This window comes from Crassostrea angulata, unplaced genomic scaffold, assembly GCF_025612915.1.
Source record: "Crassostrea angulata isolate pt1a10 unplaced genomic scaffold, ASM2561291v2 HiC_scaffold_14, whole genome shotgun sequence".
Classification (NCBI taxonomy): Eukaryota; Metazoa; Mollusca; class Bivalvia; order Ostreida; family Ostreidae; genus Magallana; species Magallana angulata.
The window spans coordinates 133,199-197,523 of record NW_026441569.1 but is presented as its reverse complement, the minus strand read 5'-3'; the positions used below and the strand labels follow the sequence as shown (position 1 = coordinate 197,523).

The 64,325-nt window shown below is 36.1% G+C and overlaps 2 long non-coding RNA genes, 1 other non-coding gene and 1 pseudogene across 5 annotated transcripts; 1 reads left to right on the top strand and 3 right to left on the bottom strand.

Moving 5' to 3' along the window:
- Positions 1-3,523: 3,523 nt before the first annotated feature.
- LOC128168570 (uncharacterized) lies at positions 3,524-28,910 on the bottom strand. The gene is made up of 4 exons (XR_008241413.1): positions 26,209-28,910; positions 25,548-25,582; positions 7,177-7,248; positions 3,524-3,641 (listed from the first exon to the last, which is right to left on the bottom strand). It is a non-coding gene; the product is annotated as an uncharacterized LOC128168570 (long non-coding RNA).
- Trnat-ggu (transfer RNA threonine (anticodon GGU)) lies at positions 7,374-7,446 on the bottom strand. The gene has a single exon. It is a non-coding gene; the product is annotated as a tRNA-Thr (tRNA).
- On the top strand, positions 17,507-22,407 carry LOC128168569 (uncharacterized metal-dependent hydrolase YcfH-like; annotated as a pseudogene).
- Positions 28,911-41,234: 12,324 nt separating the features above from the next.
- LOC128168567 (uncharacterized) lies at positions 41,235-63,944 on the bottom strand. 3 transcript variants are annotated; one of them, XR_008241410.1, is made up of 4 exons: positions 63,840-63,944; positions 51,545-51,680; positions 48,625-48,672; positions 41,235-41,580 (listed from the first exon to the last, which is right to left on the bottom strand). It is a non-coding gene; the product is annotated as an uncharacterized LOC128168567 (long non-coding RNA). The 3 variants fall into 3 exon arrangements; XR_008241411.1 differs by lacking the exon at positions 48,625-48,672; XR_008241412.1 differs by lacking the exon at positions 41,235-41,580 and having other exon boundaries at positions 47,509-48,672.
- Between the last annotated feature and the right edge of the window lie 381 nt (positions 63,945-64,325).

The window sequence follows — 64,325 nt, the reverse complement described above, 5'->3', positions numbered from 1 at the left end:
GACACTGAACGTAAATCCCCAACAGATCCAAAATTAAACAGGAAGTAGCAAAGTGTGGAAAAGGGGGGGAAGATCATCATGGGTAGGTGGGTAGGGGGTGTATGTACAAGGGTTTTTCGGAAATTATTGAGACAGCTGGAATATTTCCCCTTCTAAATGATGAATTTTGGTGAAAATTGGCATAAACATTGAAGAACCCTCAACAAGTAATATTAAAAGAATATTTAATAGTTTGTTTAGTTAAACAAGTCAGTGGTCGGGGTATCCGGCGCAGTATGAACTTGGAGATTAAAAAAACCTGAACATCTTCTTTCTAAGTTTCCGCAGACTTACAGCTAATGATAAAAGAAGTCAAATTAAATAAGTTCATTTTGCTATTTTCTGCAACTATTTTTTGATCGTTTCACTTAATATGTTTGGGTTGAAATACAGTTATACAGTGGGGCCTCAGATATCCGGATGCCAGATAACCGGACGCTTCAGTTTACGGACGATTTTATTTGGGAACAGATTTTTTATATGTTATTTTGTCTCATTTATCCAGAATTCCGCGTTCCGGATCTGGACGGTCTGTTTTTACCACAAAACACTGATTTACTACTAATCTTGCTTCATTTAACTGGACAGTAAAATTTGATGATACCATACTCAGTACAAAAGATTTCCCCTGTCAATTAAGTTTCACACCTTTTTTACGTGCAAGACCCTCATGAGTAGCTTGTATAAACACACTGACTTCCCAAATCACTTTCAAAATTTGGAAAATTGCGAACAACAGTGTATCTTACACATATCACACTTGGACACAAATAATTTAGCTAGATTCGTTTATCATTAATGTCCGGTTAATATTTCATGACAAAATAATAAAATAAAGCAGAGTTCTTTATATCTATAAAAACGTTCATATCAACAGACAACTCTAGCATGTGTTGCTATATGGTATGAAAGGCAAAAAAAACTAGTATCAACACTGGGAGCCATTGTACATACAAATACATTATCATTCAAGACAACAATAGACACATTTCAGATATCCGGACGCTTCACTTATCTGGACGATTGGACTTGAGAACGAAAGTGTCCGGATAACTGAGGCTCCGTTGTATTACAAATAATTTAGAGAACAATAGAAATTTAACAACGACTTTACCTTAAATTTTGACGTCAAAACGACGCAGCGAATATACATCAAACTCGTGGAAATCTCAGAAGAAGACCTTTTAAGGCCACGTAATTGCTCAGACAAAAACTAAACAATGACAAGAGATGAAGAGCTTCAGTTCAACATAATATTTTCACTGATTGCCTGTCTAGAATTAAGAAAAAGGAACTATATATTATCAAAACAACTTTGGTTGGATTTTTCTATAGCGTCACAATCATTTCTGTCAGCAATGTCATGCATGAATAATTATAGACGCCGCCGTTGTGAAAACTTTATGATTGGTCAATTCCTTTTCTAAGGCGGAGTTATCAGTACATGCTTATGCAATGCCATAGCTGAAGGATTTCTCAGAACAGTTCATTTTCCCCCAATATGGAGTCATTATCGACTATCCCCTATGTTTAAATTCTGTGCAAAACTCTCTCTCTCTGTAAACGGGCCTTAAACCATAGCCTCAAGCTACAGTCCAGAGTACGGCGTTATTTTTTATAATATTTAAAAATTGCATGTGCTAAGCGTTCATTTCATGTAAATACCATTAATGTATAATGCACATGTATTACCTACTAACTTGCCAGTCGAAGTGAAGTGATAGATCGATTCCTACACTTTTCGATCGGCAATCGACAGTCAATAAAAGAATTGAACGATGGTGTGACAGAACGAGAAGGAAGTGGAGAGTGCAAGGGGGTTTGTATATGTGCGTCTTCATTAGGCAAGTGTCCGATTCGTTTCTCTTCTGTTGCCCTATCACTTTCGGTGTAAATATATATACTAAAATATCCCCAAACAATTTACTACAGATTTCTTTATTTTACCTGTCTTTGAACCACCGGTCACCAGCTCCATACATGTACACTGGTTTGTTTACTTACATAAAAAATAAAGCTCTTGATCCGCTTTCCAAGTTAAAGGTTGTTTAATCATTAATGGGAGAAAGTTTGGGCCAAGTAAAGTTACAATTATTAACAGTTGTAAACTAAATGATTTAAATGGATTATTTGCACAAAATGTGGTATGGTATGATGTAAATCTTTTTTTAAAAAGCGTATTTTTTATGCTCAGTAAATTGCCGTAAAGTTTTTTGTACATGTAAGTATTGTATGCACTATAGCTTTATATTTACTAACCCAAAATTTTTACACAGAGCTACAGCTATATATGTATGTACCGTATGTATGTTTTATCACAAGTGTACACATACAAAAAATAGCCCAATTTCGACAGTCACGAGTACCCATGTAAATTTTTCATTCTCTGATATGTTGTTGTTCTGTCCGTGCATAATTTAGTCTGAGTTAACCAGCAACCAATCAGCGGTAAGCTGAATCCACCAATTAAAAAAATTGTTTATGTATGATGTAGTTGATAGAATTAAACATGACGCATCGGAAAAGTCCAACCAAATCGGTTATAGTAATGACAAGTACTTTTTACACACTAACTGTTGTGATCAGTTCTAATATACTTCCAAACTGACTACAGTAGACATTCCCAGTAAATTGACTTTCGGGTAGAAATAACTCAAATTTTTTTCCACAAAAAATCAAGAATTAGAGAAAATGTATATTAATGTAAATGACAACATTTTAAAATAAAAACAAAAGATGAGAAATAAAGAATTCTTATTTCTGTTTGTTTGTAATGCTTTTAAACACAAGAGCAATGAGAAGCGTTAAAATGATGTTGCCAAGAGTTTGCGATTGCGCCAAGTCACAGGACTAGGGCATGTTGATCCACTTACCAGGAATGATCTAATTATGCCATGAACAAGAAACTTTTCACATTGATATACCAGGGATGCGTTTTACAAAAGAACTTACAACTTATGACCAACTAAATAAATGATAATTAATCACGAACTAATCAATATTTTATTCTAATGGCTGTAAAATATGATTAAAATCAAAATAGTTGTAAATAAATGGTTTTATATAAAAAAAATTCATTAAATTGAATCCATGAAACTGAAAATATTTACGACTTTGTCATTAGTTGTTTTGTAAAATGCATTCCTGATTAACGTTTTGATGAAGTTTCAAGGATTTTTTGTTTTCCCCAAAAGAATAAGAGAAAATGTGTCAATAATTTCTAAACAAACCTCGTAGTTAACATGTATGAAATGTTCGTTATACCTATCATGTGAATTTTGTATTACATTTAATGATTGCTATGTTTTAATAATGTGCACTGAATGTATGGTAATGTGTGAATGATGAGTGTGTGTAAAATGTGACATGTCCTTTCATGAGGTACTCTCACATGTAAATGTTATATTTTTTATTGTTCATCTTATTAAAATGATTTCAAACAATTATCTTGATTTTCTTACCTGTCTGATGTACACAACAAAGAAGACTGAGACAATTGGTAGAAATATGGGTATACAGGTGTCAAATTTCACTGTTGTTGACAAGACAGCATCCCACATTGTTTATCCGCCATTGTTGAACTTTATCAAGGGAGACTTCTCCTGAAATTAGAAACATAGGTAATCACAGATTACAAAGCTCACCGCGACGAGACATCACCCTTATGAGACATCACCTTTATGAGACCACCTTTATCATATTAAATGAAAATCATACTTTATGATCTTGGATATTCATGGATTCTGTTTTGACACAAAATCATATATCATCTGTTAAAAAATTATATGATTTCATATGTTCATATGTTAGTCAATATAAGAATATAAAATTAAATATTGCATCCTATCATACAATATATATCATATAATACTATACAAATATAGCCCTTTCATGAGGTTGATCCATAGATATATCGACTTCACAGAAAAGCATATCGACTGAGCACGAAGTGCGAGGTCGATATGCTTTTCTGTGAATGCGATATATCTATGGATCGACCGAGCGAAAGGGCTACATTCGTTATATTATTTTCGAAGTCTTTTTTTACATATCTCCATCCTTCGTTCTAGCGTCCATGTAAAATTTAGCTAGCTTTTCGCACTCGAAATTTACGAAGTCTCGGCTCTCGCCTTTCGACTCGAGATATTCCCGAAAAAGCTTAACAGCTGTTGCAGTTACCCTGTATTAGTGTTCCTGGCATAAACATTTTCCATTATAACTTTCATTTCCGCGTCATTAATTTTCGCAAAACAACCTTTCACTTTAACGTCTGCAACTTCCATCTTTGTTGTTTGTTAACGCAGAGAGAATTTTGATTGGTTGGGGTGAATCACGCCAGCCAATCAAATTCATTTTAACATTAGAGCAAAATTTCCCTTATCTATATTTAGAAAGTACAGGTCAATCCGAGTTTTTAAAGCTTATTTTTAGAATGTACAGGTCAATCCGCATTTTTATACTTCGAGACGTGATATCAAAATAACCAATGATAAAATTTGTTATAATGCATGAATATAATATAATAAAATACTGTAATAAACAAAGATGATATTGTAAGTTTGAAATGACGTTGTATTGTGTTAAACCTTATTGTATTTGATCACATAATACAACATCATTATATAAAATACAATATTGGACTATAAGATACAATATCATATTACATAATACATCATAACATTGAAACATATGGTATTATATTGTATAATATAGTATGATATTGTATTGTATGATATTGTATAATATTTGATACATAATATGATATTGTATCATATGAAACAATATAATTTGATACAACATTGTATCTTGTTATACTTTTATGTTAAATACTGAAATCTGATTGGCTAAGACGCAGTTCATAATCCGTTCTATTACCCTCAGCGTTAGCAACGCACTTAGCAACGGGCAACATTAAAAAATGTTACATGCGCGGAAATTTTGCGCGTACAGTTCGCTGTAGAATTCACGTTATTCCTATATAAAAGCAGTAAAATTTTCTTAAAAATTTAGACATTCAGTTCGCGTCGGTTGACAATGGTTTTCTCGGGGTGTCAATTTCAACTGTTACCCTCCCAAACAGGCACTATTTATATAATATCAAATTATACAATCATGTGATAATTTAAAAGTAAAATATTATATAATACAATATTATATTATACATATTGTATCATATGATACAATACTATACAGAACAATATCATGATACAATATCATATCATAAAATATCAAAAAAATTGATACAATATTTTATCGTATCATATAACTTTTTACAATATAACATATGATATTATATTGTATCATATTAAACAATAGTGTTTTATATCATACAATACTTTATCATAGGAATAATGTTATATCATTTAACAACCACATCTATCTATCAAGCAGGTTTAAGTGAGGTAGGAGATTTCTGTAGCATCCTTGATAATGGAGACCAGGCTCTGCATCTGAAGCAACCTTTGCGTTTGATTTATAATATAGTTAAATCAACTTTGTAAGCTATCACCTATAAAACATGTGACCTTTTTCAAAAAACTAAACCTCATACAGCATCCATAACCTATGGCTCAGATTCAGCATTCAAGCCTGTCAGGTGCATCAGTATCATAAGACGCATCACCCATGCAAGTTTAGTGAAGTTAGGATCAGTAATAACTAAGATATCATCATCAGAGGGCACCACCAATTAAAACCTTAACCACCTCCAGCATCCGCAACCTATGGCTCAGATTCAGCATCCATGCCTATCTTGTGCATCTGTATCATAAGACACACCATCCATTCAAGTTTGGTGAAGTTAGGACCTGTATTAACTAAGATATATTTTTTAGCATCCTTGATAATGGAGATCAAGCTCTGCATCTGAAGCTACCTTTGCGATTCAAATATATTACAGTTTAATCAACTATGCAAGTTTGAAATAGTACAATTATCTATGTAACATGTGACCTGTTAAAAAAAACTTAACCTTATCTAGCATCCGAAACCTATGGCTCAGACTCAGCATTCAAGCCTGTCAGGTGCATCAATATCATAAACGCACCATCTGGTGAAGTTAGGACAAGTAATAACTAAGTTATCATCATCAGAGGGCATCTGTTTCAAAAACTTTATCCAGTTCTTTAAACCTTAACCTCCTCCAGCATCCGAAACCTATGGCTCAGATTCAGCATTCAAGCTGTTCAGGTGCATCAGTATAATAAGACACACCATCCACACATGTTTGATGAAGTTTGGACCAGGAGTAGCTAAGATATAATCATTAGAGGGCACCTGCTCAAAAAACTTAAACCAGCTCCAAAAACCTTAACCTCCTCCAGCATCCGAAACCTATGGCTCAGATTCAGCATTCAAGCCTGTCAGGTGCATCAGTATCATAAGGCGCAACAACCATACAAGTTTGGTGAAGTAGGGACGAGTAGTAAATAAGATATTATCATCAGAGGGCACCTGCAACAAAAACTTTAACCAGCACTTAAAACCTTAACCACCTCCAGCATCCGAAACATATAGCTCAGATTCAGCATTCAAGCCTGTCTGGTGCATCAGTATCATAAGACACACCGTCCATGCAAGTTTGGTGAAGTACTGACCAGCAGTAACTTAGATATTGCTATCAAAGGGCACCTGCAACAAATACTTTAACCTGCTCCAAATACCTTAACCTCCTTCAGCATCTGAAATTTAGGACCCAGATTCAGCATCCAAGTCTTTCAAGTCCACAAGTAGGTCCAGATGCATCATCCATGCACGTTTGGTGAATATAGGACAAGTATTAGCTTAGATACAGGACCTGCAACAAAAGCTTTAACCAGGTCCGGACGCCAACACCGAGGGTATAGCATAAGCTCCTCCCGACTTCGTCTCGGTGAGGTAAAAAATGCAGTTTAAATAAAAGTTACATGTTTTTTTCATCAATCATATTGAAACAAAAATGTTTTAAGGTCTCACACAAGGAATTAATTTCACTTTATGTTACTATATAGCTTTAATTAAGTTAATTGATTAACTATACTATCAGCATATAATTCATGAAAGAGAAATTATAGTTAAATGCTTCAAGAAAAATTTTAGATAAAAAAAAAATACCTTATGTGGCTTCTAAGAGAGATAATTGATAGTAAACATACCTACCCTCAAGTACACATGGGTTCCACATGTTGACAAACAGGTTCAGCACCATTCAGGAAGTAGCATCATGTGCATCTAAAAAATAGTTCCATTGAAATTGGTGTAACAACTCCACCAAAGTAATAATTCTCCTAGCCACCGAGTCCAAAATCAAAATTCAACATTTCCTTAACATATATGTCACAGGTGGTGAAAAGTCTAGTCTCAACCGGGACTCGAACCCAGGGCCTCTGGCGTACCCTGCCAGTGCTCTAACCACTGAGCTATTGAGACCCGATATATTGACTGACAGTCACACACCTGTGAACCAGGTGACATATACATATTACAGTCAAACTTGTATTAAGCAGTCACCTGCGGGAGGCACCCAAAGTGACCTCTTAACAGAGGTAATTAACCTTTGAATAGAGACTTGTGAATTTGCCAACATCAAATTCCTTTTTAGAACAATTATTCAATTTTATTTTAATCATATAATTGATATTTAGCATAATGTATCAAAATGATAGATAAAGTAATTGATTTGATGATTTTATAGTATCTATTATATTTACAAATAAGTAGAAATACATTACAATGCATTGTGCATGCAATTTTTATATTTCTTTAAATTATTGATACTAATACTCTGTACTATTTTCATGGGTACCGTATATATAGAAAACAAAACTTTTCATACAAATCAACAATTACGTTTTTAACCGACCGTATCTGAACTCAAAATCATATTACTAAATCAAGCAATTTTCTCTTGCATCGCCGCGGACATTTTTGACACCTGTACTTCATTCTAGTTATAAAACAAACATATTGTTATACTTGTTTAAACAATTCACTTGATTCCCATTCGTATCTGATCTGCCAATTATGTATTATAAATACATCGATTAATTTGGTTTCTCTCGCCTCAAGCGTATAATAATTGCTTACATTTATTACCCGACATTCAGAAGCCATGTTTAAAATCCCCAGGTGTAAATCATGTGACCGGCCAAAATGGCCGCCTAATGCATGTGGACTGTACAGTTTCGGATCAAAATACGATGACCGCTGACCACGTTAGACAGGTGACCGCTCTTTTGAGGGCAATTATATAGGATTTTTCATCAGGAGGAAATAAAATGACCGCATACGAAAGGTGACTGCTTAATAGGGGTGACCGCTACGGCAGTTTTGACTGTACATTTAAAAAAGTCTTGCTGGTTACTTCAAGATTCTAAGACAATAGCAATAAAATTGCTACAGTTTTAAAAATTTTGTAAACATTTTGTCCTCTAAACAGAAGCAGATTAACGTACAATTGAATAAAACCAGGACAAAACTCACTTTTTTTCCAAATTTTGTGTAAGCGATTTCTCAATAAACTACTTGACTCAGATTTATTCATATATTTCAATCTCAAAACCACTTGATACTGGTATAAAGAGACTATAAAATACATTAACATTTAAGATTTTCTAATTCAATAACAAAAACATACATGAAAATACATGTATAAAGAAAAGTAGCCTCGTGTTTTAATAAATGTGAAGTACAGCAACTACTGGGGGAGCATATTTGTTATTTTCTAATAAATGAACATGATTTTTTTTAAAAACAGTTCTTAAAAAGATATATATTGTGGTGGTTCTGGCGATAGCGGGTAGAAATTGCCTGGCTACCGCCTGAACTTGCTGACACGACGATGATTAAATTACCCTTTGCCTGTCTTCCAAGAGACAAGACGTGCTTAATTGCTCTGTGTATTGTACCATTCGTTTACTTTTCTCTATGTGTTAGTAATCACCAAATAAAGATCATATTACATACCCATAGTGTCTTCTCTCTGTGGCATCACCAGCGACCTAAAGTAACGGTTAGGGAGATACGCTATATTGGTGCTGCTAGCTGAGGATATTTTGCCTCGCAGGCACATGGAGACGCCATTTTGGATTTTTATAAAATTATATATATGTTCGAAAATATAACTTTTAAGGTTAGCTTTTCTTGTTTTCTTGCGTGTGCTGCTGTGAATTTGATCCATCGTGTGGTGGATTACGCGCTACATGTCAGTTGTGAGTATATATAGTTGGGAGAAAATGGTCTGAGGGACCAGGAATGAAATTCAAATTTGGACGAGCCAGTTCTGGGAATCCACAGCCTGGTAGAGTTAGTTTTACTATAGGTGTTTGTGGTACACCTATGTTGGGAGAGTGCCCGGTATAATGTCACTTGGAGTGGGGAGGAGGAGATTTCACTGACTCAGGGAGCTTTAAGGGACCAGCCGAATGATGCACCATGGTTTGAGCAATTCTATGCCCTGATCCGGGAGAGAAAAGGTCAGGACGTTGGGGTTCTGCAGGAAGATATAAGCACACTTGAGTCTAGTGTAACCTTCCAGCTAAGCTCCATTGACAGAAATATGGGTACTATTATTTTTATTATTTATTACCCAAATGTTAGCAGGCATGTTGGGTGTGATAAGCCTCAGCCTGTTGTTACTCAGCCGCCAGAAGTCGGGGTAACTGGTAATCAGCCAGCGGTGGTCGGGAGCCAGTGCGGAACCTTGGTCTCCCTGGGGATTGACCGGTGTCTCAAAATAGTTTCCATTCCTCATCAGTCGGTTTAAATGCCTCAAGGACAGTCTCAGCTGTAATCGCTTATATACAGAGGTACCACCTAGTACTATTTGCTCAGACTCTATTTGGTCCGGCAGAAGTACAGTTTATCTCAAAGCAACGGGCCGAGGCTTGGGAATTCCATCATTCAATGTCAGCAGCATTGAGACTGTCGTGCTGTCACCGAAACTGCTAAGGTCCATTGTCAGCAGCATTGACACCTTGCTAGTCCCTATAGCCTTCGGGTCTGCACCTAGTGCAGAAGGCAGCCAGGATTCCGGCTGTCATCATTATGGTGTATTTGTGAGTCAAGCTGCAGCATCTGTTGGAGGACAGTCATCAATCTTTAGTGGAGGTGGAATGCCTATGTCTCAGAAGCTGATGTCGACCACTGCATATAGCTGCCAAGTTTGATTCCTCCTGGCAGCAGAAGCAGTGTTAGATTATCCCTGCTGAAGTCAAGGTTGCAGGCCTCTCACACTCATTTTTGGTACGAAGGTACCAAAAAGGTACAAAGGTAAGGGAGGCTACCTCCACTGTTGACTGTTATGCAGCAGTTGGGGGAGAGGACAACTACAGTACCGATCAGACCCAACCTAACACCAGAGTAAACCCCAACTAAACCCCGGGTTTACTTTCTGGGTTTACTTGGAGTTTACTCTGGGTTTACTTTTTGAAAAATTGGGTCCACTCGGGGTTTACTTTGGGTTTACATGGGGTTTACTTTGGGTTTACTTTGAAATTGCTTTTAAGGTCATCTGTATGCACTGAAGTGTGAAGCAGACTAGTATTTTATCTTACCATCCTACTTCCTGTTATTCCTACCCTTCGTATATTCCGAATACACAGTTAGCTTCTGCTTTCAGGAGTATACTTCTGACTGGGTTTACTCTCTGGGTCCACTCTAGTAAACCCGAAGTATACCCAAAGTAAACCCGGAAAGTAAACCCAGGGTTTAGTTGGGGTTTACTTTCTGTTAGGTTGGGTCTGATCGGTACTGTATGACTATATATCCAAACTCCTAGAAGATCTTCAAATAAATGCACCAGCGGAGGTGAGGGATAGAGCGGTAAGCTTGGTAAAGAAGTATGCTGATATATGTTTGCAGTGAGTTATCTAGATTTTGGGAATTTTACCAAGATTGAGCATTGCATAGACACTGGAGATGCTCGACCCATTAAACAGTGGATGCGCCGTATGCACGGTGTTTTCAAGGGGAAGGAGGAAGGTCATTTAGAAAAAGGCTCAAAGCCAACGTTAATCAACCATCATTCTCTGATTGGGCGTCTGCACCGGTACTGGTCAGAAAGAAGGATAGGAGTGTTCGGTGGTGTGTCGACTACTGGGCATTGAATAAGGTCAATGTCAAGGACACAAACGCATTGCCTCTTATCGAGGAGTGTATGGACACACTAGGCGGTAACCGCTGGTTCTCCAAGCTGGATGCCAATGCTGCATACTGGTAGATCAAGATACACACAGATGACAAAAAGAAAACTGAGTTTATCACCAAACATGGCCTGTTTGAGTTTACCAGGATGGGGTTCGGTCTTCGTAAGGCCCCTGCAACCTTCGCTAGGGCAATAAATTTGATATTGCACAGACTGAACTGGACAATAACACTTGCATTTCTAGATGATGTCTTAGTGCTTGGGGCTTGAGCAGAAGCTGACTTGGACAATTTGAGACAGGTGTTTGAGCATGTGGTGATTTTTCCTACTATTATAAGTGTGGGGGTGAATTCATCGGGCATCGCATGAATTCGCCCATGTGCAGAGAGATATAAAGATAAATCAACTGCGAACATTCGAGATCGATGTAATTGTTCAAGAAGTATATATAAAGATATTTAACGCCTACCTGGTAAGTTGTTGATCATTCCTATCGGTTTCCCCGATTATCTCGCCATCTTAGCAGTGGGAAACACGATAAACAGCGCTGCGAGCAGGGTCAATTTTGATGTAAGTGGGCAAGATTGAAAATTCAATGCCATGCCGAGACAACATGGTAGGCGCCATTTTGAAAAATATATTTTGTATGTCATAGTTTTGTACTTGCAGCAAGCCGCCAAGTGTTCATTTGTTGAAATATTGGTTTGTTTTATTTATGATTTATTGATTTAGTGTACTTTGAATGAATTAATGGCTCAGAAGATGCAAACAGCAGGTGTTGGTAGGGGGGCCCGGAAAATTCTGAATGGCCGCTACATTCAGTCTGAGGGAAATGACCAGAATGGCATGTTAAGTACCTCAGGGAATAGCGTCAGGGATGGGCTTTTATCTACAGGTAGGGTACATCAAACGACGGGTGGATCCAAGAGTCATGGGGAGAAGTAAACGGAGGATGATCTCGAGAAGAGGCAGTTTACAAGGTATGGTAGATGGTTTGGATATAGACTTCGAATGTCTGAAGAGTGAAGTCGATTCTATCAGGACAGGTATTGGGTCGCTCGAGACGTCCAGTATGACGGAACAAGTATGGCGCAGCAATGTTAAGGCGTCCCTATGCTAAAATACGGCTGAAAAATGATATTATTTTAATCATCGCAAAAATACTTTGACTGGAAGTATTTCTTAAAATCTATGTTACATTTATTGCCACCGATGTTAAACTTTATATTTGATGCATTTTTGTGACGTCATATGTACTCTGTAAGCACGTGACGGGCGATTCCTAATATTGCAAATGATCTATATAAATCACATCGGCGCAGGTGATTAACGACATCAAATTATACATATTTTTAAGAAAAATCTTTTCTTAAGTCATATATACTTTTAAGTTCTTGCTTGGGAAAGAAATAGATATTTCGTTTATGGAAGATATTGTTGAAACTTTCCACAAAATCAACAAAATAATGCACATTTTTACTATTCAAAAGCGATTTAGAAAATATTGGGGTAAATCCGTAGGTTTCCCAAGCACGATCCACATTGGTACTTATATTCTCTACCAATTTTACGTAAAATATTCTAAAATTGTGTTGATCTTTCACCTGCGCCAAGCTGGTTTTTCATGCATTAAAATTTCTTCATTCAGTTGTTTACACGTAGCAAGGAGTCTCCAAATATAAATAGTCTTTTACTTAAAACGAAGCTTTAAAACTGCCGATTATTTGATACTGGTTTTCAATATGAAAAACTTCTGTACGTCTAGCATTAATGGCAGCATCTATGTAAAGGAAACATGCGGTATTATACTGGTTTGATATAATTCACTTTTAAGGTTAAGATACATATTCCCTGAGAACTATCGACAGGAATGCAGATAGTGACGTCAAACTTAATTATGACGTCATATCGTATGAAGTACAGACAAGTGACTTTCTACATATCGCTGTAAAATCCATCGGGAAGCCTTAACATGCCCGCGGGGGTGTTAGTTCACAGATTAGGGAAATGTTTCAAATGTCAGGTTTGTCGAGTGGAAATAAATCTCCGGAAATTCAAGGTAATGCTGCCAGCTTCGGGCCAAGTCAGTCACAAATTTCCAGTAGCCAGGGGGGTCCTTGGGTTCCTGGAGAGGCTGTACAAACAACTTCAGCAGATGGGGGGAATGCTACATTCTCTGGGGGTCCAAGGGTTGTGTTGAGCTCGGTAAGTTCTGTTTCCGCAGGGGGGCAGGCAATTCCTAGCTTTCCCCGTGTCATTGCAGAAGTCCCTAAGGCAGATGTAAGCTTCATGCCATGGCCAATGCCTGGTGACAGAAGCATTAACGCAAGACTCACAGGTATAGTACCCAACCAGTCTAGGGAAATGTCATCAGGAGTCATAACCCAGGGTAGTGTAGCTAATGTCAGTAGCAGTCAAAGCCCTGGGGTTGGGGGTCAAGTTTGGGGAGCCCCTATGCAAATGCCAATGACCCAGTCCTGTCCAACACAAACTTGGCATTTATGTCAAATTATCAGGGAACTCCGTCTGGACAACCAAAAACAGGTATACCTGAGGGTAGGCAGCCAGTCATGTCAAATGTATGGCAGTCAGGGAGGACCCCTAGTCCTATATTGTCTAGCATTCATAGGTCTCAGTTACCCAGTCTTATACCGCCAGGTAGTAGAAGTGGAATAAGTCGGAGTATTCCCACTGAGGTAAAGGGTGTCAAGTATAATGGGGATGTAGAGTGGGGTCCATTCTACTCAAAGTTTTCAACCATTGCAGAATATAATGGCTGGTGTGATGCATATTGTTTGTTTGCACTTAGTTTGACACTAGAGGGGGTGGCTTTGAAGTATTTTGACATTTTGCGCCGCAGGGGTACTACACTTACTTTTCAAGAGGTAATACTTCGCATGGAGGAGAGGTTTGGTCAGCTTCCCAGTTAGAGTTGAATTCAATTACTCAGAAACCTGAAGAGCCAATAGACCAGTGGGGTGATAGAGTAATGGACTTTTGGGAGTGGGACCTTGCCTGAAATTTTTCAGGAACAGTTGATAATGAGATTTGCTTTAGGATACTTAGACTGTGAGGCGGATCAGCAATTAATTGACTGACCGCCAGATACCCTAGAGGAGGCTATTAAGAGGGTTAAGACATTCCAGTTTAGTCGTTGTGCAATTGCTCATCACCAAAGGGTTGTAAGGTCAGTCCCAAATGAAGTTAGGTACCGAAGGTCAGTATCACCTGTAGAAAATCGTTCACCTGAGTATGTGTCAAGGGGGCATCTAGTAGATAGGTCTGGCGATGCTGTAGATAAACAAAACGCAGGCCAACACCACAGCCCAGTGCCATCTCTATGTTACTAGTTTGAATCGTCAGGGGAATAGAAGGCCAAAAATTTGTTATGGTTGTAAGCAGCCAGGTCACATGAAGCGAAACTGTCTGCAACGATCACATAACAATTATGCAGGTCCCCCAATCCCAACTATCAAAAATACAGAGCACAATGAGCCAAATGTTTCTGTTTCACCACAGACCATGAGGGGTTGGCTTACATTTGCAGAAAATCCATCAGTTAGTGCTGCACATGTTTTACCTAATGTTCAGTCTGGTAATCGGGGTGAAGGTTCAGGGGCATGGCATGTGTTGGTTGGAATTGCGGGTATGGAGGTGAATGTTATAGTTGACACAGCCGCAGATATTACAATACATGTAGTATCACAAAAGGTTTGTCTCTATGCAACCCAAGCCGCACATTGTTGAGGAGTCAAATATAAGACTTGCGGGTGAGGTGACTGGTATGTGTGCTAAATTTTTGGGTAAAGTTGAGATTACAGTTGGTGGATATAGGTTTGTTCATCCAATTTATGTTGGTCCATTGCAGGATAAAATGTTGTTTGGAATTGATTTCCTTAAGTCACATGGTGCACAAATTTCCTGTGAGACAGGAGCTCTGAGAGTCAAAGGGGTACCAGGCATGATTGAAATGTCTAGTGGTGTGGATAAGTTGGTGCTAATTGCTGTATCATCTCGGCGGGTGCAGATTCCATCGCATACTGCTCAAGTGATAGAATATGATTTGGCTAATGAGATGTCAGATTTTATCATTGAACCAGCCAATGTCTTTCCATTGGGTATTGTTGCTTCCAGGACTTACAATAATTCTGGGAATAAGGGCAAGTTGTGTGTCATAAATATGACTGACCGCGGTCATTTTGTTAAAACAGGAAGTGTTGTTGGTATAGTGACAGCAGCTTGTGCAGTCAAAAACAGCGAGGCGTCAGTGCGTCGGGTGTCAACAGAAGGGCAAAAGGATTGTGAGCATGTCAGCTCGCTTATCAGAGATCTGAAGGAAAACGCTCTGACCGCCAGGAAGCAGTCAGTCTTGTAACTAAGTTTGCAGATATTTTCGCAGTCAGTGATTTAGATTTGGGCAATTTTGTAGAGATTGAGCATTGTATTGACACTGGCGATGCGCACCCCATAAAGCAGCGGATGCGCAGCACACCTGCAGTTTTTAAGGAGAGGAGTAATCCAGTCCTCTACCTAAGACTGGGCCGCTGCTCCAGTGCTTGTTCGTAAAAAGGACGGAAGCGTGAGATGGTGCGTTGACTATCGTGCACTGAACAAGGTCACAATCAAAGACAGTTTTCCTTTGCCACTAATAGAGGAATGTATGAATACCCTATCAAGAAACAAATGGTTTTCAAAGCTTGATGATAATGCAGCTTACTGGCAAATGAAGATACACCCAGATGATATGAAGAAAACTGCCTTCATCACGAAGTTTGAACATTTTGAAATATCGCAGATGAGATTTGGTTTATGTAATGCCCCTGCAACATTTGCCAGAGCTATCAATTTAGTGCTGCACCGCCTTAACTGGAAAATTGTTCTTGCATTCTTAGATGATGTGCTAGTGTTGGGCAAAACTGAACAAGAGCATTTAGACAATTTGCGCCAAGTTTTTGAGGGTTTCCGCAGTTTTGGGTTAGAGTTCAAACCTCGCAAATGTGAGCTTTTTTGCCCTTAAGTAGAATTTTTGGGGCGCACAGTAAGCAAAGATGGTGTAGAGATGGGGAGATCAGTATTTAGAGGCAGTACGGGAATGGCCCATGCCAAAAGATGTCAAAGCAGTTGAGAGGTTTCTCGCAAACTATCACATTATAATATAACGTTCTGCATTTCTCTAAAATTGTATTATACACACATGTTCCAAGTTTTAAAAATAATTTTTAAAAAAATTAACCTTTAAAAAATCCTATCAATATACCCTAGTTTTTGTTTTGGGGACTGTACATTAAGCAAGGAAAAAAATTCCCAATTTCTATCAAAACGTTGCATTTTTCCCAATCCATTGGCCCTGGCCCCAGTACCAAAAATGGGTGTGAGAGGCCTGGGAGACGACAAGTCGGTGAGTAAGCTTGGAAAGGCAATGCTCAGCAAGAATCTGGAGGAGGGTTCTGATCATGCAGCTGGGGAAGGGATATCTCTGTCTTCATATTCTGTAGAAGACATGGTTAAGCTGCAGAGTGCAGATAAGGTATTGACTTTCCTTCACGCATACTTAGAGTCTGGGGTTTTGCCAAGTGAGAGTGAGTTGATGACCTCTAGTCCTGAAGAGAAATGTTATTTTTGTTTCATGTTAGATGATAGGGGGGTAGTTTGGTATAAATCTGCTGAGGATAAAGATGCCCTGCAACTTCTTGTGCCTAAAACTATGCGTGAAGAAGTGATGTATTAGTGCCATGACATTCTTTCATCAGGACACCAAGGTATTCAGCGTTCTAAAGTGAATTTTAAGTCGAGTTTTTATTGTTGGCGGATGGTCGCTGACATGAAGAACTATGTTCTCACATGTGATGTCTGTTATAAAAAAGTGGGGTCCATTACCAAATTGTTCTGCTTTGAAGAGTTATCAAGCAGGTAGTCCAATGGAAAAATTCATCTTGATTTCCTACGACCATTACCTCACACAGAGAACGGAAATGAATACATACTCATGATGGTGGAAAGCTTTACAAAGTGGGTGGAGTGTGTCCCACTACCATCACAGACAGCGGAAGTGACTGCAAGAGCTGCCATCAATGAATTTTTATCAAGGTTTGGGTACCCGTATGAAGTGTTTACAGATCAGGGAAGGAACTTTGAGAGCGAGCTATTCCGAAAAATGTGCGAGATCTTGTGGATCCATAAAACGCGGACTACACCGTACAGACAATCAGGGAATGGCCAAGTTGAGCGTTACAACCGCACCCTTATGGTGTTACATTGATGGCTGTCCTAAGAGCTGGTATCAGTACTTGGGCCAATCAGCAGGTGCTTTGAGGTCTGCTACATGTATCAATAGGCACACTGGGTACACAGCAAACAAATTGATGTTAGGGAGAGAAGTCAAAGTGCCCGCAACTATCCTGTATCGACCAATGATTTTCAAAATGGGAAGGAAGGAGAAGTAGATAAATATGTGTGTGATTTGCAAGAATATTTGCAAAAGTCACATGAGACTGCCAGGGATAAGTTAAAAGCCACACAAAAAAATGAAGCAGGATTTTGATATAAGAGCCAGAGAACACCAATTTAAATTAGGTGAAGCTGTGTACTGGCACCAGAACGCAGGAAAGAAGGTAGAGTCAATGTGGATAGGCCCAGGTGTCATAGTTGAAGCAAAGTCCGACACAGTTTTTGCTGTGAAGTCATGTCGGGAGGTCAAGATCATGCATCATGAAAAACTTAAGGTAGCTCGTGGGTTTACTGCTTGTGAGAAAACATATCCTGAAAATTTGTCCACGTGATCTATAGGTTTTAGAGTTTTATTTCTAAAATTTATTTGAAATTCGTCTGCGCGGTAACAATGTTATTGTGTTTTAAACACACTGTCGCTGATAAAATTAAGCAACACCATTTCAATGAAATATATACTGTAAAACGAGAAAATTTGGCGCATACTGTGGAATCATTAATTTTCGTGGGGGTCAATTTTCGTGGATTGCTAGAATTTTACAGACTCGTGGGGACGTAATTTCGTGTATTCTCTTATATCTACAAAAGGAAACATGACTTTATTACTTCAATTTATTAATTCGTGGAGGATGTAAATTCGTGGATAAGAGGTACCCACGAATTCCACGAAAATTGAGCCACCACGAAATCTAATGATTCCACAGTACGTATTTTAGCGCAAACGCAAGTGCCAGTACAATAGGGCAATCATATTTTAGCGCATGCATCTTTTCTTTAAAAAAGAATACAAAAAATGTTGTAGTTTGATAAACGATCACGCCCAAAATTTAGTTCTGTGTTCACTCAAGCACGTGAACACAACAACTTTAATTTCTATCTCGCATGCAAGGTAAACTGTCTTTGAGAACAATACACTTACTTTTGTGTAAATCGTCAGTAGATAGATATGAAAACTTCATTTATTGGCGATGATGTGTAATTTTTGTTGGTAAACAAATTTGAGTTATCGGACTTTGAATTTAACGTGTCGACTTGGATAACACTAGAAGAGTCCCGAAACTAAAAGTGAAATCGAATGCTACATTTACCATGAGTTTTGATCACCATGAGAGAATCTTTTTCACAGTAATTTTACATTAAAAAACCCACAAAAAATAGGTATTGTCTTGTTATCTTTATATCCACTAATCAGAGATCAAAGAAATTATGATCAATCATGTATTGTCAGCATTAACGATCGCCACGCTTAATCACATTTTCACCTTGAGGGGCTAAATGGAAGTGGCATGGGGAGAAGCTTAATTTTGAAGGTGCTAATGAGAGATGTTAAAAAGCAATTAAAACTAAATTAATTAATCCATGTTTAGGCACTTATAGCCGATAACCCATACCGTTTACCTGTGTAATTGTTTAAACAAACAGAACCGAGAGCATCTGATATTTAAATGAACACTTCTATATAGCCTTAAAAATGGACTGACGTTATTGTTTTGCAACTTGAAGAAATTTAATTCATATGGAAAACCTTTGGCGCACTATTAATTTTAGCGCTCAGAGGCAGTTGCGCCAAAGGTGCTAAAATTTGTAGTGCGCCATATTTTCTCGTTTTACAGTAGTAAAATGCACATCTTTGTCGAGAAATGCATTTCAAAACTATGCTCCAAATATCAAAACGATTTAGACGAAATTAGATGTACTTAGTAAAATACCAGAGGAGATATTTTTTAATCAATTGATAAAAAATAATCAATATGTGTTCTCGGCCAATTTTTTGCAAAACAACTTCAAAGATTTAAAAGATTTCACAAAACCTTATATTTTCATTATGACGCTAGCCCAACATCATCATTTTCTTACGTCTGAGAACCCAAAAATGATAATGCGTTTATTGACAAGACTAGCTGATTAACACAAATTTGAACATGTAAATACTAATTACATATTATTATCGACTGCACAAATGCAATGTGCAGTCGATAACATATAATGTAATGTGAAGAGGAGAAAAATGGCTAATTCTCTTTTCATGGAGTTCCAACGCATAAACATATCTTATAGAACAAAATGTGACAAAGTAAGTCACGTTTTTATTAATAAAATTTTAGCACTTGATTATTATAAATGTTTGTAGAAACTACATTTAAGCCTTTTGACATATTTCCTTTTATGTTTCTAACAATCATTTGTCATTTTAAAAAAAATGTATAAGTTTGCTATGACGGTCAACTCTTTACGTCGAATCCTATTGTGACGTCAGCAAACCCGCGAGCTACTTTAAGAAATGTGATGCACGAAAACTGTCAAAGTGGTTGGTAGATTACATGAGATCACGATGATGAGGTAAGTGCTGGCGGATCAAGCAATACAGATAGTGCTTCCGCCAAATACCCTGAGGAGAGACTTAGGAAACAGCCTGATGGACCATTCAGGGGTACAAGGTCTCATTCAAAGGGTATTACTAAGCATGATGAAACTATTGTTGCAAAACCGCCAAAGAAAAAGGTACGGAAGTCATAATGTGTGTAAAAACAAAATCCAAAAGGGTTAATGGTGCAATGTGATTCCTGCAGAGACTGGTTTCATCTGGAATGTGTGGGTATGACTGCTGAAATTGCAGAAAGCATACCTCTTGCCCTGAGTGTTCTCTTATAGATGGGCAGTAGGAAAAATGTATAAAAGTTTTTGGTAGTTTTATTAGCATTTATTAAACACCCAGAGCTTTTAAGGTATATAACTGGTTTCAAAGTGTCCTCAGATATAATTTACTTGCTAATATATTTTAATTTTAGATTCAGCGATGGAGGAGCAATTCCAATTGTATGTGTTTGATGAGGAGGATGGTATGTTCGAGGAGGAGAATGCTGGTGGGCTGCAGGAGCCGCTTGGACAAGAGGCCAGTATGACGGTTATTGATCTGAGCCAAAGCAGTGGCTCAGATCAGGAAGTTAACATGCGTCCTTGTCAGGAAAGAACACACACAAAGGAAAGGGGAGTAAGAAAGTGCGCTGTACACAGTTGCAGGGAGACATTTTCAGGAGCTACACCGATGCTTTACAACATTAGGAGGGACCATGCTGGAGGGGCACAGAATCCTGAGGAGTTTGTGTCTTTCCTAGCGGATATATCTGCTGAGGTTTTTCAAACACACCAGAGAGAGCCTGTATTACAGTCCCTGAAGAGGTTAAGGGCGTGGGCTGAGAGACAACTTGGGAGAGTTGACTAGACGTTCTCCAGGCCTGTGCAGGAGGTGGTGAACAGGGTCTCACACTTTTTGGGACTTGACAGCCAAAGTAGTGGGCTGATTACCGGGATAAGTCAATATCTCTGTGTTGAAAGGGGATTCAGCAGCCTGAAGAGGTGGGTCACCGTGTGCCAGTGAAAGCGGAGCTACCCACTAGTGATCCCCCTGCTAGTGATCCCCATGAGTTGCCTGGTAGTGGACTGTCATTGGCACCCTGGATGGATGCCAGCTCCATTTACAGGAGCAATGAATGCCACAGCCCTAGACAGCCGACCCTCCTAAGTGTCAGTCACCATTTCCAGAGGGTGCTTGGTTTATGGTATGAAGGAGGCCCGCATCCCAATGAGGTTAGAGAGTGGGTTGGTGATTGTGAAGGGGATCCACCCAAAGGAGGTGATAGAGCAACAAGGCTGATGTCGCGGCCACCATGAGTTTGTGCAATAGCAAGGGCTGGGCTGTTGGGGAGATAGGCTTGGACTACTCTGACAAAGAACATCACCCCCAGCAAAAGTTCATCCTTGCAGGATTTTCTGCAGAGTTGATCCATCCTCCAATATGGTGTTGCATCTGAAGGGTGCAGACAAGGACAGCTGCAGTTGAGTTCCCACCCAAGACTGCATAACCCTTTTAGATCGGTTGGGCGTGTCTATCCAGGCACCCATCTACCTGCACTGCTTTGTAGGGGGCCCAGCGCAGATCAAACTCTGGGTAGATACCGGGAGGCCGGTGTACTTTGGAGTGAGCGAAAGTGTCCATAGCATGTTGGATACCCAACAGGAAGGTGTTAGAGCTATTCCACAGGATCGAATACTAGTGAAGACCAACAGTCCATACCTGCCATGTGGGGTTGGCTGACCAATGACGCCGAAACATATTGGAAAGGTCTACCAATTGGTTGCGACCGTAAGTGGAAAATCCGTGGAACACCTTGAAGAGGCGGTTGCAAAGAACTTCCGCACCTTCTTCGCTAAGCAGTTGGGCCACCGATACTGATTGTCTGTCCTTTTATATGCAGTGTATTCTCCCAGGATATTTTTACATTCTTTTAAGTTTGTTTCCAGCGAAGGGATCCCTATGGAAGAGAGAGCATGGACCGTCAGAAGAGACGAGAGGGCCTTGAATCATCGTGCTCCTATTCCGGACACCCATTGCCTGTGATTGATTGACAGTGACTTTTTATTTGGTCATGATTTATGAACTGTTAATATCTGTTTTTATAAGTAATGGTAAATCACAATGTTTTAGTTAATTACATTAGCACTGTCAATCATAGGGGTTTAAATTGTATTAATGTATATGTCATTACTTTTGTAATATCTGGGGTCAGGTTTTTGAAATCAGGGGGAGTGTGGTGATTTTGCCCACTATTATAAGTGCGGGGGCGAATTCATCAGGCACCGGATAAATTCGCCCATGCGCAGAGAGAAATAGAGAGAAATCCTGAAAATATTCCAGATAGATGTAATTGTTCAAAATATTGGATGTCTACCTGGTAAGTTGTTGATCATTCCTATCGGTTTCCCCGATTATCTCGCCATCAAAGTGGTGGGAAACACCATAAGCGTTTCCGAGAATATGGTTTGAAATTTAAGCCTCAGAAGTAAGAGCTATTCAAAACTAAGATTGACTTTTTTGGCAGAACCATCAGTGAGAGTGGAATAGAGATGGGAGACCAGTATATAGAGTCAGTATGGGACTGGCCCTCCAGGCCTTGAAAAGTTTTTAGGTTTTGCTAATTACCATCACAGTTTTATACCCCATTTCTCTTGCATTGCTGCCCACTGTATGCAGTCACTAGGAAATGTGGTTTCCGTTGGAAGACAGAACAACAAAGTGCTTTTGAGAGTTTTAGAGCATTGATGACAGAACCCCCTGTGTTGACTATACCTAATAATCATGGTCAATGTATCAGACACTGATGCTTCGGACTACACAGTTGTAGGAGAGCTGAGTCAAATTCAGAACGGGAAAGAAAGAACTATAGACTATGGCAGTGCAGTGCTATCATCCGAGCAGCGCAGATATTGTACGACGCAGAAAGAGCTGTTGGCAGTTATCAAGTTAACTCGCCAGCAGCAACAGTTCTACTGGTGGCGAATGGTAAAGGACATAAAGCTGTATGTAAAGACATGTGCTCTCTGTGCGAAAAACAAGAGAGCTTCATTGCCAAATAGATCAGATATGAATCGTTATCAAGCTGGAAGCCCGATATAAAGAGTACATTTAGACTTTCTTGGACTTTCCCTAGCATGGAGCAGAGCGATGAGTATATTCTCATGATGGTAGACAACTTTACTAAGTAGGTTGAGGGTGTGCCAATTCCTTCACAAACCTTGGAAGTAACTGCGAGGGCAGCTATCAACGACTTTTTCTCAAGGTTCGGGGATCCCTTCCAGATCTTTACTGATCAAGGCCGTAACTTTAAGAGTGAGCTCTTTTGTAAGGTTTGTGAGATGCTGGGATTCCACAAGTCTAGAACAACTTCCTATAGGCCTTCTGGCGTAATAATTAAGTAGAGTGCTATAATTGCACTTTGATGGACGCAGTTTGCTGTTATAAAGACAGTCAACCTAAAACTTGGGATAAGTATCTTGGTCCACTCGCAGTGGCATTGCAGTCAGCCATAAACCGTCACACAGGGTATACACCAAATAGACTTATGCTGGAAAGAGAGGTGAATGTACCAGCAACCTTGATGTACGGGCACCCTCTGAAGTCTTTTCAAAATGGGGAGGAGGGTGAGATAAACATGTATGTGCAGAAGTTAGAGCAGACCGTGCAAAAAGCACACGATGCCACCAAGCAGAAGTTGAAGTCTGCGCATAAATTTATGAAAACCGCACAAGACATCAGACTGTGTACATGTCCATTCAGGGTTGGCGATTTTGTATATTGGCGCCGCAATGCAGGGAAGAAAGTGGAGTCTAGCAGGGAAGAAAGTGGAGTCTATCTGGAAGGCTCCAGGTATAATTGTAAAGGCCAAGTCAGATACTGTGTTCATAGTAAAGTAATGCAGAGAAGTTCGGACCATGCATCATGATAAATTGAGAAATGCGATGCTACAGAAATACCTCAGTGGCTCTATAACTATCAGAAGCAGGTCATTGATGAAGAGTCAAGCAGTGAGTCAGAGCATAGCACACATGTACCAGTGCCGAAAAGTGTCAAGACATTGAAGTCTGTTTTGAAAAAGGCAGAATACACTGCAGTCTCACAGACTACTTCAAGTCAAACTATTGACTGAGGGCCTTACATTGGGACAAGGAGTAGAGCTAGAAATCACCAAGCAGTTACCAGTGAGTCTGTGAAGTTGCAAGATAGCAAGGGCACTAACAAGTTTAAGTATCAGAAAAGGAAAACTTACTGTTTGTGTAATCAGGGTAATCCCAAAGTTTGATGTTATTGTGTGAAGAGGGCAAGGACTGGTCTCATTCCAGGTTTGTTTGAATTTCTGATGACAAGGCCAGGACAAAGCTTAAATATTTGTTTGCCCTGAGTTTTTACCTGGTCCGTGAGATACTGTGGTTTCATTAATATTCGAGGGTATCAATTTTCGTGGATAAAGTGAAAATCACAGTTTCAAGGATACGTAAATTCGTGGCCAATGACCCTATCAATAGAAAATATAAATAGAAATTACACTTCAATGGGCATTAAATTTCGTGGATCAACTTAACAACGAAATCCACGAAAATTGGTATTCAACGAATATTGATGAAACCACAGTAGTAGGTTTCTCAAGTTGAGTGTTATGTTTTATGATGTGGAAAGGTACTCCACGGTGATGCAGGGTACTGTGTACTGTTTTGTTTGTCTTAGCATTGGTAGAGTGTACCAGATGCTTGTATGTACCTTGGGCTGCATTTGCAGATGAGTGTTTAGATATCCAGTGTACCAAGATGTACAAGGAGTCCATGTACCCATTAGCTGGTTAAAAATGTTAAGGAACATGGATCTTACTTGTTGCTACTCTGGTACATTGTAGTCCCTACCTTACTTGCAGTGCCGGAGTCTTGGACACTATGTCAAAAATTTGCAAAGTGCCTTCATCTTGGAAAAATGTCTGGTGTCTAGATACGGAGTGGTGGATGTCATCGTTAAAAATTGTACCTCATAGTTAATGTCATCGTTGAATCTCTTGGTGGATGTCATCGTTGGACTTCGTTGTAGATGTCATCTTTGGACTTCGTGCTAAGGGAATACTATGTGGACTACCTGATGTGTTTGGGAAAATGGTGGAACTAGACAAGTCGGAGGGGCCAGGAAAAGCAGGAGGTTGGACCAAGACAAATTAGATGCTAGAATCTGACTGTGAAGTTTGTGGACTGTGATGTTGACTGTGAAATCTGTGTTAGTATTTTTTAAAGACAAAAAAAAAACATGTAAAATGTTTTATTTTGTATGTTTTAGGTCCTAAGCTATTAGGATTTAGATATTGTATGTTTATTATAGTTTGCCCTATTGTTCGGGCTGGGATGCCCTCTTTTAAAATGGGGAGGAGTGTGGTGGTCCTGGTGATAGTTGGTACAAATTGCCTGGTTACCGCCTGAACTTGCTTACACGCAAGATGACATATACATTGCCCTTCCTTTGCCTGTCTTGGAAGACACAAGACATGCTTTATTGCTCTGTGAATTGTACTATTCGTTTACTATTCTATATGTGGCGGTAATTGCTAATAAAGATCATATTACATACCCATAGTGTTTTCTTTCTGCGGCATCACCAGTGACCTGAAGAAATGGTAAGGGATAAACACTATAATATCATCAAAATGCCTTCAGCATTTATACCAAAATCTGCTGTTCACTTCTTAAAATCAAAGTTTTACAGCTCAGAGTTTGATTTTTTAAAATTTTATTTATGCATTTTGTGTTACAAATTTAAATTTTTGCTTGTTGTCAGGAAAATAAGAAGACTGTATTTTTTTCACTTCATTGAGACATGTTGATTTACAATTTTTTAAATCAAGCTAACCCACCGACATAGATTTAAAAAAAAAATTCTTTCAAAAATAATAAATAAAAAAAGATTAAAATAAAATTTTGAAAAGGTAACCAAATCTATAAAATGTGGAATTAATATATTTCATTTCAAAGATAAAATATTTGCAATATCTTAATATAAGCAAATTTCGGTGTAATATGTTACTGACATCTTGTGTATTTACGGGTATTAGTGATGCAGAAGATCTGTTTACAAAGTCTAAATGATTTCTGATAATCTGGTTCTGCAGAGAAGGTCAAAATTGTACAGATGGACGCTAGACAAAAGTTCTCAGAAAAGCTCACAAAAGCTTTCAGTTAAGGTGAACTAAAAAGAGCTAAATTATAGCATCATGCATTGAGAGAGAACTCACAGAATTTCCCAGACTGTGACAGTTTACTGGACTGGAACCAGCATGGGAAGGAAAAGTGAATCCTGGCATGGATCCATTCCATTTGATGTAAGATGAGCCACTACAACAGACACCGCAAAAGGTTGTATGAGGAAGTGAACAGATCCTAAGGGGACAGGACATAGAGCCACACATGTAGCTATAGCTGTTGGTCACTTTCATATACTACCTAGGAAGTTTATTTTTGCAAATGTAACATTGCAAAGAGTTCAGTAACAAGAGGCCCATGGGCCACATTGCTTACCTGAGTAACGACAGCCATTAAAAATCAGTTTAAATTATGGAGTCAAACAAACTTTCTGAACAAGGTAGTAAAATAGACTTGAATCAGCACTACCTAAGGGTTATCCACACAAGATTCAGCTTGTCTGGTTGATTAGTTTTTGAGAAAAAGATTTTTTTAAAAGTTCAAACACAACACCCCCCCCCCCCCAGCAATCCTACCCCACCTTTCCTACCAAGGATTATGATTTGAACAAACTTGAATCTTCCTACCTAAGGATGTTTCCTCACAAGTTACAAATTGTCTTGCCAGTTGGTTTTCGAAAAGATTTTTAAAGACTTTTCTCTATATAGATTCATATGTAAAAATTCAATCCCCCATTGTGATTCCTGACTCCACCCTTCCTGCAGAGATCATGATATGAACAACCTGAAAAAACACTTCCTAGGGATGCTTCCACACAAATTACAGCTTTTTTGGCCAATTGTTTATCTTTTATAATTTCTTTTTCAAAAACCCACAAATTTTTAATGATCTATTTTTGATGATTTTAAATCTTTGATGATTCTAAATGATCTCCCCTTTAAAAGGGACCTGGCTCTTCATTTGAACAAAATTTAAAATTTGATGCTTTAAGCCAAGTTTGGTTGAAATAGGCTCAGTGGTTCTAAGATTAGATAAAAATTAAAAGTGAAATATTTAAGCAACAACACCAACAGTGACAATGACAACGATGGACAAATTTTGATCTGAAAAGCTCGGCTCAGGTGAGGTAAGAATCACTTAAACTCTGACCCCAATCAGATAATAGACAATCGCAAGCAAGAATTTCCTCAGTCATGAATATGCACAATACTTTTAAATTTTGGTCATAAAATCAAATTAAAAAAGTCACATATTTGCAACTTTATTAGGGAAAAGAGTATCAATTCATTTCCCATATAACTCAATGTAACTAAACACCCCTGGCTAGTTAAGTATTTTACTTAAAGATGTATGTCTTTGGCCACATCTGAAAGTTCACTATCAAAAAACAAGAGGCCCATGGGGCCACATCGCTCACCTGAGCAACAATGGCGTTCAAAAGATATTGTTTCGTATGGTCCCTCGGATGTGAAGAAGAAAATTGTACCTCAATGTGCTCAATTCCTCAAATTAAAAACATTAAAAAATTTTATTTGTCTTCTCCATTATAATTAAATGACTGTTATTTACTTCGAGTACAAACCAGGATAATTTTCCGCTGTAATATTTTCTTAGGAATAGCGATAATTACTTTATCCCCGCAACAGAAATGTGTCAGAACTATGGAAACTGTTTTAAAGATGTCGTTTTTATTAACCCGTGTCTGAAAAACTATCAAAATTGATGTAGATTTCACATTATTTATTGTATAAAGAGGGGGCCCCAGAGAGTAGGTTTATACAGAATATCATTCTTTATTTTGTTTGTACAAGTATTTAACATACTCTAATTCGACATATAGAATTTCCAATGTTCAACCAAAATTTCAGCGTCAATCGTAGAATTATAAGCAAGATGCATAGCTCACAGTTCGCCTAGGTTTGAGTCATATTTTTTCCACATGAGTTTATTACATTCAGCTTAAGATTTTTAACTTGGTATTTCCTATCCAGCATTTAAAATGGAAAAAAAGAATGGCCTAAGATTTTCAATTCTTTTATTCACTCAAGACCGGTTCAATGGTATTTGAGGTTCAAAATCAGTTTATACAAATGTACACAAACACAGTCAAGGATCACATGTACAGTAGGAGTAATAAAGACGAAATCAGCAATCGTCAATTCCAAATACGCATTATTTTGCAGCAATATTTACAGCAAATACAAATATACTGGTCCATCAAATATCCTGAAATTTTAATGAGATTGGCAGATTAATAACTGCCAATCTTTTGTTTTGCCCAGGCCAAGTCTTGTCTACCCATTTACCGGATGCCGAGCCCGATTGAAACACGCCTTTCCTTTATTATTATTTTCGCAATAACCCAGATTTGAAACAGAATTAGACCTTAATTTTTGCAATTTATATTTTCCTTCCCATAAGGATAATTTATGCTAAGCTACGTTGAATTGGAATCAGTAGTTCTTGAAAAGAAGATTTTCAAAATTGCACCCCCCTTTTTCTACAGTTTCAAGGTTTTCACCGCTTTGAATACAGATCGGACTTTTATTCCTGCAATCTATATTCGCCATCCCATAAAGATGCTTTGTGCTAAATTTGGTTGAAATTGGATAAGCGGTTTTAGAGAAGAAGTTCAAAATGTAAAAAGTTTAAAGAAGGACGGACAGACGGACGGACGGACAGATGGACAGACGGACGACGGACAAAAGGTGATCAGAAAAGCTCACTTGAGCTTTCAGCTCAGGTGAGCTAATTACTAGCAATATATAGGGTCACATGGCATTCATATGTCAAAATTGAGCTTGTTTAAAACTTATCAAATTTAAACAGTGATAAATTTACTTTAAAATAAAAATTATTTCATTTATATATCTAGCACATCACCTAGCCCTATCTGTTTCTGCTCTGCTAAATCTTGTACAGTGGAGCCTCAGTAATCCGGACGCTTTCGTTCCCAAGTCCAATCGTCCGGATAGGTGAAGCGTCCGGATATCTGAAATGTGTCTATCGTTGTCATGAATGATAATGTATTTGTATACAATGGCTCCCAGTGTTGATACTAGGTTTTTTGCCTTTCATACCATATAGCAACATATGCTAGAGTTGTCTGTTGATATGAACGTTTTTAGATATAAAGAACTTTATTTTATTATTTTGTCATGAAATATTAACCGCACAATAATGATAACCATATCTAGCTAAATTCTTTGTGTCTCAGTGTGGTATGTGTGTGATACACTGTTGTTCGCAATTTTCCAATTTTTGAAAGTGATTTGGGATGTCAGTGTGTTTATACAAGCTACTCATGAGGGTCTTGCACGTAAAAAAGGTGTGAAACTTAATTGACAGGGGAAATCTTTTGTACTGAGTATGGTATCATGAAATTTTACTGTCCGGTTAAATGAAGCAAGATTAGTAGTAAAACGATGTTTTGTGGTAAAAACAGACCGTCCAGATCCGGAACACAGAATTCCGGATAAATGAGAGAAAATAAGTAAACGTATAAAAAAATCTGTTCCCAAATAAAATCGTCCGTAAACTGAAGCGTCCGGTTATCTGGCGTCCGGATATCTGAGGCCCCACTGTATTAACAATTCTAAGGTGTCAACATCCAAGTGCATTAGTACCCTCATTCTAATACTAATCATTTTACTCACCTCAGAATTTGTCAAATTTGACTTTTTCATTAACCTTATAAATACCTTATACATCATTGTGTATGAAACACAAGTCCGGTATTTTGATTTATATCTACGCTGTGCTCATCCGAGTATGAGACTCTCTCTCTCTCTCTCAGCAAGTACTGAAATGAATGTGGAATTACAGTGAGATCAAATGAATTGACTGCTTCTTATTAACTTTAACAAATCAAATACATGGACAATTTGAATAAATGTGTCTGTTATTATGTACTTAAGGTCAGACGACACGTTCCTCGAGAATCTTTTTTGTATCTCCTCGTAATAAAGAGTTCCAACAAAAATTTTTAATTTTATAATTACTTAAAAAATGATCAAAATATACTTGTATTTGGTTAGATGCCTAGATGGTCGAGTGGTTAGAACCGTGGCCGCTCTCTGCCAGAAGCGTAGAGGTTCTAGAGGTCGTGAGTTCAAAGCCCCGCCCCGCCCGAGATACAGTTCTATTTTAGAGAATTTAGCTGTGGTGTAGATGTATTTATTTTCATATCAGCAATTCAAGTGTATTTTCAAGAAGATTATATAGGAAATTGCATATTCTGGTATTTCGCAGAAATGCCTGGTAAGGTACCCTAATTTTTTGCAAGAAAGCTTGTCAAAGTAGTTGTAAACCATTAACAAATTCCTGGAAAAAGTTATCTAAAATTGAGGAACGTGTCGTCTGACCTTAAGGATGAAAAAAATTGAATAAGATTTTTCAATAAGAATGGATTCCATTCAGAATTTAAAACAAGAGGCCCATGGGCCACATCGCTCACCTGAGGAACTATAGGTATGATAAAATCAGCTTAATGGAGTCATAATACAAACTATCTGGACAATGTACAACAATACATGTAGATCCTGTAAAAATATAATCTATTTTCCCCCTGCATATTCTTATGTATATAATCATTAGTCCCTTTTCTAACAGGATGATTTTATAGTCATATCACATGTTGAGTATTGCAGTTCTCAAAAACATCCTTAACAATTGTTTATATATGGGATATAAACCTACATCAAACTCTGAACCTTCTTGTGAGCCGAAGAATTGTCCTGGGGCCAAAGTCTTAACATTTATATAGAATCATCTGGCTGATTAGTGTCTGAGAAGAAGATTTATAAAGATTTACTCTACATATTCCTATGTAAAACTTTGCCCCCCCCCCCCCATTGTGGCCCAACCCTACTCCCGGGGGTGTCATTATTTTCCCAACTTTGAAACTACACTACTTGAGGATACTTCCACACAAGTTTCAGCTTTCCTGGCTGATTAGTTTCTGAGAAGAAGATTTTTATAGATTTACTTTACATATTCCTATGTTAAAATTTGACCCCCCATTAAGGCCCCACCCTACACCCGGTAATCATGATTTTCACAACTTTGAATCTACACTACCTGAGGATGTTTCACACAAGTTTCAGCTTTCCTGGCTGATTAGTTTCTGAGAAGAAGATTTTTAAAGATTTACTCTATATATTACTTTGTGAATTTTCGACCTCCAATTGTGGCCCCACCCTACACCCAGGGGTCATGATTTTCCCAACTTTGAATCTACATTACCTGATGATGCTTCCACATAAGTTTCAGCTTTCCTTGCTGATTAGTTTCTGAGAAGAATAGTTTTAAAGATTTACTCTATATATTCCTATGTAAAACTTTGAACCCCCCCCCCCCCCCCATGGGCCCAACCCTACCCCAGGGGATCATGACTTTCACAACTTTGAATCTACACTACCTAAGGATGTTTCCACACAAGTTTTAGCTTTCCCAGCTGATCAGTTTCTGAGAAGAATATTTTAAAAGATTTACTCTATATATCCCTTTGTTAAACTATGACCCCCCCATTGTGGCCCCACCCTACCCCTGGGGTCATGATTTTCCCAACTTTGAATCTACACTACCTGAGGATGCTTCCACACAAGTTTCAGCTTTCCTGGCTTAATGGTTCTTTAGAAGAAGATTTTTGAAAATGTCTCAAAATTCTCATTAATTTCTGATTATCTCCCCTTTTAACTGGTATTACAGTAGTTTTGTAAAAGAAAGGTTCCACAATTTTGACATTTTATTACAGTTTAGTCATTGCAGTAATAAACAGAGCTGATAAACTGTAAAATTATTAGAAGGTAAAGAGAAGAACTAGGTACGGTCTCCTTAAGAATTGGCACGTTTTTTTTATGGGAAAAAATATATTGCGATTCCGATATGTTGTCCGCATATAATATAAAGAGGAGGTCATAATAACTTGTAATACCATGTTAGAATTGGCCCATTTATGCGCATGCGTAGGAAATGATCCATCAAAGTAATGGCGATATGCCATTTTATGGCCTTTTTACTGGTCAATCTGATGTAAATGAGTTAAATTGATCACCTCGACCTCGTCGCCCGGGATGATTTTCTGTACAAGAAGAATTAATTGCAACGTGTACATGTACTTATCCTGAAAGTTTCGTCCTGGGCGACATTGTCAGAAGGGTTCAAATATCAATTTTAGTTTTAGATAGTCGCTAATCGTAATGCAATTTGGAGTAACCACTTCTCGTATTTCGTCTATTGAAGCAAAAATGAGATCAAATTTCGGTCAAATTTCGGTCAATAATCATCCATTTTTTTTTGTGTAAGAGCATTTTTATCTGTTAATTAACACAATAATAAAAACACAATCCAGATAAAACCGAGCCATTCCGACGGAGGGGATGCCATTTTGGTTGTTATGGATGCTGTAAACAATGTTAATCACAACTAGAACTGTCCTAATGGGACTAATACCCCCGCTAGGCTAATTTCAAATGGGACAAATAATTGAATTGAATAATAATTAAGGTTTGGAACACATAAAAAAAAAAATTCTAGAATTGTAAAAAAAAAAAAAATAGTTAACAAAGAAAAATCAAAATTGTCAGAATTTCACTGTAAATACATATCTATAACAGTAATACATTTACAAATGTATGTATTTGATGATGTATTTTTTTAATTTAATTGATTTAAAGAAAAACCAACAAAATGACAAAAACCCCTCCCTTTGCAGTGAATAGAAATACCGGTAGCCAAGCAATGCTCTTCTGTTGATAAAACTTTCAATATCTTTCTTATAAGAGTCTTGACAGATGCAATTAGTTGTTTCAAATTTTCCTCACTTTCTCCTATGGCACAATTGAACTCCATATCAGAAAATTGATCCCATAGGACTATGATTTTCTTTGATGAGCTTGTTAAATTTAATAAACTCCCAAAACATTACCATAATTACCATACTATGTAAAAATATGTAAAAAAGAAAATTTAATATTACTAACAATTTTAAATTGCCAAAACACTACAATCATATCAGTAATTTTGAATTTCATTTAAATTAATGCCCAATAGGGTCACTTCATCAAATTACTTGACAAATAAATTTAAACAACCTCTAAAAATAGTTTAACTTCTTTATTAATAATTATATTATTTATTTCCTTATAATGATAGACCTTTTGGTTTACATGAAACAGTTTTAAAATAGCCCCAAAACCATCACCCATTTTACAGATTATCAATTTCCCCTAAACACATGCTCCATCTGAACCATGGCTCAGATAATGGCTCCCTTGGGACAAATGAATTCAGCCACACTTGTCTTTGATGTTCTCATTAGCTCCTAAGAATTTATCATTGACAAACAAAAACTTTGCATTATCAGTTGATAGAATACTTAAAAAAAATAATTTTTTTTTATTAATTAAGACATAAAGACAAAAAACTCCATCTGGATGTATTTATATAAATATATTTTAGAGTGTTTTCTATTAATTAATTAATAAAATCTGTAAGGATTACCTCCCTTACTTTTCAACATTAGTGTACAATATATAGAATAAGGAAAATGAAAAATGTCATAAAATCATTAAATCTTGTCTGATCTTAAAAACAATTGCAGGTGCACATCTTCAGATGGTGTTCAACATATGTACAAATTTTCAAACTGTTCCATGCAGTAATAAAAAATTCTATAGGGGGGACAAAGTTGCGTCTACAGACAGACGGACAGACGGACAGACAGACAGACGGACAGACGGACAGGGTGAAACCAATATACCCCCCTAAACTTCGTTTGCGGGGGTATAAAAATGTTGAATGTCTTTTATGAACGGGGGAGGGGGGGTGTACTAGAATATAGAGCTGATGGGCATTATTAAACTTAAATATTTAAGCATACGATTCATTTTACTGATAAAAAAAAAATGATTATAAACGAATAATTGAATATATCAATATATATAAGTATTCAGGGTCTTCAGCATACCCTAGGTACATGTATAAGTTCTGCATACCAGCCCATTTTTTTTAAGTAACTTAAAGATATGGATTTTCAGCATGGGTTTAACTTAAAAATGACCCCCCTCCCCTCCAAAAAAAAAAATTCAGCTTTTTTAAATTTTACTTATTCTTTGTGAAAATAAAAGTCAGGGCAGAATTCAAACTCATGACCTGCAGGTTGGTAGATGGAAGCCATGTTGTGATGTACTTAAGCTGTCATAAAAATCATTCACAGGGTGTTGAGGATCCTTAGTTAAATCATATCTAATATCTCTTCATGTATATTTGAAAAAAAATCAGAAATCAAATGTGTGTGATTAATACTAAGCTTATTAATATCACCTTTTGTTTTTTAAGGATGGATGAGAAACAATCTAGATGTGTGCTTTGAAATAGAAAGGCCCCTCCTGATGAAAGACGCCCAGCTAGTACATTTCTGTTAATATTATGCAAACATTTTTCCTTAAATGTTAAGTTCAAACAGATGTTCTCTGTAACAAGTGTCGTCATAAGTGTCGGAAAGTCAAAGATTCAGTGACAAGGGAATCTATGTTCCCGAGAATAGCTCCCCAAGAGGAAACAGAGGATCCAACATTTGCGTCACCCAAGCAGAAGCGTCCAAAACATGCATTCCCAAGTCCCCCATCTGTACCCTTGCCTTTTCCATCATCACCACAGAGCCATGGTTACTGCTTTGTTTGCAAGACACCAGGACCAAAGCTTGTGACTGTTTCCCATCATGTTCGGCTGTTAGTGTTTATAAGGAGAGAAATCATCATTCCATCTGGAGCAAGATGCTGTGTGCAACATCGGGAAAATGGTTGATGCCGCTATGCAGCAGATCAGGACCAATGAAAGCACAACGCTCAACAAAACATTCATCCTCAGTCTCATAAAGGTATCAACAATTTGCATGAAATCAAGATACATAATAATGTAAAACTAAAGTAATGATTAATGTTGATGAAGAGGAGAATTGTGATAGTGTTGATGACAACAATGATGATGTAGCATGTAAACGATGATAATAATTTCATTTTTTAGGACTTGCGAGAGAAGGCATTCCAACAGTCAAGGCTTGACTTTGATGATGAAAGCTGTATGAATGACGATGAGTATAGAGTGCTGACAGGATTTTCTCAACAGGAATTTCACGACATTGTATTGTCAGTTACCAGCATCAACTCAACTAGAAATCGGAGCAAGAGGACATGTATTGCCATCCTCCTGATGAAACTTAGATCAGCTCTTTCTAACAAATTGCTTGCTGTTTTGTTTCATAGGACTAAATTTCAAGTAAGAATTTTATAATTGATCAATATGAAAATAAAAAAAATTTAACATATTTTTACTTATGTTTTTTTTTATTATCTGATAAAGGAGATTTTCATTAATTAAATATGATGTATTCCAGGTTCGCCGAGCTATAGTTTCTGCATGAACATCACTTATGAGAGACTTTGTGCCACACAATCTTGGATTTAACCACATAACATGTGAGGAGGTGATCCAGAACCACACCCGACAACTGGCCAGAAATCTCATGACTAAAGACGTTACATCAAATCCAGCAATTTTGGTTCTCGATTGAACATATGTGTACATACAGAAAAGTTCAAATTTTGCTTTTGCTCATAGATCATATAGCATTCACAAACATAGGCCTCTTGTGAAACCCATGATTGTGGTGACAGCGACTGGGTACATTGTGTCAGTTCTTGGCCCCTATCTAGCAGACAGTAAGAACAATGACGCCAGCATACTGAGGCACATGATTTACCATAATGCTGAGGAACTCAGGAACTGGCTTCAAGAGGAGGATGTGTTTGTAGTGGACCGTGGCTTCAGTGAGAGATGCCCAAGATGTTCTGGAAGATGTTGGGATAAAGTTAGAGATGCCAGCATTTATGAAACTGGGATAGAAGCTGCTCTCAACTCTTGATTCTAACTTATCAAGAGTAGTGACAAAGGTAACTTGTAATACCGTAATGTCGCATGTATAACACACACTTTTTTTCAGCCAAAATTTGATCAAAAGGTGGGGTGCATGTTGTACATAGGACTAAAATTTTACCCCATTTTTCAAGCCGTGATTCTTGATACCACAGGAGTAGTGACTGCCGATATAGTGTGTAATGCAAGTTGTATGGATGTATACTAAATTTACTGCATCAGAAATACCTTATTCTTAGTTTTATTTCCATGTATTAAAATATTTATACTCTCTCAACACTATTTCTAGCATCAAAAATATTGAAATATCGCCAGTGCATTCGCCATTACGTAAACAGTCACCTGTTGACTCGGCGCGTGGTCAATGTTTGTTAAACAATTTCCGGTGTCAGAAGCATGCACCTGTCTTGTGTCGAACTTCACAGGGTGTTTTCAAGTGCATGAAGATTAGCGATTATTCTGATTTTGTTAAACTTGATTACTTCGTGTCCAGTTATGCAGTTAAACGTTATTGCTTTACATAGACACTGTTAAAAATACATCGATCATGTGTACGACTTGATAACGACGATATACGACATATATACGTTTCTTCAGAATGATTATTTAACAACAATCAATGAGACAGTTTGACTATAATTAATCAATTAAATCATTTCTTTTGATGTTGTTTTGGTTTATATCTGCAAACATTATTACTTTTAAGCACTAAGCTCAGTTGCTGGTATTCTCTACGTAATATGATGATCTTCAACTTCTCCACTCTCTTTACGAAGAGTCTAATGGTATTTGATACCGCCCATGTAAATCATGCCATCCTTTTTAAGTAAAATATAGTAACTTTGACTATAATGTCGCTTGGACCATGTTCCGATCACGAAATTACAATAATTGCTATGCTATGTCACGATCACAAAATTAAAGAGATTGCGCATGGATTATAAAATTATTATGAAACAATGACAGTTTGGGGGGAAATGGCGGCCGTTGATTTTGCCATTTTTTGGGTGCGTGTTATACATAGGACCTGGTGTTTTTTCGCCAATTTTTCGTCAATTTTGGGGGGTGCATATTATACATGAGTGTTTATTATACACGATACATTACGGTAGTACTTATTATTTTTTAGAAATAATATACCTATGTAATTATACTATTGAGTTAATTTCAAAATATTTATTAATCTTCATGAACACAGGTAATTCAAACTGAATTGTGAATGTACATCTGATTGTTGAATATTTGAAGATTATTTTATACATGTATTTCTCACTCTTCAGGTGCGATGGGTAGTTGAAGCATGTAATGGACGCCTGAAACAGTGGCAGTATTTGTCCAAGACCTTGCCAAACTCCCAGATTCCATTCATTGGTGACTATGTTATAATAGTTGCAGCGCTCTGTAACAAGTATAGGCCTCCAATTAGTAGATCATCAGAAGAGGATGAACAAGCTGCTGCCAAAATGCTCCATCTTTCACAGAGAGCAAATACACTACAGGTACTTTTTATGTTTGTTAAATATATATATATATATATATTTACATTTGCCAGTGTCTTTGCCTGGGATAACTCTACGCATCGATTTTATACTATATAACCCACAACTTCAAATGACACCAAATTGAGGCGCTAGCCAGGTTTGCTTATTTATATTTAAATATTTGATCGTATAATGGTTTAAAATTATATAAATATAAGTAACAAGATATCTGTGAGCCAATGCTCACTAGTGACACCCCCGCTCTGATGTGAATATGCAAAATAAGCAAAGTCAACATTTAACAGAAAGCTGGCATCCGATTGGTACAGAAATATATCCCACAATATGGAATGCCTAAACAAATAGTGTGTTATAAAAATAAAAAAATAAACAAAGTCATTATTTAACAGGAAGTTGACGTCCGATTGATACATAGAGGATATCTATATTGTGTGATTTTATATTTGCTTTATCCAACGAGTTGAAATTGTGTATATATTCGTGAGGCTTGCCGAGCGAATATAACCATTTCAACGAGTTGGATAAAGCAAATATAAAATCACACAATCATAGATATTCTATTTATCTCATACAATTTAATTTATATCATGAAGCTTTTGAGACAGTCCCCTATATATGACCCGAATTGAATTTTCAAAGATTAAAAGCGATGATGCAATGTCGTGTTATCAATTATTGTTACCTTGCGCAATACAATTTAGTACGTCATATCTGAGATAAATTCTAACTCTTTTAATGTAAAGTTTCACTGAAATAAGCCTTGAAATAATTTTTTAGCTCTGAATAATTTTTCTTAGAGCTTATTCACTTGATTAAATGGAAATACTGATCAGTCAGAAGACTTGAATATTGTTGACATACACGAAGTTGCGAATGCTCGTTAGTTTGAATTGACTCGAACGAGGAACCTTTGTTGAGGCTTTATAAAACAAACACTAGCCTTATTATTAGAAATTGACAAAAGTGAATAATTCCTTTGAAACATTATTTCGGTAAGTTCTTGATAAACACAACCAGAGCGCTCTGTTTTTATCGCGTCTTTAGGATGGACACTTTGATAGATAACGTGATTTGCAGTTTTATAAACTTCCCAAAGCAAATTGAAAGTTGGAAGGGGGCTAAACTTATCAAAAATCTTGAAAAGCACAGAAAAAAGGGTCTTGTAGTAAAGATTATCTGTAACTTTGCAAAAAAAGTGGGGGGTAACCCCCCCCGCACAATATCCCCCCGTTTCCGACGCCTATGCTACGCAATTATCAGATTATGTGTTTTCCTTCATATTTTTAAGTTAAATCTTTCACAAAATCCATTTTAAATCAATTTTTGTTATATATATGCTGTAGTTATGTTGAAAGTACTAGCAACTCTCCGAAAATAGGTCACTGAAGCGTTGAAGCGAGGGGTAGTGTCAAAAATAGTTCGGACTGGAAGTATTTGATATAGCATCACCCGTGTGATATAGCAAAGGTTTATCACACGGGTAATATACACCACACGTATGAGATAAAAAAGATATATCCCACAATATGGCATGCCAAAACAAATAGTGTGTTAAAATTTCAAGCATCTGCGATAAATAGTTGCTGAGAAATCTCTGACGGAAATTTGTTTGAAAATTTTGGCTAAAAATAAACAAAGTCTTCATTTAACAGGAAGTTGACACCCGATTGGTACAAAAATACATCCCACAATAAAGCATGCCTATACAAATACTGTGTAAAAATTTAAAGCACCTGCAATAAACAGTTGCTGAGAAATCTTTGACAAAAATTTGTTTGAAAATTTTGGTTAAAAAATAAGCTAAGTCGTCATTTAACAGGAAGTTGACGTCCGATTGATACAAAAATATATTCCACAAAATGGCATGCCAAAACATATCGTGTGTTAAAATTCTAAGCATCTGCGATAAATAGTTACTGAGAAATTTTGACGGAAATTTGTTTGAAAATTTTGGCTAAAAATAAACGAAGTACTCATTAAACAGGAAGTTGACGTCTGATTGGTACAAAAATACATCCCATGATTAAGCATGCCTATACAAATACTGTGTAAAAATTTCAAGCATCTGCGATAAACAGTTGCTGAGAAATCTTTGACAAAAATTTGTTTGAAAATTTTGGATAAAAAATAAGCAAAGTCGTCATTTAACAGGAAGTTGACGTCCGATTAGTACAAAAATATATCCCACGATATGGCATGCCTTAACAAACACTGTGTAAAAATTTCAAGCATCTGCGATAAATAGTTGCTGAGATAAATGCGACAGAAATTTTTGTTACGGATGGACAGACAGACAGACAGACGGACGGACAGACAGACGGACGGACACACAAGGGTAAAACAGTATACCCCCGCTCCTTCGGAGCGGGGGTATAATAAGGGATCATTCTTTGAATATTATGAGGTGATAATTTGGTCAGGGCATGATCAAATCTATCATAAAGCCCTTCGGGCCTAATTGGATTTGATCATGCCCAGACCGAAATTATCACCTCATAATACTCAAAGAATGATTCCTTAATATTCCTTGAATAATTTCGTCCATGTAATGACATGCTTAAATCTAGATGTAGGACAAATTCTGACTTTTGTCATATATATAATTAGGTTTTTTTTTACAGGAACGTGTTGAAGGTGAGGGACTGGATAGAAGAGGAATGCGTTGGTCAAAAGTGGATGTGGAGAATGTAGCTCCAGATTTTCCATGCTATGATGAAAGTGAACTGCGCCAACTTACGCTCGGGGTATATCAGCTGCGCATGGCCCTCTCCTATGCTCAGGAACACACTGACGCAGAAGGTGGATTTGAAATCCTCATCAATGACAAGATTCCTGGATTGTTATGCGCCAAATTTTAAAGCAGACATATATCCGAAAAACAGTACAGATGCTGGGTCAGTTTCTGTGATGGAGTGGTTGATGGATGGTTTTGCAAATGTAAAGCTGGCACCAGAGTTGTTGGGATGTGTGGCCATGTTACCAATGTTATCTAGTATCTCTCTTTTGGACGATATCAGAATTCACTAAAGGGGGTTCGAAACTGGACTGCATCACTGGAAGACGCCTCTAACATCCCTGCCATCATTCATGAATCGGACAGTGATGAAGATGAGAATTGTGTTGAGGAGTGAGAGAAGAAAGAGGAAAGTAAGAAAGAAGTTGTTTTGTGTACGAGAGCAGAGAGAGAGAGAGAGAGAGAGAGAGAGAGAATACATGGTTGGAATTGGTTTGCCTTTGATTTGAACTTTTGTTACCAGGGTAGTTGTCATTATTTGTGAATTTAAGTGCTACATGTATAATGTATTTGTTATTCAATTTCCTTGTTCAATAAACTTGTTTTCTTCATTTTAGTGTCTTTCTTTGATTTTTTTAATTTTGATAGAAAATAAAATCTCATCATTTTTTAATATTAGTATTTATAACAATGAAAAAAATCTTGAAAGAAAAAAATCAAGCGCAAAAAGGTCATATGCAATAAACGTATTAAGCCTAGTTAGTGGTTTTATGTTTTAGTTCAAATATACTTTTTTATAATCAAATATCCATACCATAAAATATGAAATAAGATATTATTTTTACTGTAAATGACTTTAAATTCTAGCTTAATGTGCTTTGTCAGGCAAAAATCTGCATTCCTGCGATATGACAAAGGCAACTTAACATGCAATGTTCATGGAATTCAAATCTATATTCTATAAAGTAGAGATGTCCATTAAACATCTGATGCATTTTCATCAAATTTCATAACTGTTTTGGATTTCAACCAAAACATTACCTAGTTCTTCCTTGACAAAGTCACAAACCTAAAAAGGTAATTATTCTGGTTTGAGACCACAAATATGCCTCACAGTAAAATGACAAAGAATAATATTGTAATAATTTTACCTGCATCATAAAGAAAAATGCCTATCATGATGGATCAGATGGTTAGGGACTCTCTGTCAGCATAATAAAGGGACAAAATGACCTCATTGCCCTGGTGCCTCCACCTCCCAAGACAAAGGCAGCAAACAAATGAAAATCCTCCTAAGTGCACAAATGAGAGAAATTCAGTGTTACAACTCATGCATTATCGATACATCAATTTGGTATAGTACACAAATGCATTTTCAATTAAGGCAGTAACGTTAGCATTCGGCTTCATAGCTCCGGGCCTACGGCCCTAATTTTGATCAGCAATGAGGGACCTCTTGAATAAAAGCTCATCAAATTGTTTCTCTCCCATTAAAATCTCATGTTTAAAGTCAGATTCGTTTTCCATCAAAATGGGTCTATATTGCAAAACTCCTATAATAAAATTAAACGTAATAATTTTTACAGTTTTGGAAAGGGTGTATATCAAACAATTCCAATTCTTTCCTTCAAATAACTTTGAATCTACACTTCCACACAAGTTTCAGCGTTCCTAGCTAATTAGCTTCCGAGAAGAAGATTTTTAAAGACATACTCTATATATTCCTATGTTAAAATTCAACCCCCCAATAAGGCCCTACCCTACCCCTGGGGATCATGATTTTCACATCTTTGAATCTGCATTACCTGAAGATGCTTCCACACAAGTTTCAGCTTTCCTGAGTACTTAGTTTCTGAGAAGAAGATTTTTAAAGATTTAAAGGTTAACTCTATTATATTCGTATGTAAAATTGGAACCCCCCACCCCCCCCCCCCCATTGTGGCCCTACTCTTGCCCCCAGGGATCATGATTTTCACAACTTTGAATTTACACTACCTGAAGATGCTTCCAAACAAGTTTCAGCTTTCCTGCCTTATTAGTTTCTGGGAAGAAGATTTTTAAAGATTTACTCTATATATTCCTATGTAAAATTCAACCCCCATTGTGGCCCCACCCTAGCCCTAGGGGTCAAAATTTTCACAACTTCAAATCTACATTACCAGAGAATGCTTCCACATAAGTTTCAACTCTCCTAGCCAATTAGTTTCTGAGAAGATTTTTAAAGATTTACTCTATATATTCCTCTGTAAAACATAGGTAATCATAGATTACTAAGCTCACCGAGACGGAGCATCACCCTTATGAGACATCACCTTCATAAGACCACCTTTATCATTTTATATGAAAATCATACTTTATGATCTTGGATATTCATGGATTCTGTTTTGACAAAATATCGTATATCATCTGATAAATTTTTTTATGATAATCATATGTTCATATGTTAATCAATACAATGATATAAAATTAAATATTGCATCATGTCATATTTCTAATATAATATATATCATATAATAAATAAAATACCGTAATAAACAATAATGAGATTTGATATTGTAACGTATGATATGACATTGTATTGTGTTATACCTTATTGTATTTGATCACATAATACAATATCATAAAATATAATACAATATAGTATCATATTACAATATCATATTACATAATACATCATAACACTGAAACATGATATTATATTGTATAATATAGAATGATATTGTATTGAATGACACTGAAACATATTTAATACATTATATGATATTATATCATATAATACAATATAATTTGATTCCAACATTGTATCTTATCAAATGATACAATATTATGTGATATGGTAAAATATTATAAAATACATTATTATATTATACGTATTGCATCATATGACACAATAAAATATATTACAATATCATATAATACAATTTCATGTGATATGATAATATATCATATAAACCAATATCATATCATACAATATCGTATAATACAATATAATATAATATTACAATATCATATAATACAATTTCATGTGATATAATTCTATATTACTGAAACCAATATCATATTATACAATATTGTATGATACAATATTATAGAATATACAATATTGTATCATAGGATACAATATAATATTTTGCAATATCTTATGTAATTGTATCATGTGATAAAAATAATAAATTAAAAATACAATATAATATTATACAATATTGTATCACAATATACAATACTATACATAACAATATCATGATACATAATCATATCATAAAATATCAAAAAAATTGATACAATATCATATCGTATCGTATAACTTTTTACAATATAACATATGATATCATATTGTATCATATCAAACAATATTGTTTCATATCATACAATACTTTATCATAGGAATCATGTTATATCATTTATCAACAAACACATCTATCTATCGAGGTGGTTTGATTGAGGTAGGAGATTTCTTTAGCATCCTTGATAACGGAGATCAGGCTCTGCTTCTGAAGCAACCTCTGCATTTAATTTATAATAAAGTTAAATCAACTATGCAAGCTATCATCTATAAAACATGTGACCTGTTCCAAAAAACTAAACCTCATCCAGCATCCGAAACCTATGGCTCAGATTCAGCATTCAAGCCCATCAGGTGCATTTGTATCATAAGACGCATCATCCATGCAATTTTGGTGAAGTTTGGACCAGTAATAACTAAGATATCATCATCAGAGGGCACTAGCAATTAAAACCTTAACTTCCTCCAGCATCCGCAACCTATGGCTCAGATTCAGCATCCATGCCTGTCAGGTGCATCTGTATCATAAGACACACCATCCATTCAAGTTTGGTGAAGTTACGACCAGTAATAACTAAGATTTATTTTTTAGCATCCTTGATAATGGAGATCAAGCTCTGCATCTGAAGCTACCTCTGCGATTCATTCATATTACAGTTAAATCAACTATAATGCAAGTTTGAAATAGTACTATCATCTATTAAACATGTGACCTGTTCCTAAAAACTTAAATTTATCCAGCATCCGAAACCAGACTATGCATTCAAGCCTGTCAAGTGCATCAGTATCATAAGACACACCATCCATGGAAGTCTGGTGAAGTAAGGACAAGTAATAACTAAGTTATCATCATCAGAGGGCACCTGTTTCAAAAACTTTATCTAACCAGCTCTTAAAACCTTAACCTCTTCCAGCATCCGAAACCTATTGCTCAGATTCAGCATTCAAGCTTGTCAGGTGCATCAGTATCATAAGACGCATCATCCATACAAGTTTGGTGAAGTTAGGACCAGTAGTAACTAAGATATAATCATCAGAGGGCACCTGCAACAAAAACTTAACCAGCTCTAAAAACCTTAACCTCTTCCAGCATCCGAAACCTATTGCTCAGATTCAGCATTCAAGCTTGTCAGGTGCATCAGTATCATAAGACACACCATCCATGGAAGTCTGGTGAAGTAAGGACAAGTAATAACTAAGTTATCATCATCAGAGGGCACCTGTTTCAAAAACTTTATCTTACCAGCTCTTAAAACCTTAACCTCCTCCAGCATCCGAAACCTATTGCTCAGATTCAGCATTCAAACTTGTCAGGTGCATCAGTATCATAAGACGCACCATCCATACAAGTTTGGTGAAGTTAGGACCAGTAGTAACTAAGATATAATCATCAGAGAGCACCTGCAACAAAAACTTAACCAGCTCTAAAAACCTTAACCTCTTCCAGCATCCGAAACCTATTGCTCAGATTCAGCATTCAAGCTTGTCAGGTGCATCAGTATCATAAGACACACCATCCATACAAGTTTGGTGAAGTTAGGACCAGTAGTAACTTAGATATTGCTATCAATGGGTACCCGCAACAAAAACTTTAACCTGCTCCAAAAACCTTAACCTCCTCCAGCATCCGAAACCTATAGCTCAGATTCAGCACTCAAGCCTGTCTGGTGCATCAGTATCATAAGGCACACCATCTATGCAAGTTTGGTGAAGTACAGACCAGCAGTAACTAAGATACTGCTATCAAAGGGCACCTGCAACAAAAACTTTAACCTGGTCCAACAACATTAACCTCCTCCAGCATCTGAAATTTAGGACCCAGATTCAGCATCCAAGTCTTCAAGTCCATAGGTAGGTCCAGATGCATCATCCATGCAAGTTTGGTGAAGATAGGACAAGCAATAGCTTAGATACAGGACCTGCAACAAAAACTTTAACCAGGTCCGGACGCCGACGCCGACGCCACCGCCGACGCCGACGCCGAGGGTATAGCATAAGCTCTCCTTGACTTCGTCTCGGTGAGCTAAAAATGACCCCCAACTGTGGCCCCATCCTTCCCCTGAGGGTCATGATTTTCATAACTTTGAATCTACTCTACCTGAGGATACTTCCACACAAGTTTCAATTTTCCTGGCGAAATGGTTCTTGAGAAGAAGATTTTTAAAAATTTTAAACAATTTTCAAATTTTTTTAATTAACTCCCCTTGAAAAATGGTGTGGTCCCTAATTTTCACAACTTTGCATATCCTTTGCCTAAGGATGCTTTCTGCCAAGTTTGTCAAAAATGCAAAAAGTTTAAGGACAGACAGACGACAGACAAAATGTGATCAGAGGAGCTCACTTGAGCTTTGAGCTCAGGTGAGCTGATAACAAAAACTAATAGTCATATTTTGACTATACACACAATGGTAAGAGAAGAGATGGTGGGTTAGGTGTGACCTGTGGATACATCTTTCATTGAAATTTCTGAGCAGATAAAATAAAACAAGTGAAAAGCTGTCAATGTGACAGCAAACCAGGTTTTCCTTTATGTGAACTGTATCCATAATCCATGTCAACCCTGTATTGATAAACATTACCTACCGTATCCAGTGAAATGGAGTACCCAATTATGCAATATTTTGCCAAAAAATGACTAAGTTCAAAAGCTGGTATTTTTTTCATAAATTATCAGAAATCAAAACCTAGCAATATGCACACCCTCTGATATATGTACAATTGATCTGCAAATCTTGAAAACTGTAGGAGGAGTTATCCGTACAATGAGGGTACCACTTTTGCAGCCGCCCGCCCGTCAGCCCACCCACCCACCTGCATGCTATTTTCACTATTTTGATAACCAGATTTTTCCGTTGGAAAACCAAGTTAACAAATACATACCTTCCCCCCCCCCCTTTCCCAGCCAAAACCCTTGCCTTACATGCAGAGGACAAGAAATATTAAATATTAAAGATGACATGAAATTTTTTTCCTAAGCATGCAGTTACAGACCCTGAAACGTGCTAATTCGTGCTAACCAGTTGCACGGTTCGGTTCGTTATGCTTTTTGAACGGTACGGTTCGCTTTGTGAACAGTATGGTTCATTTTGTGAACGGCACGGTACGCTTTGTGAACAGAACGGTTCGCTTCTTGCACTGTACGCTTTGTTAAAAATAGCTGCACGCTTTGTGAACAGTTTGTGCGCTTTATTTATGAGGTAGGCGTGGCCTAAACACTTTGATTTTTCTTGATAAAATTTTGCTTAGTTTTTGCTCGATCTACTTCAGCAAGGTGGTAATTATGACATATGATAATGATTTTTTTTGTTTATTATGTGATATATTACAAATGTATTTCAATCTTAGACTATTTAAAATCAGAACTTCCCTCCGTTCCCCTGTTTTTGATACGTTTCGGGAAACATATACTCGGTGACAACCGAGAAGCAAAAGTAATTTCTATTTTTGATTTGTCTGTTATTATTTAATAATATTTAATTTTAGATAAATGTAATCATTAAGATAGATGTAAAGAACTGTTTGACTTTAATCCAACATATTTTTGTTAATTCAGTGAGTTGTCAATAATTTTACAAAGCATCTTAAGTTTTTATTTCTGTACATGTACTTGAAGTGAAGTCATTAAATATTTCTAATCAATTTAAAATTGCTTTGAAAAATTTGCCCCGACTTTATTCCGATATTTCTTTAGTTTCCTTTATCGTTGTCTTGATTCTCGGCTAGTTGTTATTTTTACAAGCATCTTTCTTTTTCTTTATTCATAATTCGTATGATCATTCTTTATTGCGTACTATTGTAGTACTACTGCCGATCAAATTCCCTTAGTGAATAGACGATGTAAAATTACACGCAGTTAATGATGAGATAAACAATGATTTTCAGATAATAAATCTTGTAATCAACTGTTATATAGTTTTTTGACACGAATTTTTATTCATTCAAATATTGACTCTATGATTTTCTGCACTAAGTCTTGTTCGTATACACAGATCATACCTTCAATTAACCTATCATCGCTTTTCTTATCTGAACTAAGATGGCGTGTATAATCAAAATATGACTATTTGTTTTTCCGTTAAACTATACATGTACATGTAACATATTTCTTACGATATGTACGCAACTGGATATACACAAGTCAATAGCATTTAATGGCGATATTTATATCTTACATATATTATATTATATATATTTCTGTTGAACAAGTGTCCGCTCTTCACTGTATGCATGCGATTTAATTAGCTGACGTTTTACAAATGCTGACTAACCTGTTTATATTTTATTTACCTTTTAACACACATACTAGTTGTAAACAGGACACAGAAAAATATACCCGGTAATCAACAAATGAATGTTAAAAGTGTTAAATATATTAAGAATATATCTAGTAACAAAATTAATACGACAGCGAGGGAAAAAGACTCTGATCACCAGTACATGAGTAAGGTAATCATGAAGTTGGAAGGAAGTTATTGTTGAATAATTTCAAATAGGAACACTCTTTTTCATAGATATTTAAGAAAACAAAAAACAAGAACGTTTTCATTCGATTATTTTTTCTACCCATATAGGAGGAGCCAAGTAGCACACGGCACATGGGTGATCTGTACTGTTATACTTAAACTGATTGACCGGCGATCCTATGATAAAATCCCCCTCAAATGACCAATTATACAAACTTATAGCAAAATAATATAGTTTTTTTTACATCACACATATTAGATTGAAAATAAATCTCCAAAGAGCTGTTTTTGTGCTTACATCCACTTGCAAAATTCCATTCAACTATTTACAATGTAATTATTCTTTTTTTTGGTACATTAACGTACCCGGTAAATGATATTTTTATCGCAATTTAATAATTGTGAAAATCCCGCATGTATAGAGTCGCTGAATTGTTCTACGGATCCACGACCCGTTAGTCTTACGTGTAGTTGTTTGTGTACATATCTACAGACAGTTCTTTTGATTTTTAGAGATTAAGAAAAGCGATGAAACTAACAAAGTAGAAGATATATTCAGACTCTACATACGATAGATTGTGATGAGTTACCTAACAGGTGTCCGTGGAAAGGAGTGAATACTGGCATCTCGTGTACACCTGTTAATAAAGCATCCAAATATACAGATTTAGTTGTAAAGTACAATAATTGCCAAAAAACAAAATAAGACAATAACACCTGTTGTGTATAGAACCCAAGATGAAAGACGCTGTTGTGTTTCTGATCAGCTTCTGTACACTTAAACATGTATCGCACGTGTGATTTTTGTTCATGTGAAATCACGACGACATTACCAGCTATGCGGGAAATAAAGTTGAAAGTTATTTTATGGATTGCGTGTACTTTTTTTTGTTCAATGCTTGCATTTAAATTATCAAAATTTTGTACATGTATTTATCTATAATTTATCATATAAGAGTGATTTTTTGGTTATTTATTGCTACATAAATAGCTGAAGTACAAATCACTCGAGTCACCGGAAATATGTGGTTGTCATTTACTACATGTACAGCACATCCACATATATTTGAAAACATTATATTAAATGTTTTCTTTTCTCATTTTTAATTGGTTTAAAGTTTAGTTGTAGATTAATTAACAAATCAAAAGGTGTTCTATCAAAAGGGTTTTTTCCGATAACAGAAAATAAGACGTTAAGGCAAGCTCCCGACATTTTAATCGGATTGTCAGTTACAACATCACGTCTGTGAAAACATTAACGTTGAAAGCACCGATAATTTTCTGTGTCCGAGTAACTTAAGTCAGCAATCTTTTTTTTCAATTTGAAAAGGATATAAAATTATATATTATAATATTTCAACCTTTTGTTTAGCCATAATGTACTTATTTCTAAACATACACCTTTTTTTTAATCTCTCTCTCTCTCTCTCTCTCTCTCTCTCTCTCTCTCTCTCTCTCTCCTGAGAAGGTAAGGTCCAGTATGTGCGTGTACCCAGTGTTTCAAACATTTCATAAAAATAATCAAAATAGTATAACCACGAATTGTCTGAACATTAAAAGTTTACAATGTTAAGGAAATCGGCAATGCAAGTGTTGTCGAAAACCAAAAAAATAATAACGGTCTTAGAAAGGAAATTAAATTAATATATTTCGTAACTGTTTTAATGTGAATAACAGTTTTAAATCTTAGTATGTGTTATTTAATCCCATATTAAAAAATCTAACAAAATATTGAACTTAACTGGTCAGCAATAATCTCCATCTGTATTTATCGAAAAACATTAGGTCAATAAGCCATATATGGAAGTTGCACGCTTATTGCACGGTACGGTATGCTTTTTTGTCTGTCTGGAGGCGGGTCTTGCATAAATTATCTTGCACGCTTTTTGCACGGTACGGTTTGTTTTGTGAACGGTACGGTTCGTTTCTTGCATGGAACGGTACAGTTTGTTTTAGAGGTGTAGTAGCAGGTTTTATGGTCGGTAGTTTTTATTCCGTGTTCTGTGTCTGTAGAGATGAAGATTTTTAAACTTTACATTGTATGTGCATTAACACTATATGCCCCCACAACCTGAACCCATGACCCAAGGCAATGAATTTCACAATTTAGGTAGAGGAGTTTGTGGACATCATAACGATGCATGCAGTTTTTTTCTCACATGTGTGGGAGTAGAGAAGAAGATTAATGAAAATTTGGCTTTTTTTGCATATGTTGCCCCGCCTGTGACGCCCTGGGGGTGGTAGATCCATGAATTTCACAATTTTGATTCCTCTTATCATAGAGAAACTTCACATCAAAAATGGTAGCAATTGGCCTTGTAGTTTTCATGAGGAAGTTAAAAATGTAAAATTGTTACCGCACAACACACAATGCACAGACGCATGACGACGGATGAAGACCAATTGCAATAGGTCACCTGTGTGACTTTGGTGACCTAAAAAATGTTTTGAGTGGTCTGATATGACCTTGACCCTTGACCTTCAAACTTCATTCAAGATCACTGCACACCCTCTAGCCATAGAAACTCTATGGGTGAAGTATGAGTCAGATTGGACCACGGAGATAGAAGATATGCCCTGGACAGGGATTTTATATATAATTTAGCCATGACCTTAGCCTTAGACCTAGAAACATGTTTCAAGGTCATTATACTCTTTATCCAAGGGCACTCTGTGGGTGAGGTATGAGCCAGATTAGACCATGGGGAGAGAAGATATGATCCGGACAATGATTTTGTATATACTTCTGCTTTGTTATTTACCTTTGACTTAGAAACACAGTTCAAAGTCACTGCACACCTTTTCCCAAAGACATTTTGTGGGTGGAGTATGAGCCAGATTGGGCCAAGGGGAATGAAGATATGCCCCGGATAAGTGATCACAGACACACAGACGGATGGAAGGATTGACAGACAGACTAATCACTATAGGGCGCCTGCGGAGAACTGTAAAGATTATTCACAAAACATATCAAATGTAGACCTAATTCAGGCATTTTTAACTGTCCACAGTTTGGGGTATATTAATTAACATTTAAAATATTTTTGTCGGACTGTGTTTTGCCAGTTTAGCTACTGATTTGAAATACCAAAAAGTGACCCACAATATACTTAAGCAGTGATGTCATTAAAACTACTGTCAAAGTCGCTCCTTTAAAAATTGAAATATTTGTGACAAAGATCTGTCCCCTTATATAATCCCTTTCTGCGGATACCAAACAACTAGTTATACACAAGCATTTTACAACCAAGTTGTAAAAAGAGAGTACACCAACAACAAATTATAAAATCATTAACATGGTTATTGCTCTGATAAAACACAGCTAAAATTCCAGGTAACACCTTGAATTGAGAGCAGACTATAATTGCTATCACATCACAAATCTCACCTATTTTTCTATACCTACTTTCCAAATGTGCACACCCACCCATGTAAAATGTAACAATTTCATATACAAGGGAGTTAAATTATTATTAAATTGATTTCAAACAATGACCTTGATTTTCTTACCTGTCTCAGATGTACAAAACAAAGTGGACAGAGGTGATTGGTAGATATATGGGTATAAAAGTCTCAAATTTCACCGTTGATGACAAGACAGCATTGTTTATTTGTCACTGTTGATCTTTATCAAAGGAGACTACTCCTGAAACAAGAAAAAAATTGCAGTCTAAATAAAATTTACATGTTTCTCTTAAAGTCTCACACAAAAATATAAATTGACTATGTGTTACAGTATCTCCAACATTAATTTTCAAAATGTGCTTCTCATGTTCCTGCTGTGTATAAAGTTCATCAATGACATATCGTGCATGTATATTATTCTATCATGGGTAAATCCTATCAGGTTAATAGTTAAATCAATTTTAATTACAAGTTTTTCCATTTTATTCTATCAAGTTAATCATCTCTTGCCTTTTTATCGCAATTCTAGCAGAGGTGTGTACACGCTGCGACTGATGGACTGATGTGTTGAGTGAAGACACAATGCTGTCATTTACATAAGTATCAGGACTACAAAAACTATATCACTGCAATAATTGACTAAGAGTTCTCACAATAATCGCTTCTTGTTTTTTATGGTGTTAACAATTGTCAAAAACAAAGTTTGAACAGGTTCTTCATTTCATTTTTCAGCATAATGGTTCATCGATAAATTCAATCATTTTTGTGGATTAATTTAAGTTGAGAAAGTATTTATTTTGTTGTAGCCTTTTTCAAAGAATTTACAACTGATACTGACAATAACTAGAGGTAATGTGAGCAAGCTCACAATTGATACCCCCCACTAAGAACAAATCATAATTCATGTATTTTTTCTATTATAGAAAATATTGGATGAATCTATTTCACCGTCCATTGTCTATAAATAACAAGTACTCTATTTTTTAAACTGCTAATGCTAATATGAGTACAGAAACCAATTTCTATTCTTTAAATTCCATTTTATTTCAAGTTAACCGTTAATGCATGAGGACATTTGCATCCTTTTGTTAACAAACATGACCGGAATCAACGAAAATCCACATGTCAAGCAGCCATTTAATATAAACATTTTGAATTATTGGTATACTGAGCCCGATTTTTGTTCGAAATGTTTTTTCCACACACTTTTTTTTTTTCCAAATAAAAAAATATGAGGAAGGCCAGTTTCAGAGACACGGGGATGAGAATCTTAAAAATAATTTTATGTGGCCTGAGACAAGTATTTTAACTTCTAATTATTTCCATTAATATAAGACATGACACAGACAAAAATTAAGCATTTTTTAAACAATGACTTTGAACTCTCTCAATTGACCTTTGGTCCAGGTCATGATACACCCTCAGGTTATAAGCAATCTTTATGTGAATTAAGAACTTCCAATATTTGTCCATAAGAAAGAAATGGACCGAACACGAATTTTGCACTTTTTCTGCCAGTGACCTTGACCTTGCCTGAAGGACCTTAGGTCACGGTCATGACACACCCTTATGTCAGAAGCAATCTTTGTGTCAAGTAAGAACTTCCAATGTTTCACCATTAGAAAGATATGGACCGAACACGAATTTTGCACTTTTTCTGCCAGTGACCTTGCCCTTGCCCAAATGACCTTGGGTCAAGGTCATGACACACCCTTAGGTCATAAGCAATCTTTGTGTGAAGTAAGAATTTCCAATGTTTCTCCATAAGAAAGATATGGACCGGACTCGAATTTTGCAGAGACAGACGGACGGACAAGGTGCTTCCTATATACCCCTGAAACCTTGTTTGCGGGGGGTGTAAAAATAACAAATTGCATTTTTATCCACTTCTATTAATCAATGGCCCACTTCTCTCACAAGGGTGCATTAGTTTATTTTCAAACATACACAAAACTTTTACGGCACAAACATGCTCAATTTTGGACTGGATTGTGATTACCGTATTTTCACGACAAATCGTCGATGCAGACGACTAGTCAAATTGCTCATTTTTAGCCAAAATTTTAACAAAATCCTACAATAAGTCAATTCAGATGACACGTCGATCTTATCACTTCAAAATGGCGTATAAAACTGCAGTAACATTATCAGTGTATGATGCCATGATGTCCCCGATATTGATACCAATTATTATTAATGATTAACATTTAAACAATTTTACTTTATACTTATGCATCATATTTTCAAATACCGGCAACATATACAAAGTCGCTTGCATTGTAAACAATTCCCGATATCACGTGCCATCATGTGCAAAACTAAACTTACTTTGACAGAAATATTTTATTCCCATGTATTAAAATCATCACCCACTCTGACCATCGCCAGTGTATTCGCCATTACGTAACCAGCCACCTGTTGACTCGGCGCGTGGTCAATGTTTGTTTAACAATTTCCGGTGTCAGAGGCATGCACCTGTCTTGTGTCGGACTTCAAAGGGGGTACTCAAGTGCAGAAAGCTTAGCAATTACTATGATTTGATGAAACTTGTTTACTTTGTATCCAGTAATGCAGTTACATGCTATAGTTTTACATAGACACTGTTAGAAATAGATCGATCATTTGTACGACTTGAAAATGACGATATATACGACATACATACGTTTCTTCACAATGTTTATTTAAACAATAATCAAATGGTTTGACTATAATAAATCAATTAAACCATTTCGTTTGATGTTGTTTTGGTTTATATCTGCAAACATTATTACTTTTAATTAAGCACTAAGCTCGGTTGCCATCCTTCTCTACGTATGATGATCTTCAACTTTATGAAATTCTTTAAGAAGTGGCAAATAATATTTAATACCGCCCATGTAAATCATGCCGTCCTTTTTAAGTAGAATTGTAAGAACTTTGACTCTAATATCGCTTGGGTCATGTTCCAATCACGAAATTACAGTAATTACGCTTGGGTTATAAAATTATCATTAAACATTGATGGTTATTTGGGAAAATGGCGGCCGTCAATTTTCATCGTCTGTGCTATGCTCCGATCACAAAATTAAAGAAATTGCGCATGGGTTATGAAATTATCAAGAAACATCGATAGTTTTGAGGGAAATAGCGGCCGTTGATTTCGCCATTCTTTTTGTGCGTGTTATACATAGGACCTGCTGTTTTTTCGCCATTTTTTGGTCAACTTTGGGGGTGCGTATTATACACGAGTGCGTATTATACACGAGACCTTACGGTAACAATAATCAAAGAATTGGACAATAATTAATCAATGAACTATAATCACTCTTATAACTGTACTCTTTATATACACAGGGAGTGAAATTGCCGTATAGATGTCAGCCTTAGCAAGATTATTAGCACAACCGGGATCAGCCTACCGTATAAACAATAGAGTTGATAATTGCCGATAACGTATTTCAAGATTGATTTCGACCATAAAATATTTCTTATTTATACTTTCCACTAAGAACTCTTTACTAATAAAATACTAAAACTTTAAAACATTCCCCGGACCTACTGCAATATTTTTTTCCCTTCAAGTTTGGTTTCAATTTTACTGTGCAATATTATCTTCCCACTATAGTGATATATGGAATCATGTGACAATGTGTTTATAAAAACGGAACGGTAAAACTTTTAATTGATTAAAGACAATGCACCATTGTTTAATAACTGTTATTAATATGTATTCTAGTGTTAACAGATGAGTGAAAATGATAATGATTAAAGATGAACATTGAATTCAACAACGTAATTTTCAATAACACAGCCAGCTCAAGATGATTAAAACCAAGATTTTTAATACTATTTTCTGACCTCAAGCCTTAGACAAGTCGATCAAGACGATAAGTCGAGTGTTCTGCTTAAGAGAAAAAAATATGCTCAAACATGCTACTCAACCTAAGATTGTAAAATTCAGATGCAGATCGAGTTGCCAATTTAAAAATTAACATGACTGGTTTTTTTGCGGAGCTGGTGATGATGTTTCAAAGATTTTCAATACACAATTATTATAAGTTAATATGCGAGGACATATGCTGAAAAACATCTACTGTTTCAAAGATTTTCAAAACTGGGACAATTATTGTAAGTTAATTAGTGAAGACATATGCTGAAAAAATCTACTCGACTGGATTTCACAGCATGTCAATCCGAATTTTTCTGTCATTTTGCAGCAAGCTTTTTGTGATACAAGTTACAACTCATGAGATAATCTGCATATGGCACATTTTGAACAGTTACTTATATTCATTTAATAGTTTAACAGTTTATGATTGTTTCCATTCCAAATTAATTCTTCCAACCCATTTACTTAAACACCTTGACTCACGGTTGAAACCCAAATAAACAAGCATTCTGAGAGTATTGCATAAGCAATAATCGGTTTGTAGAAATTTGTGAAAAACAATGCACTGTTATGCAGAATATCATATCTAACCAACTTCTGTACCCCGATTCAACAGACCAACCCGATAACATACCCGATTGTAATAATACAAACAAGAGGCCCATGGGCCACATTGCTCACCTGAGGAACAATAGGTATGATAAAATCAGCTTAATGGAATCATAATAAAAACAATCTGGACAATGTACAATAATACATGTAGATCCTGTATACCCTAACTAAAATCCATTTTTCCCCCTGGATATTCTTATGTTAATAATCATTAGTCCCTTTTCTAACAGGATGATTTTATAGTCATATCACATGTTGAGTATTGCAGTTCTCAAAAAGATCTTAACAATTGTTTATATATGGGATATAAAGCTACATCAAACTCTGAACCTTCTTGTGAGGCCGAAGAATTGTCCTGGAGCCAAAGTCTTAACAATTATAAAGAATCATCTGGCTGATTAGTTTCTGAGAAGAAGATTTTTAAAGATTTACTATATATATTCCTATGTAAAACTTTAACACCCCCCCCCCCCCCCCCCCAATGTGGCCTCATCCTACCCCAGCGATCATGATTTTCACAACTTTGAATCTACACTACCTGAGGATGCTTCCAAACAAGTTTCAGCTTTCCTGGCTGATTAGTTTCTGAGAAGAAGATTTTTAAAGAATTACTCTATATATTCCTATGTAAAACTTCGACCCCCCATTGTGGCCCCACCCTACCCCCAGGGTCATGATTTTCACAACTTTGAATCTACACTACCTGAGGATACTTCCACACAAGTTTCAGCTTTCCTGGCTGATTAGGTTCTGAGAAGAAGATTTTTAAAGATTTACTATATATATTCCTATGTAAAACTTCGACCCCCCATTGTGGCCCCACCCTACCCCCAGGGTCATGATTTTCACAACTTTGAATTTACACTACCTGAGGATGCTTCCAAACAAGTTTCAGCTTTCCTGGCTGATTAGTTTCTGAGAAGAAGAATTTTAAAGATTTACTCTATATATTCCTATGTAAAACTTCGACCCCCCCATTGTGGCCCCACCCTACCCCCAGGGTCATGATTTTCACAACTTTGAATTTACACTACCTGAGGATGCTTCCAAACAAGTTTCAGCTTTCCTGGCTGATTAGTTTCTGAGAAGAAGATTTTTAAAGATTTACTCTATATATTCCTATGTAAAACTTCGACCCCCCCCCCCCCCCATTGTGGCCCCACCCTACCCCCGGGGGTCATGATTTTCACAACTTTGAATCTATACTACCTGAGGATGCTTCCACACAAGTTTCAGCTTTCCTGGCTTTCTGGTATTTGAGAAAAAGATTTTTGAAAAATTCTCAAAATTTTTCATTAATTTCTAATTATCTCCCCTTGAAAACGGGTGTGGTCCTTAATTTTCACAACTTTGAATTCCCTTTGCCTAAGGATGATTTGTGCCAAGTTTGGTTGAAACTGGCACAGTAGTTCTTGAGAAGATGTTGAAAATATGAAAAGTTTACGGACAGACAGACAGATAGACAGACGGACGACAGACAAAATGTGATCAGAATAGCTCACTTGAGCTTTCAGCTCAGGTGAGCTAAAAACCCTGTCGATTTAATTTACAACACAATGCTTGACAATATTTTACAGAACTTATTTGTTTGTTAAAAACAATTCAAGGAATGGTCCAAGTAATGCACGAAATTATTACTGACTACATACTTTCCTCGTTTATTCAATACACACCGAATCTGATAATGAACCCAAACATTTAAAATTGGAATATAAAAAATTAATGTTCTCGAAAAAATGTCAACTAAATGCTACAAAAGTGTAAACTTGATCTGTAGTTTGACATTTTGAAGCTGTTCAGCAAAGAAGGTGTTGCAGTTCCTATGCTAATTTTTCCTAAAGGAGTTGCAGATAAAATAGAAAAAATAAAAGTTAAAGATTTCGATGTAAATCTTTTTTCATGCAACGTTGTACATAAAGCAGTGTAGAATGTTATTTGGAAAGTTAGTACTAACTTATTTAAGACCATGAAATAAATTTGAAAATGGTTACACAGACAAATGTGGCAGAATGCACGCTATATAAAAGGGGAATCCTCATCATTGTGAAAAAATGCCTCCTTGAAACAAAATTAATTTAATCTTAACGTTTATAGTAAGACAATTTCTTGAAAACTGCCATTTCCGATTTTTGTTTCAAAGAGGCATATTTTTAAAAAACCTGACTTTTGGAAAAAATCATTAATACCTTTGAAATCTAAAAACGATGTATTTAATTTCCCCTCGGTAATTGATGTCTAGAGTAGTCGAGTGGTTACGCAGTTAGAATAAGTTAAAACCCTGTCTTACATTTTTGACTGGGTTCGAATCCAGAAAAAGTTGGATTTTTTTAATTTTAATTTTATTTCTTTTAATCGCATGGAAAGGTAATGTATAGATATAATTTAAGAATGTCTGAATAAAATTATTTAAACCCTTGTTAATGTAATATTTTGCATGTCTGCTTTTTTTTTCAACATTACTGTGTGGGGTCCTCTTTATAAACTTGAAAAATATTTTCTTCTGAACAAGAGATTTCAAAACAATATACTTAGTATGCATCAATGTAGAAAGTTGATTTTTCACCCTTTTTATGAAATAAACGGGTATGTTGATTTCAAAGATACATGTACAGGTTGTTAAAAGCAAACAAAATCATTTGAGAAAGTATGAATCGGTGATGAAACAATAGGTTACTGCAAATATGTACGGAAACATTTGTACTTTTTGACTAAACTTAGCGTTTATTTAGATACTATAGAAACATAGAATGATTATAATTACAACTCCGACGGTTTTAAAGAGCCAGAATCAGATTTATTCATGTATCTCAAGAATGATATTTTAAACAAGCCGGACAGTAGATATCAAATTGAGATATGTTATAACATTCAAATATACAGAAATCATGTATAATTATAGTTATCTTTCTAACTGTAACCAAATACATGTACTAGTATTTGGTGGCTGCCGTGTGTGATAGAATTGCACGTAAAATGTTTGTTTATTTTGCCTCATACGGAACATACCCGCTATGTAAATATAGTCGTCTACGTAATGTGTCTATAGTTAGATGTGGCTCTCAAGCGATACGGATATTTAAAGGTCTTTTCTACGTTAGGGAATAGTCCCACTGTTTTGCAACACCTTCTTTCATATTATTCCGCAAACGTATAAAGAAAAAAAGTGTGAAAACTGAAGTTGGACAGACGGACGGACCGTTACCTGATAATTTTGCTGTTTTCTCTTCCTTTACGATCGAGGACTTGTAATTTTAGAATTAAAGATCTAAAATGTTGAGTTTTTTCATTCAGCAAAATGTTTGCAAGAAAAAATATTTTACCATTACAGTGAGTCATGAATAATTCAGGGTCACATCAGGCGTGTAAAGCATTATGAGCAAAGCGTGCAAGAATCATGTGAAATGTTTCATCAGAATTCATTCCGAACCTTAGGCTGCTACGCGCGACTATTGTCGAGCCGAAATTTCAGGTCCCCCACTGCTACGCGCAACTATTGTCGTTTTTCCGAGAACGAGTTATCTAAGGTTTCCCCAAGCCTCGCTTTGAACAAAACACGATGGCTGTTGTTAGGAATGAAATTTGATTGGTCAATTGATGTTTTCGGAAGGTTTCTAGAGTTTTCCAGAGTTTAAAATAAATGCTATAGAGCGGTAAACTTCCGAGAAATGAACTTTGTGCCAAGAAATGACCGAGAATTTGATGCCGATCTCGAGGTAGGCTGGTCGCGTGTTGGTCCACCACCATGGAATATCCCATTCACCAGAGAGGAAAAATTAAACGCTAAAATGGAGGATTACGAACCTTTATCGTTTCTAAATTATTTCTTAATGATATGTTTATGGAAATTCTTGTTTAATTGATCAACATCTTTACTGAGATACGTGTGCAGTCCGAGAATGTGAATAAGACCAACATTAAAAAACATTGATAAACTGTTTGATGTATTTCTTTATTTTTCAGTTATTTTGACCTATCAATTGTTTACCTGATGTTCAAAAATGATATGAATAAAAATGAATCCCACAATGTATGACTTATTGATATACTAAGGAACTTATACAGTCATTTGGGTTCTAAAATATGACAATTGAAGAATGGAACAATAAAACGCATTGATTTTAATTGATTTTCACATTTGAACGTACCTAGATTGATAAATACAAGTTAAATGAGGAAGATGAGCATTGCATTGAAATCTTCAACATTTTCTCTTGCACTTAAATATAAGTTTGGTAACTGTAGCATAAATAGTTGCTGAGATATATTATTTTAAAACTCGATGGTCAATTACCATTAATTGTGATTAATTAATTCAGCAGTGGCGGCCATCTTGGCGAAAATTATTGCAGCAGCCTAAGGGTTAAACTTTTAGAAAATTATATACATTATCATCTTTTGAAGAGACAGTACAGCTGAAAACACATGTGTGAATAACTTCAGATTTACCCATTGAATCGTTAGGAAATAAGAAATAACATTGATAGTAACAGTTGAAATACATAAAAATCCCTTTCACATACCTAAATAATGTAACTATGAGCTTCCAGTATTTTAAGGGTCGTACAAACTGGAATAATCTTACATCATTCATTTGTGCTACGTGTGGATTTTTGATTGACAGTATAATTGACACATGCTGAAAACTACAAGATCTTTGCCCGACTGCACAGCCATCATGGTATACGAGGTAAAAGGAACTCTCTAAATGGAACACATCATTACTTTCTTCATAAATTATTAATGGCCGGTTTACCAATTTTGGTTCATTTTAAAATGAACAGACAAAAATCAGGGGTTCAAAATTCCTCAAGCCCAACGTCCCGGACTAACAAATTCCAGATCAGGACTCGGCATTTAGAATCGCCGAAGTCCAGGGACTTGGCATTGTGTCTTGCTTATCTTTTTTTAAATTAAAAAAAAAGTTCGTAATTATAAATTTAAATTAAAAATAAATCAAATTCCATCATGAATTTAATAAAAATGTGTTATTTTTTTGCCTTAATGAACACATAAGCATTACAAACATTTCGAAAATACAATCCTCATTTTATTTTCTGTTGCGGTATGACCTGCTTTTACACATTTACTCATGTTTCTCCCCTATGACAAACGGCAGTAAGTTTGTTGAATTTTGGATTTACAAGCAGTACTATATGCAAAGGAATGACAAATGAAAGACCCTGTGAGGAACATGAAGCCGGGGGTGACTTGAGGTGTGATAAAAATAATAATTCCTCAGACAAAACTTATGAAAAGAAGAGAATTCACGAATTCCAAAAGCAACTGGCGTGACGATAGGCCTTGGCTTAAATACAATGATATAAAATGTATAAAATAAAACATTATTTTAAACGTATAGTTTTTATTCATTGCAACAAATTAAAATAAATTATCACATCAGTTTTAGCGATGTTTAGGTTGATATAATTTTATCTATCAATCATGACAATGTGGACTTGGGAATTTCTTCCTCAGACTCGCCTAAAATTTACTCTTTAAGTCCTAGACTTGACCATCATAAAAAAAATGTTGAACCCCTGTAAATATGTCAAATAACCCCTCAAGGGGCCTCACTTACAAAAAGGAATTTAGGTTGCAGCAACTCCTATCAGAAACACGCGAAATACAATAAACGTGTACAAGCAATTTAACTCGGAAATCCTTATGCATTGTACTCATTAAAAGAAGTTGTTGGTAAATATGGCGTTATGTATACAAATTAGTGTTAAATCTAAAGCGAACTAGCGTGGCGCGGCGCCATGCCCCATTTTATCAGCGCCATGCCCTTTTAATAGTAAATAAAAGTGATGCCCTTTTTATTGAAAGTAAATTTAATTCAAAACCACCATTGCCCTAGCCTCTGTTTTGATTGCAAAGTTAAACCAACACTCGCTGGACTTCACGCACGGGTGACCTGAGACAATAGACGATACAGGTAAACTAGAGAGGCCCAAGCTGAGGGGGTATACACAGCTGCCCTTAATGGGCGATTTGACACCTAATTACTGGTACAATAATTTGATAAATAACAACTGAACTATCTCCTTGAAATTAGTAGGCTAATTGTACAAGCTAGCTTATAATCATTGAGACATCGTAAGGTTATCTATACTCTGTCCCCGAGATTTTGCTTCAACCACTTTTTGCTTGATATTTCAATAATAGTAAATACCTTTGTGCTCAAACTATGTTTATCCACTAATATGAAAAAAGTCCAGAATATCTGTTTTGAAACGCCCCCTCTAACGCTTCAGGTTTCAATACACATCCAAAAATTGAAAGTCTAACGAGATTTTGCATTGCATCAGCCATTAATAAGCTCGGATGACAATGTTAAAAAATTGTGCGATATATTCCGAGTGTATTCCGAATGGAGAAAAGATGTAAACAATTGTTTTCGTTCCTGTGAAATTTTATGAGTGAAAAGGGATAATTGTTCAATGAAGATATCTTGGATATATTCCCTTTCATTTATTTCAATGGAATTTCTTTCACATGTATATGTATTTTTTTTTTAAAAATCATCAAAAAGTGATGGAAGCAATAACTTGGGACAGACTATATATAGAATTTTTAATGCATTATACTTTAAAACTAGTCAGACCAATGCCATGACTGTTCTAAGGGATATAAATGAATGTAAATCAATTTAAGAAAGAAAAAAAAAGATTAATTCAGAAAATAAAATATTGAATAAGACTTTTGTGAATGCAAAAGCAAATCATTTATTGTTCAATTATCTTGTTTCATTACAGATCTCGAGGTAACACTTGATTACGATGCAAAATTTTCCTTATAATACGCTTGTTTCAAGGATTAATGATTTATAATATTACCGTAGAAAAAGGTGCCCCTTTCAAGGTTTTATAATATTAACCGCGGAGAAAAGTGCCCTTTATACCATTATTTAACATGCCCTTTTCAAATCGTAGATTTAACACTACAAATGTTGGGTCCAAAACATTCAATATGTAAAATGAAATTAGATATGCAAAATTTAAATACAATTACCAGAATACCCAAACATCAAGTTAATATGTAAAGTCAAAAAATGTACCAAATCAGTGATTATCAAAACTACCTATTTTTTGACGAAATGCATGACTAAGGCACTGCAAACTTTACTCTATAAATTATGGGGAGTTTTTTCACCTTATCGCAAGAGTGCCCAGGGAAAATGGATAATTTCACACAACAATATGTAAAGCTGCTAAAAACGTCATAATCCGTGTAACGGAAAAAAGTTAAAATATTTTGTTTTAAAATTAAGAAAAAAATCTTGCTTTACTTTAAGCATTAATTGTTTATTCTTTAGTGTTTATTATGTTGAATCAAAAATAGGTTGACAGTATGAAAATTTATTTCAATCTCCGTAATCTACCGAGTTCATCCAGGAAAATCCTGAGCTCTTGGGCTCAATTGTACATGTGTATCCAATCTCCCAGACTTACCAATTTATTTAAAAATGATGATTTCTTGATGAATGAAAAGTGATCATTAGATAGGATAACTGCATATAATATTATACATATTATAATTGTGTAAATAAACTGTAAAGTAGATGAACTTGAGTCTCATTTAAAGATGTGAAAATCCATATATGATCAAACAGTCAAATTATAGGAAATACAATGTAAGGATAAACTGCATTTAACAGTTAACCCAGGGATTTATCAGTACCTTCTCAGGAGCTGAAATTCGGCCCAATTTTCAAATAAAAACAGAATCATTTTTTTTCCCCAATTTAGCAGTATTTTCCCCGAATATGTATCACACTGCATGTGAACCGGCGCGGTGGCGTCATAAAATCAACTTGAAGATCTATGATGCAAAATTCGGTCGAGAAATAAAACCTTATGAAGCAAACCTAGCCAAAATAAATAATAGCGTGGATGGTAGTGCATATGAAATACTTATTACCTTTAAGGCCACAGCTTAGATCATTTTTCGATTCAATATAATAGTTCTATATTCGATGACAACATTGTTCAGCTTCCCCGCCATCATGGCCATCACGGATTTCTTGTTGACTTCCGGTTTACAAACCCGATCTAATTACATATAATTTTATGATGTGTCGAAAGTCTTTATTTGCTGGTACGCGTGATACAGAATATTCCTTTTTTTTTTTTAGAAATTTTAGAACATTTTAGAAAGCTTTTAAAATTATCCAAACATTAAATTTCTCTCTATATTTGGGACCTCTCTCTCTCTCTCTCTCTCTCTCTCTCTCTCAAATATAAAGATAATTTTTTGTTTGTTTTTTTAGGATGTGCATGGTTTTATTAATAAAAAAATACAAAAAAAATTCGCTTTAGTGCAGGTGTTGCATACAATTTTCTCAGATCGGATGGATGTAGGTTAGGGGACTGTGGTGATGACTTTTTTCTCCAATGTAATTTTTAA